General features: G+C 36.6%; 1 protein-coding gene across 3 annotated transcripts; it reads left to right on the top strand.

The window, feature by feature from the left end:
- Positions 1-12,839: 12,839 nt before the first annotated feature.
- Positions 12,840-67,701, top strand: LOC132278719 (MLO-like protein 9). Of its 3 annotated transcripts, XM_059780579.1 has the most exons (15): positions 12,842-13,616; positions 18,615-18,672; positions 18,834-19,078; positions 22,543-22,659; positions 34,961-35,012; positions 35,167-35,255; positions 36,167-36,241; positions 36,416-36,504; positions 36,609-36,658; positions 36,800-36,840; positions 36,930-37,103; positions 66,030-66,065; positions 66,160-66,227; positions 66,581-66,641; positions 67,122-67,701. In XM_059780579.1, the coding sequence occupies exons 1-15, from the start codon at positions 13,479-13,481 to the stop codon at positions 67,305-67,307; spliced, it is 1,479 nt and encodes a 492-aa protein (XP_059636562.1). In that variant the 5' UTR covers positions 12,842-13,478; the 3' UTR covers positions 67,308-67,701. The 3 variants fall into 3 exon arrangements, with proteins under 3 accessions (XP_059636564.1, XP_059636562.1, XP_059636563.1); XM_059780581.1 differs by lacking the exon at positions 22,543-22,659 and having other exon boundaries at positions 12,840-13,616; XM_059780580.1 differs by lacking the exon at positions 18,615-18,672.
- Positions 67,702-72,089: the final 4,388 nt, after the last annotated feature.

The raw sequence follows: 72,089 nt of genomic DNA, 5'->3' as shown, positions 1-72,089 counted from the left end.
GGGCTCCACTAAAATGGTGCAAAACGCATTATTCCGTTAAATCTGCCTTCCGTTAACTTATATGGTAAACATCCATCTCTCGGCATCCCAAAAGAGCCGGCTCTACAAATTAATTGAGCCGTCTCCAAAAAATTAGGTCGAGCCGTCTCCATATTTCTTCTTGAGCCGGCTGTCCATTATTTTTTTTTCTTTTATTTTTATTTTTTTTTTGCTTTGCAGAGGTGTGAAATTAGTTTTACAGAACTGTGTGAATAACTTATTTTGATGGTGAAGGTGATCAATGTCCCTATTTATTAAACTTCACAATGTATTTTTTCTCATAAATGTGACATAATAACCTGTGAAATGTGTAATTGTCGCATACATGAGAAGACAAAATATTTGGATAACACATTGGTATCTAATGAAGCCAACTTAGTTAAAAAAAAAAAAAAAAAAAACAATTATGGAAGATTTTACATTCACTAGAATAGTTATTGAAGATTATAGAAGAAAATCCTACAATTAACCAAGATTTCAAATACGCTAGAATGCTTAACTAATGTCAATTTCAAGTAAAAAAAATCATAATTTACACTAATGGATGACAAATGAAAGAATTAAAAAATGTTAAATTTAGGTGTGAAATTAGTTTGGCAATAGTGTGAAATTAGTTTATTAGAACTGTGCGAATAGCTTATTTTGATGGTGAAGGTGATCAGTATCCCTACTTATTAAACTTCACAATGTATTTTTTCTCATAAATGTGACATAATAACATATGAAATATGTTATTGCCGCATACATGAGAAGACAAAATATTTGAATAACACATTGGTATCTAATGAAGCCAACTCAGTTAAAAAAAAAAAAAACAATTATGGAAGATTTTACATTCACTAGAATGGTTATTGAAGATTATAGAAGAAAATCCTATAATTATCCAAGATTTCAAATATGCTAGAATGCTTAACCAATGTCAATTTCAAGTAAAAAGAATCATAATTTGTACTAACGGATGACAAATGAAAGAATTAAAAAATGTTAAATTTAGGTGTGATATTAGTTTTGCAGAGGTGTGAAATTAGTTTAGTAGAACTGTGTAAATAGCTTATTTTGATAGTGAAGGTAATCAGTGTCCCTACTAATTAAACTTCACAATGTATTTTTTCTCATAAATGTCACATAATAACCTGTGAAATGTGTAATTGCCGCATACATGAGAAGAAAAAATATTTGGATAACAAATTGGTACCTAATGAAGCCAACTCAATTAAAAAATAATAATTATGTAAGATTTTACATTCACTAGAATGGTTGTTGAAGATTATAGAAAAAAATCCTACAATTATCCAACATTTCAAATATGCTAGAATGCTTAACCAATGTCAATTTCAAGTAGAAAAATATCATAATTTACACTAACAGATGACAAATGAAAGAATTAAAAAATGTTTAATTTAGGTGTCAAATTAGTTTTACAGAGGTGTGAAATTAGGTTTACAGAACTGTGTCAATAGCTTATTTTGATGGTGAAGGTGATCAGAGTTCCTATTTGTTAAACTTCGCAATTTTTTTTTTCTCATAAATATCAAATATTAACCTCTGAAATGTCTAATAAATCACCTAGAACAGGCTCCAATATTTATTGGAGCCTGCTCTAGGTGATTTAGAGCCTTCTCTAAATAGAGCAGGCTCAGTTACAAAGTGGTTCAGGCTCTACTTTGTAGTAGAGCCGGCTCTACTTGGTAGTGGAGGCGGCTCCACTTTGGGTGGAGCCGGCTCCTTTATGCATTTTTTCATTTTTTCATTTCCAGCCCGATATAGTTGCCGCATGCATTTAATACTAATTTTTTTGATAACACATTCATACCTACTGAAGCCAATTCAGTTCTAAAAATCAATTATGGAAGATTTTACATTCATTACAATGACAGATCGATGACAAATGAAAGAATCATAAATTTCCTTCCTGTAGATGAATAGTTGACATTGCATTAAGAAATCAACACACTGCAATCTGGGTTTTGATTCAAAAAAGATTATAAAAAAGTAAGAATAGAGGAGGAATTAGGGTTTCCAATAAAAAAGAAATTCAAAAGCAATATGTTTTTTTGATGGAACAAAGAGAGAGGAATAAGGGTTTGGATTAAAATGAAAAAGGAAGGAGGGAAATAACAAAAGCAAAAGGGAAGAAGGGGAAAGTGAAACTGCAAAAGGGTGGGGGCGGCAGCTTATTTCAACTTTTCATTTTTTTTTTTTTTTTTTTTTTTTTTTTTTTTTTTTTTTTGGCTTTACAAGTTGGCACGTTAAGTTACTATGCCGTATGTGGACTTCTTTTTTTTGTGCCAAGCCAAACACGGCATTAAGCAACTCACAGCAGGGGACTGTAGGGTAACTCACAGCAGGGGATTTGAGCCCTTATTTTTCTAGCTCGTTGTTCTTTAATTCAGGCGATTTCGGCTTCGCTGTCTTCCATTTGATTAAAAAAAAAAAATTAAAAAAATACATAACAAAAAAAATAATAATAATAAATTAAACAAAAAAAAATTAAATACTAATAAAAAAATACATAACAAAAAATAAATAAATAAATAATAAAAAAATTAAATACTAATAAAAAAAATACATAACAAAAAAAAAATTTAAATAATAATAAAAAAAATTAATAGTATTTCGTCTTACTAGAGACGTTAAACTTAGCCCATTTTTTTTATTTTGTAGGTTGTATATACATGTTCTTTTCCTTTGTTTTATTTAAAATAAAATAAAATAAAGAAAAAAAAAACGAAAACAAAAAAAAAAAAAAAAAACCAAAAAAATGAAAAACATACAAAAAATAATAATAATAATAATAATAACAAAAATAAAAAATTAATAAAAAATAAAAAATCTATGTTACCGGTATGCCTTATGCTTGGTTATGCATGTTTTAATCTTTTATAAAGGGTTTCATCTCAAATCCCTTTGCATCGTGTTATATATTGTTTTGGACTGTATGCATTGCTTATCCCATGTGATATTTGATGTGAGTTTGCTAGTATGGTTATACAGTTAGGTTTTTGCATCCAAGTTTCGGAGAGACATCTTTACTACTAGATCATTGCTGGACTTCATAGTCTTTGCCATCACAGTATACTCTTTCCATTATTTTTCATTGTTCTCATTGCACATTGAGGACAATGTACAGTTTAAGTTTGGGGGTAAGGTCATCATGATTCATTCTATTTTAAGTTGAGCTTTAAATGCATGATGAGATTTGAGATGTGTTTGGCAATGATTTCGAAATTTTGAAGCATAGTGCCCTTGAAAAGCAATTTGTTAGAGAATAATACTTCTTGTATGCTTTAGGATGCCATTTAGGGGTAAATTTTAATTTTTGACATCATGTTTGCTTTTGTGGTACACATCATCTTGTTGGTTGAAAATGCTTTGAGAATTGATTATAGAATTCCACACTTGCACTTGCGCACACTAGCATTCAATTTGTTGGGTACATGCTTAGTTGATTATTGTCTTGGTTTATCCCAATTGAGCTAGTATGCTTTGAAAGTTTTCATTTTTGATAAAATGACCTTGTAAAAAAAAGAAATAAAAACACTCACCAAAGGAGAGAGAGAGAAAAAAAAAAAAAAAAAAAAACTACATTTTTTCAACATGTCAACTGATTAAAAAGGAAGATAACGAAAGAATGTAAGATGTATGATTAGTTTGAGTTCGTAACCTAACCGTTCCGAGTCATTACGCCCTTAGGAGTGTCTTTACACTTAACGCCCTAAGACCATCTGGTTTAGGAGTCGTTGGCTTAACGCTTGTTGTATAGGGTGATTAGAGAGCTTAAGGAACTTGGACATTGCACATGGTGTAATGACCCGGATTTTCACGGATATTTTTTTTCCATTGTCTTTCCTTTCTGAGTTCAGTTTCTTTTCGCTTAGTGTCGTCTCGAGTGCTCTGGAGTGATTTCTGAGACTCTTTCTGTGGATTGACAACTTCCTTTGAGGACCGAGTCGTTTCCGCATTTTTCGTTTTTCGACACTATTCGCTTTTCGTCATTTTTTCTTATTTCGTCCTTTTCCTTATTTTGTCTTTTCCCCGTTTGACACTTTGTTGGCGTAACCACACTTCTTGTGTTCGGAGTTGGTTTTTGACTTCATGTATCTCCATCTTGAGTAATTTCCACGAAATACGTATCTTTACTTTCGCAAGAAAGTACTCTGGTTGCTCCCGGTGTCCATAGGGGCATGGATGCAAAGTTTTTTGAAATTATTTTCTTTTCTTGGGGTGTTTTTTGTAAATATCTTTTGAAGATATTTTATTTCAGGGTTTTTAAGAAAATATTTTTGGAAGATATTTTCATTCTGGGCCATAAGTGCAGTTTTCACTTTTTAGAGGGGCCATTGTGCAATTAATGAAAGTTATTGCAAAATGTCTTGTTTTGAGCCTGGATCCTCATACGGGATTCATTTTCATATTTTGTTGAGTTGTGTACTCTTGGAATTTCCTCCTGGTCGATATTTTCCAGTTTCAGGGTTTTTGGCCCCGGTTTGCGCCAAACTTGTTTTGGGCATAACTTTCTGCTCGGGACTCGATTTTCAACGCTGTTTCTTTGGTTGTTCATATTTTATCATTTTGAATCTTTTTTCTTCACAAAGTTTTACCATTTGAGCGCATCTGCTCAAATTTTACTTTTTCAGACCCGGCGGGGCCCGTTCAGGGCACTTTTTGAGATTTCTATAAAAGGGGGGTGAGATATTTCATTTTTCATCTTCTCCCCTCTTCATGAACGACCTGGAGCTCCCATGGCAGCCCAAGGGGTGCTGCCACCTTCTCTCTCCTCTTTTGAGCTTCATTCCTTCGTCAGAATATAGAAGGGTCTTTGCGTTTAGTGTTCGTGTTGACTACGCGCTTCTTTCACCCTTATTAGAAGCCATTTCTGACCATTCTTTGAGTTTGGGTTTGAAGTCAAGTTGTGATTTTGATGGGGCTTCCTTGGGGGTTATGTGCACGGTGTAGTCCCCGACAAAACCTAGAAGTTTCGTCGGGTTCGGAGCGGTTTCCATTTGGTGGCTTTTGAGATTTTCATCTCAAATTAAGATAGGAAATGTTTTAGGATTTTATATGTGTTGTGTTGAGTGTTTCTCATGATTATACAACTTATATGTATGCCTTGTATCAAATTTAAAAAGTTAGTAATTTTTATTTCTTTGTATAAGATTTAAAATTTATGATGATATATAACTTTGATTTGAATTGTGACAAGCTAGAAAATCATGTTTTAATATGTTTGTTAACATATATTAAATTGGTATGGATTGAATAAAAATTACATATTTTATTTAATATTATACTTTTAAATTATGTCTTGGCATGTTGTTTAACATACTTTAATTTGAGAGCATTTGGACAAGTATGAAAATCTAGAGATTTTAATTAAAATGATTAATTAAAATCTAATTAAGGGTTCCATTGGCCTAATTAAGTGTTTAACTTGATATTGTGATAACTATGACTTATGTTCTAGCATATGTTAATTTGGAACCATTTGAAGTTGTTTTAGAAGTTAGGAATTTGATTATCATGATTTAATTAAATTCCACTTTATTGTTCTTATGGCCTAATCGAGTTTTGATGTGGTGTATATAATGATCATGCTATATTGTTTATCATGTATTAATTGGAGGCCATTTGATTGAGATTTGAAACCTATGGAATTTAATTAGTTTATTGATTAAATTCCATTTCTATTGTATTATTGATTAACTCATGTATTTGACATTGATAGTATGTTTAAAGCATGACTTTTGACTTATAATGGATTTATGAGTTATGTTTCAATATTGGATTATATTGTTATAGCGCGTAACGAATCGCGCTATGAAGATTCGACATGTGATGTTATTATAGCGCGTAACAAATCGCGCTCTGAAGATTCGACATTGTCATCCTATAGTTGTTGTGGATTTAGAGCATGTGTTGTGTGGTTACAACCTACTTGTGCATGAAGGTAGTTTCGTGTACTATTTAATACGTATATAAGTTGTTAACTTATTTATTTTGGAGTCTTGGGATATTGTTATTGTGATATGGCTAAAGTTCGGCTTTAGTGCGGGAGGTATGAGTTCTCTCCAATTGAGATAGTGCGCACTAGGGTGGTCTTTCCAGTGGGTTAATGCCCGGAATAACCAATTTGTTCTTGGTTTAGTCCGAGACGTGATGTCCAAGTCTTCCACTATTTGTTTTCGCATTCAATTCCAAGTTTGTAATCATGTTTATATTGTGACTTGTGGTTTTGGCTATCGGCGATTTGATGTTGTTAAGTATATCTATACTAAATTGTTATATTTAGTTGATTTCACACTTTTAGATTTCTAGTTGATAATTAGAGAATCTATGTCTTGATGTGTGGTATTAGATATTCTAATTATGTTAAATTGTTATATTTAGTTGATGTTGCATTTTAGACTTCAAGTTTATAACCTTGAGAACCACTATGTTGTTGCTTTGTGTAAGCATGCTCCTATGTTGTTGCTTTGTGTAAGCATGACCCTATATTGTTAAAATTGTATGAATGAGGTGATTGATGCTAGAAATGATCTTAGGTAGTTAGGATGCCCCCTGAGTCTCACATTGACATAGATGTTAGGTGGAATGAACCACAATAATTAAATCATACAACTTGTAAAACTTTAAGTCGATGCATGCTCATTTCCTACGAGTAGTTTTATGTTACTCACCCCTACGATACTGGGGCATGTTTCAGGTACAGGATACAAGATTGGAGATTGCAATTGCTTGGGTGATTTGCTGAGTTAAGCTTCTTTAGAAGCATTCTTGTTCACATGCAAGTGTTAGCATGTTCATGATTTAGCTATGAAATGTAATTTTTCTAACTTAGAGGTTTGACATGTCAAATGTTGTAAATGTATTGTAATGAGGCCATAGGCCATTGTAGAACATCTATTTTATCATATTACATACACTTGCATGCTCACTTTGGCAAACAATACCTTCCTTGATGAAACAAAAACCTAAAGTTGCATATTTTTTTTTTTGTTTGACCCTATTCTGTTACAGGGGCATTTTGGGTATTTCAAAATAGTTTTTTTTTTCATTTTTCCATTCGAGTCACATAGAAAACTTGATTTTGAGGGAGGTTTCTTTTTTGTGTTTTTCTAGAAAACATCATCTTGGCCCTCAAAAATCCATTTATTTCCAGAAAATCTGTGCTGCCAGGTTTTGCAAATTTTTAGTACAAATGTAGTTGGTACTATTCATCGACTTTTTTTTGAAAATCGTCACGACCGATCCGAAACTTCCGGAGGTCTTGTGGGTGTATTTTAAGATTGCATTTTCAATTTAGGCAATTTAAAAACCTCCCGAAGCCCTATTTCCAAAACTTGGGCAGTAGCTTGGATTGTTTTTTTTTTCCTTGACCTGATTTTCTTGGGGGCATTTCTGTTATTTTATAATGCATTTTTTTTGTTTCCGTCCACGCACCGGGTAGAAAACTTGATTTTAAGGGGGTTTCTTCTTTAAGTTTTTCCAAAAAAGTCCGTTTAGATGCCCATTTTTACTCTCAGTTGCAACAGTGGTGGGTTGTCCTCGTCGGGCCGCCACGACATCATTTTTGTTTTTGATCTTTTTCTTTTGTCCGGACTCTGAATGATGAAATTCTTGAGTCCATTATGATTAATTTTTTATTTTTTTTCCAGCGGTGTGCTCAATAGCACTTGAATCCACTTTTTGCAAAATGACCATTTTGCCCCTAGGTTCTTTTTGTCCATTTTTGAAACGACACTTCTGCATTTGTTTCCTTTGGGTTCCGTGACCTCATTGAGGGTCACATTGGTGTCTTAGAGACGCATTGTATCTCTAGAGACCATTGTTTCACCTTTCACTTCCGCATTTCGGATCCATTATTGGGTCATCTTTTGGTTATCACTGACGCACCGGGTTTACAAAACTTGGGCCGTCACACATGGTCATACATAAAAAAAAAATGAAATCAATAAAAAAAGAATGTTTGATTGAATAATAAGGTTCATTCAATGTCTTGATGTCTAGTACTATATCTATATGTCAGTTTGAGGGTAAGGCTATGCCATTATTTTGATTTGTTAGGATAGCAACACATTTTGATGCCGGTTCACTCAAAAAGGATGATAGAATTGATTCAATTTGCATGATTAACTTGCTTGATGTGTGGAGGACCATTTTTTACTTACATAATATTTAAATGTTGAGAATAGCTTAGAAATGGCAGAAATTTGCATACTTGAAGTAGTCTACTTTCAACACTTGTTTGATATGTGTCGTTACTTCTCAAATAAGAAAGAGCTGTTGATGTTTGTGGGTACCATTTCTAGAAACCCTCACTAGACTTCACTCGTCCACTAGGGGTAACCTAGGAGTTTAAAAGGCTTGTTGCATATGCTAAATATAACCGTGATCCCTACGAAAGTGGTGCTATCTTTATTTGCTTTATTAGTTCATAGTTGTATATATGTTTGTTTCATTCTCATATACTGTAGTTCATTGCTAGGGACTAACAATATCTAAGTTTGGGGGAGTGATAAGTGTTTAAATGTTGCACATTTCAGCACCTAAACTAGGGTATTTTAGTCCTTACATCTATCTTATTTTCATGTTTTAGTTCTAATTTATGTTTTTGTTAATTTCAGGTCAATAAGGTTTAAACAGACTAATTTTGGTTCATTAAAGCCTTTTTTGAGATAAGCAAAGACATTCGGAAAAAGTTCAGAAAATGACAAAAAGAGGTCGCCCAACCCATTGTTCGTATAGTGTGCTCATCCTTCAAAAGCGGTCAATTCTACCTTTTTCGGGCCTTTGATAATGTTCCTAAAGATCAAGAAGCAAACCAATGAGCCTGAAGCCAAAATGGAGCTAAATAAGGCTTAAAGGAAATTTCCAACTCTGGGGGATCGATCCCCCACTATTCATAGAACTAAAAATGCCCTTAGGGGATCGATCCCCCAGTATCTGGCAGCATTACGGGATTTATGTTTTGATGGCTACGGGATTTTGTTTTTTGGGCTTATTTTTGTAACTCATGGGCTTTAATAGAGTTTGTTATTTAAGGGAAAACAAGCCCATTCTTTTTAGGGTTAGTTTTTCATTATTTTAATTAGGAGAGTTTTTATTATTTATGATAATTAATTTTTTATTTTTCTGTATCGTGATATTACGTTCTCTCTAGAAAACACGAAAAAGGGAAAAAGCTAGGGTTCTTGGAAAAAGCACAGAGAAGAAGAAAAACTCAGAGAAGATGAAGCAGATGATGGGGATTGTCCTGTCTTCGACTCTATCAACCATGAGTGGCTGATTCTTCTACTTAGGGTTGGATAAACCCTAAGCATGTAACCTAATTTCTATCTTTTTTTACTTTTTGGGGATTTAATTATATTTGATGTACTTGAATAATATAATTTAATTCTTTCATTTGATTATTTATGTCAATATCATGTTGTTTTATGTGTGTTTGATTGGTAATCAAGTTCTACACTTGAAGTCTTTGTTAATTGATTCTTGTGATGGCTATACATGGTGTTAATTAGTTGTCTTTGTGTTTTGATTTGATGGAATTTGCTTCTACTAGATGGATTGCACTACACAGTTAGTTAAATTAGGTAAAGTTCTTGTTGAATTTAGTTAATTCCAGGCTTAATTAGTTTAATTGCACTTTCGTTCTTAGGTAAGTAAACAATCCATGATTGTGTTTGATTTCCATACTTGTTTCCACAATTTACATTATCCTCTAGATTAATGTGAGTTGAAATTGCTAATTGAATTGATGGACCATGCTTTGAATTGGTGAATTGATTTACACTTAGTTAATTGTCATTAGGTAAACGATTCAAGCTTTAAATTGATGCTTCATACTTTTCATTGCAATTGTTAGCCACATTTAGGTTATACATTTTATTTCCCTAATTAGTTGAAAGTTAGTGAGTTAGGAAATGTACTTAGTGGTGAATCCTACACCCTAAGTCTCTTTTCAATCTTTTAAACTCCATTATTTTATTGCAATCATTTAGCTTAAAATTAGTCTAATCACAAAACTAAACCTTTTCAACAATTACATAAGCACTAAAGTATAATTCAATTATGGAAAACCTATAATTGTTTAGATCTCTTGGGACGATCCTTGCTCACTTCATACTCTATAGTATAAGTGTTTAGTGGTTTTATAAATTTTCAAATATGGTGCCCACTTGACATTATTTCTAAATCTAAAGTGTTGTACATTATTTTGTGCACACGCTTGGTCGCACCACACTTGACACTAATTTCCAAACTCAAAGTGTTGTGCATTATTTTGTGCACATGCTCGGGTCACATCACTTTACATTAAACAAAATAAGTTCATTATCATCATACATAACCCAAAATACATGCTTTAATATGCTCAAAGAATAAGGTTACATTGATAAGGTTACAACTATAAGGCAATTACGTGCCTTTTACCAAGGCTTTACAAATGCACATCCTAATACAAAGTGGCAAAATAGAAATCATTTTTAGTCCCGTCTATGCTTGCGGAGGATCCTCATCCACCACCTCTTTCCCATGACCTAAAAAATGTAGAACAATGAGCAAAAGACCCATTAAAGATTTCCTAAGTGGCATATCCTCAAGCAAGGTAAATAATCACATGCCTTACATATAATGAATAAGAAAGAGAGAAAGGGGTCATGTAAGGGATTCAGATACAACACTTCCATCTTCACATAATCATCATCACCATCCACATGCAATGCAATGCATGAAATGTCCAATGCAACAACACACCATATCCACAACCTTTTATATCCATCCACAAGTCTCTCACCAACATGACTCTTATGCCCATGAACACCAATATGTCATGTGTATGAAAATGCTTCAAATATAACCATTCACTACTCATCATGCTTCTATAATACAATAGACAATTCTATGGTCACAACAAGATTAATTAACAATTATAGCATGCTTTAAGTATTATAATATCACCTAACATGTGAATAGCCAATAACATCACAACAACTATATAAGGAAAATACAAAAGTTAAACATATAATCACATATGACACCTTAATTTAACAAAGCTCAATTATAAACCAAAACCCTAGAATCTAATCATGGATTTAAACATCAAATTGACATGCTAAAGAAGGGGAAAAATATCTAATTAACTACCAAATTCAAGGAATATGACAATTAAATAACTCTATCTCTTTGAAGGGAAAACTCCCAAATTTTTGAAATTCTCAAATTTGATCACCCAATTGGAAATCTGCTTCGATCACATTGTAGCTCTCGTCGAGCTCTACAACTTTGCCTTCAATGGCAAAGCTCAAATCCCACGAGAAGAAGATGAAATCTAGGCTTAAAACTTAGGTTTTTAAAGAAGGAAGTCTCGGCAGAAATGAGAGGAAAGAATGACCAAAAAGAAAAGAAGATGTGGTCCTTGTATATGCATAATCAATCGTGGGTCCCACTTGGATAAAAAATACTCGCTTTATCCCATAATACATGTCCTGTAAGGGGAATCCAACTTTTTATAGCAGTGGAGTTTTAATAGTTTTTTATTATATTGATAAGAGTGAAGTTTCAAATATGCCCTTACTAAAAGACAAAATAGTGTTTCATAATTAGTGCAATTGTTTAGCTAAAATGATAGTTTGGGAATGTTATAAAAAATAGTACATTCAATTTTGGAATATGACATGTTTTTTTGGGATATCCAAAAATGGAAAGATGGACAACTATTTTGGGACGGAAGGAGTATCTCTTTTGTCTCATTCGTAACATATATATACACACATACACATGCTACAATTACACATCTAAGCACATAGCTACATAATTATGCATCAAATAAATATAATGAAATGCATATGGACTAAAAAGACTACTCGCGTACAAAAAATCCGGGTGCGTGACCTACACGGGGCCTCCAGGACAAAAAATTTGAAAAATGTTTAAATGATCCAAAATGCATTTCTAAGAGTTCTAAACTTAAATAAATGCCCCAATCAACTCTCGGGATTCACACGACACACCCCACGGTATTCGACATGCACAACGAGTTGATAAATAAATAAATTTAGAAAAATCAAAAAATGCCTTTAATTGAAAAAATGAAAAAATGAGAAACGTCACACAAAAATTGTAACGATCTATTAACAAGCCATAACAATTCCAGCAAGACCAAACAACTCTTGCAAGTTTTGTCGGTGCAAAGTGAAAGCTTCAATTCTAGCTCTAGGTGGCTGTAGGTGAGGATGAAAACCGGTGGTTAATAATGCTGAGGGTAGTTCATAATGCTAAGGGTATTTCGGTTATTTATATAATCTTATATTTTATATCAAAAATTATTATTTTATTGAGGGCAATAGTGCCTTTTCTCACCTTTTTAGGTGCTATTTGGCTGCAATTTTTGATGGGGTGGAAGTGTTAAAAAACGACGCCAACTTTTATCTAATCGTAGAAATCTCGGAAAGTATGAATATAATTAATCCTTTTATTTATGATGCAACTGTTGGGAAATGTAAAAATTTTCAGAAATTCGAAGAAGCTTTTCATAATGCCAAACCTTGATTCTTGATTCATGGTTTATTCCATAAAACGCTGGAATGAAATTTAGATACAAACTAAACTTAGTGCACCGACTGTTCGTCCCATGATATATGTCCTTCATTTTTCAATAAAAAGTGAAAAATAAAAAGAAGATGAACCAGCAGCTTCATGGGTCTAAAAAGAATCCACTGGACTGATTGGACTTCCGATTCATTCATCTTCATATTCTTTAATGCTGAGGTAAGAGGATTGAATCTGGCAATGCCCCTCACAGTTTCAATTATATTTTTTACTCCCAATAAATAACTTTATTGTTTTTGAATGCCTCATCCTCGTTTTAATGTCGTTACTGCCATTTTTAATTTTATTTTACAAAAAGTCACATATTCATTTGGTAAAGAAAATATCATTTGGTCAGTGATCTTGACTGCAGATTGACCATAGAAAACCATATCTGTTTTTTTTTTTTTTTTTATTACACATCTCACGTCTTTCTGTTCATTTTACAAATTTATTTATTTATTTATTTTTTTGTGCCATAATTAATTTCACCAGATATGAGGGTTCAGCGAGGGGTAAATTTGAAATTAAACACCAGAACCATGCGCAATCCCCGTAAAGTAGAGCTACTAACGGTCACTTCTCTTCCATACAACCCGGTTGAATCCGTTACAGAAACCTCAAACCGTTTTGTTAGAACAACCTTGCAGAAAATAGAAGACAATGGGTTTGTTGTTGTTCTTCAGGTCTCACCATGATGATGTCTTCTACTTTTTCTACATTTACAGCTGTTTTCCTCCATCTCTGGTGCCAAGATTTACGATAAATATGCATTATTTCTTAGAGAAAAGACAACAGAAATATTTTTTAGTACTATTTCTCAAGGTGGTTCATCTGAATTGTGCTTTCAAGTAATGGCAGGAGGAGGAGGAGGAGGAAATTCTTCATCTAGGGAGCTTGATCAGACACCCACATGGGCGGTTGCTTTGGTTTGTGCCATTATCATTTTAATCTCCATATATTTGGAGAAAGTTCTTCATCACATTGGAGAGGTAATTTTAATCATATTTTAATTTTTTTATTGGTAGAGTTATTTATTTATTTATTATTTTTGTAAAATAAATGAAAGATGAGGGCCTGCCTTTAATTTTTCTTTTTATGCTAGAATTATATATATAAGCATTATTTCTCTATATCAGTGGGATAAAGAGACAAGTGGCTTGTCAAGAGATTTAGAGTTATTTGGTTATAGTTTTTAATACACTTGAGTAGGGGCCGAGCCAGAAATTTTAATTTTGGGGGATTATATATTGAGAAAATATCAGTTTGAAAATAAGAAAAAACAACCTAAATAAGTAGTGATGAATACTAATATACAAATTAAAAATAAAAATAGAAAAGAGGAAGCCATAAATTAGTGGTAAAAAAAGAAGTAAAGAAAAAACTTTGTTGAATGTGACTTTATTCAACAATTGTTTCAATTTTTAAAAAATTTAATTTTCAAAAACAAAATAATTTGATTACCTTGAGAAAAACATGTCATTATAACCTTGATAAAAGATTAGTAGAAAAAATGTAACATTTTATCTGAACAAATTTTTACAAACTTGAACCAAGTACATTAGTTTTAGTAACTTATACAAGTAATAACTATAGAATTTGTCATCTGGGTAGTGACAAATTAAAAATATTAACATATATAATAATATTGTTGTTGTAGGCTTTCTTTTTTTCTTTTCTTTTTTATTTTTTTAAGTTTGTTAGTTGTTTGCATTCTTGTCATCTTTGTCTCACAATATCTTACTTTTTTCTACTTCCCAAAACTCTCGAGACTCACAAATGGAGTATAATTTTAGATATTTATCTTGTAAACAAATATCATTAAAGGAAAATGGTTGACAAGAAAGGATAATGTATTTGTATTAAAAAAGGAAATATTAGTGTAATTTTTTCTTTTTTATTCTTGAATTGGTATAGTAGATATGTATTATACATGCGTATATATAAATGTAAATGAAAGAAAGATATATTGTAGTAAGAACTATCATAACTGTTAGATTATATTAGGTTTAGGGTTTTGAAGTGTATAGGGTGTTTGGTTGTCCAAGAGGGGTGATGGTACACGATTGATGGTGTATATAGCAGTGAGGGTTGCTTTCCCCAAGAAAGAGGTTGGAATAGAAGCAAAAAGAGTGAGTGAGCGAACTTAGTATAAAATGTGTTGAAGTTTGCACTCAACTCGACCATTTTGTTGTGATATGCTTGGGCAGGATGTGTTAGAAATAGTGCCATAATGTTTGTGTATTTAAAAAAATTCATTTGTTCATATTTTAAATTATTGTCGGAACAAATTTTTTTATATTTTTGGAAAACTGAGTTGAAATCATTTTGGCAATTTTGATTTGAAAATTTTGATATATGTTAAGCAGTTTTAAACGGTTTTTCATAAAAAAATATCCATGTGAATCGCAAAAAATCACCAATAAACATGACAAATATCATGATCCCCTATTGTAGATATTGGAGAAGGTTCCTACACATCAAAATGAATAAGATCAAAAGGAGCAGAAGCACAAGACTCACTTTTATGAAAAGGGAAGGCATATTGTTTTCCTAAGTGACATGAAATGCAATCAAAATTCTTAACTTTAACTTGACCTAACAAACCAATAGAGACTAAGGTTTGGACACAAGGTAAGGAAGCACGACCTAAGTGAGAGTGACTTAACTCAAGAGAAGGGGAATTGACTTGTGTACATGCATTAGAGATGGTAAGAGTAGTCAGGTGGAGAGGGGAGAGTTCGAACAATCTTCCAATCTTAGGCCCAGTCCTAATAATCTGTCCTATTCGAGGATCTGTGCAACACAACCATTAGAAGAAAATGTTATATTCAAGCTTAACTCTGTTCATTGACCAACAAATAAAAGATTAAGAGAAAGTTTTGGTACAAGATAGACATTTAGAATAGATAATTGAGAATGAGAAATAGTTCTTGTATGACTAATGGCTGTGGTGGATCCATCGGTTGTGTGGATGACAGGTGAGTGAGGTGTATGAGTTTGAGTGGTAAGAAAAGTAGAGTGAGATGTCGTATGATTACAGCAAGTAGAGTTAAAATACCAATATGAATTCTTATATGGTGTAGTAGAAAGAGAAGAGTTAGATGCACTTTGTATTTTGGTCAAAACCTTATAGATAATTGCCTCAAGGTCAGTTGTAGAGAATGCAAATGAGGAAAATGAAGACTCGCCAGGAGTGCTAGACACTGATGCTGAAGGCGGTGACTGTAGTGTCACGATACCGGTGGTAGCCATAACTGGAGTAGATTGATTGAATTTACTGTAATGCTTGTTGTGACGAGAAGATGCTAACTGAGAAGGCATTGGTGAAGGAGCATAAGACGTGGCTAAATCAAATGGGAATCTGCAAGCGTGCCTTCCTTTTTACCAGCTTTTGGAGAAATTCTTGAATAAGATGAAGGACATCATTTTGTGCCATTTAGAAATTTCAAATGCAAAAATGGACCGCTTATCTGCAATCAATGTGAAAAACTGGGCTGGAATGGTATGTGCAAATTTTTTTTCCTGATGCTGCTAATGTGGCATAATACTTTAACCTGTGCAGACTAATGACATGTTTACTGATATGGAAAATATGCTGACAATGTGGATATTGACATGGTAGAAGAGTGGGAACCGCTGCTGATGTGTTAATTGACTTGGCAAAAGCGGGACCCCTGGTGTTAATGTGGGAGTTGACCTGGCTGCTGAGGTGGCAGTGCCATGGTTGCTAACTTGTGTTGGTTTTGTTGATGTGTACTGATGTGGCGCATGTTGGACACCTAGCGCGCGTGAGCAATTGTGAGCGCGTGGAAGCGCGTTTGTGCGCTTGGCGGCATATTTGAGTGTGGACATGCACGTGAGTGACTGGTGGCGTGTGGTGGCATATTTGAGCCTGGACACACGCGTGAGCGACTGGTGGCTCGTGGTGGAGCGAGCTGGAGACCAGTGTCTTCCGATGGTGTGTGGGAGGTCTGTTTGGGGCGATTCTGGCGGCATATTGACGGTCTTGGTCTGTACTTTCGGTTAATGTGATCAGAAACTCAAAAGGACATCTGGAAGACCACCTGATTTTGCAGTGTCAGTGCTTGAACGCCGTGTATGGAGGTGGCGGCACTGGTGGTGGTGTCCCTTAACGACTGAAAATGTCCTAAAATGGGTGGAGAGAATGAAAAGAAAATTGAAGAACAAGTTTTAAGAACCTTGCTCTAATACCATGTTGAAAGAGAGAGAAAATATGGAACTCTATAATGTGTGAGTTAAGTGATACACAAGATACAAGAGTACATGGGTTTATATAGGCGAGGATATGGGATAGGTGACTGAGTAAAAGTTGAGTCGGATGAGTGAGTTCATGGCTACACCGAGGTGTACTCATTTGTTGTTGCTGTTCTTTGTATCCTGCACTATCTCAAGGGTACTATGTTTCATGGACTTTATTTTTCTCATCAGTCAGTACTTCGTGCTTATAGAGATACTGATTTGGCAGGAGACCCAACAGATCAACGTTCTACTATAGGTTTTTGCATCTTTCTTGGTGACTCAGTCATCTCTTAGCGTAGCAAGAAACATATTGTTGTGGCTCGATCTAAAACAGAAGTCGAGTACAGAGCACTTGCAGATGCGACTTCTGAGCTACTGTGGTTACGTTGACTTCTTCATTTACTACCACTTCTGTTCATTGTGATAATGGAGTGCAATTCAGATTGCATACAATGATGTCTTTCATGAGCGTACCAAGTACATTGAGATTGATTGTCATTTTGTTCGTCATCACCTTCTTCAGAATTTATTGTAGTGGTGGTCCATCACTTCCCATGATCAAATAACAGATGTCTTCACCAAAATGCTTCCGCCCGGTCGATTTCGAGATCTTATTTCCAAACTCAAGATGGTTTCGTATAACCTACCTTAACTTTGAGGGGGGATGTTAGATTATATTAGGGTTAGGGTTTTGATGTGTATAGCTGCCGCCTCACCTACCCTTTGTTTCCATGAATAGAATTGCTTGGGCAACAACATTCACTCACCTACCCCCCATATCCTCGCCTATATAAACCCATGTACTCTTGTATATTGCGTATCACTTAACTTAATACATTACAGAGTTTCATATTTTCTCTCTTTTTAACAATAACAATGAACTTATATATATATATATATATATATATATATATATATATTTTTTTTTTTTTTTTTCTTACCAAAAAAAAAAAAAAATCTTTTATTTTTATCTAACAAGATTTGAGCTTTGAAAAATAGGTTAAAATGGCCGAAATTGAAAACGTTTACGAGTTTTGAGATGATAAAGTTATTTTTATTCCTAAACTCACAATTTGGGACAAAAGCAAAGTTGATGATAATGATGAAACTCATAGTGGTTGGGGCCAATGAATAAGTGTTGAAATATTTTGGGGGGCCAATTAAAATATTCTATTAGTTGTGGGCGTCACAAGTTAGATTCATTTGCATTATATTATACTATTTTTTGGAGGGGCCATGGCCCCCCAGCCCCCCTCTAGCTCCGCCGCTGCACCTAAGTTTTTTCAAGTTCCCATGTTTGTGGCTATTGAAATGACTGTGAACTGGAGAGAGGTAAAACAAAAAGTAAAAAGATATTGACTGGATTGGGGGAAGGAAGATGAAAAGATATTTCTTCTAGCGAGAGAACTCATATGAGGGCATTTTTTATTTTATTTTATTTTTATAGCTTTTTGGGGGATAGATATTCCCTAGTTTAGGCAACTAAACCTCGTTTCTGGGGTATAGATATTCCCTTGTTTAGGCAACTAAACCTCAGTACAAGAATTGTTCTTATATATTGGAAAACAAATCTAAACTTTTTTGTTGTTAGCAATTTGGAGTTAAATTAATAATTTTGTGTAAATGGGTTTTTACAAGGGCTTGGTTAGTTATTGGAAAACAGAACTAAACTTTTCTGACTTTTTTTTTTCCCCTTATAAGTTTAAGTAATGCAAGTTCTGTTTCAGTGGTGTGAGAAAAGGCGCAAAAAAGCTTTGCGTAAAGCTCTTGAGAAGGTTAAAGGAGGTAATTAAGACCATTAACTTTTGTTCCTCAGTAACAATATCTTAATTGAAGAAATTGTGTTTAAAATTAAATCAATTGTTAATTTCTACAACTAACTTATTCTAAGTGCTCCTATTGTGGTTCTTATTTATCCATCACATTCTTGTTGATTACTTTTGCAGAGCTTATGGTTCTAGGATTCATTTCCCTACTACTGACATTTGGGAAGAACTACATTGCCAAAATCTGTATTCCCTTACAGTTAGCAAACACAATGTTGCCATGCCACAAGAAAGGGACCCACAAATTCCACAATGCTGAAGCAAACCATCACCCTCATAAGGGTGAGCCAGGACATCATCGGAGGCTTCTATGGAATGAACATAGATTTCTAGCAGCTGATGGTCCACCTAAAGGTTGCAAACCGGTAAGAGTTTTTCATTTTTTATTTGTGTGTGTGTGTGTTCAACAGTTACTTTGAGATATCTACTTTGTGATAGAGTAGATAGATTATTTATTTATTATTACTAAATAGGATAGTTTTAATATTCAAAGTATTCTGCTCACTTCTATTCAAGATGAAACTTCTTGGCCTATTCCAGTTTTAAATGATTTTATGTTGATTCATAGAATAAATAGGGGCTGTTGAGAAATGTCTGGACAGAGCCATAGATCTGTAAGGGAGTGATAAAAATCCCATTTTCACGCCAGAGATGTTATTTACGAACAAGCCAATATTAGTAAACACAAACTTGGAATAAAATCATAGATTAGGTGATTCTGGTTTTTTATTTCATGGGTTAATAGTTTAAGCTCAGTTACCCATCTATATATGTATCCTTCCTCTGGGTACGTCTTTCATCCATAGGTTTTATTGTTCTCTTAGGACAAATATGGGAACTGGCATTTTGAATTCACTCCCCTTTTGGTTACTGTTGTTGAATTTGGGAGATGGAGATTGTGGTGAATTTGAATAAAGAATCAAAGATGGGTGGATAAAGTATAAACGAGGACTAATTACTTTATCTTATCACATTATAAGAAATGTGAAGATAACTGGCCATATAAATGCAGCTAGCTAAGCTATGTAGAACAAAAATGCTGGGCCACCAAGAAATGAATATATGGAAAAATGCTTAGATCGACACTTTGATTGATGTCCACTATTTTTCAGTGCAGTTTTTTCAGAATACTCTCAATGGACTAATGCTTCGATCGATATGTAGTATATTCTATTCTTCGAACCTATTAACCCTTTGATTGTTCGATGCTCACTATCACTGTCTCAATTGCCCATTTGATCGACAGACACTATAATTCAACTCTCCGTAATCTCTTCAAATTATGAAAATTTTAACTTACACTTGAAGAAACAAGCTTAAATAACTTCAAAACTCTAAATCAAACTAAAACCTAACAAAAACGAAAGATTTTTATTATTATTTTTAATATAGATAATAAAAGCTATATCGTGCCACAATCTTAGCCAATCAAATCAATTGAAAGTTCAATCAATGTTTATCAAATATGAACCCACGAAATTCATGATCTTCAAACTTTGATAAAAACAAATGACCAATAAATTAGTTCAGAGTTTATTGCATTTATAATCTTTTAGTAATCAATTCATTGAATCATGTGCACTAATTTTGTTTAGCTCAACCCAAATAAAAACATCATCTAATTTGTTTTGTCTATTTTTTTCATACTCTTTTTGTTTCTATTTCATGATGGCTTTCACTTTAGTGGGCAGCCAGTTATTTCGTACGACACATTATGATATTCATTATGAAAAACTATGCAGTCAAATATCACAATTTATTGTTTTCTTGTCATTTTGGCTGCTTCACACATATTTTTATTCATGTTTCTTTCAGCTCATCACATGCCATGGATGGTTGCACATGGCATGTGATCTAGACCTATAGTGGCGGTTAATAGGTATTTTAGGATGAATTACCCATTTTAACAATTTTCAAAATCTAAAACTGACTTGAACAGAATTTAGATTCAAATCATTGCAAATAATAAAAATCTAAGAATCCATAAAAGTAAGGAGCAGATAAAAAGTAAAGTGATAAAAGAATCATGGGATCTCGTTTAGGCAAACCAAAATCCACTATGTAAGATATATAGTACAACTTAAGTTAACAATCTCTACCGGTCTACCCCAAGAATCCCTTAGTTATCTTCTGACACAGAAAACTCCAAGCTTTCTCCTGGAAGTCTCCAGGCAGTCTTTCTCTCCTCAACAGCATTTTCTCTTCATGAATCTGCTTCTCTAGTGATTTCGGTCTCAGCCACTAGGTTTCCACTGCATCAATCTTTGTGTATGGATTGAATAGTTGTGTTGAACACTTCATTGAAATAAGCAGCAGTTGACATTTAACACGTGAATATTAAGTATGATGAATGCAAAAAGAAAAACTAAATATGCACCTTTAAAGCTCACAATTAATACTTATCAAAAAAAAAAAAAAAAAAAAAGATAAAAGAAAGGCTCACAAATAATGTCCCTCTATGAAAATCTGAGTGTATGAGAAATGTATGTATTCTGCCCAGGAGTATTGTATATATAGGCAGCATAGAGATATAGAGAGACTAGGGTTGTAAGTTTTAACAGGCCTCGAAACTAACTTTTCCAGACAGCTGGATTGATCAAAATTGTAGTCGATTGACTCCCCAGAAGCCCTCGATCGATCCCTTGATCGAAGTCTACTTCAGTGTAAACTTGGAAATTTCAAGTAGGAAGTTTCCAAAATTCTTACTTAAAAAGAATATTTGGCTTCCTAAAAGGAGGTTCTAGAAGCAATATTTCTTTTTACTTATTTGAAACAAATTTCCTGACCATCTTCTTGCTGAAAAAGGTCTTTACATTTATGTAACCAAACCTCACACTTTTTTGTAGAAGGAATTTTGAAGCATGTGCTTATGCTATAGCTAATACCGTTATGTTATTACTGTTGGCGGTAAAACTATTTTTTATTTTTATTTTTTAAAAAAGGAGACATGATATCTCAATTAAAAACAACTGCCTCTCTTGCTCCTCTTTTTAAAAATTATTCTCATATGTTGAGGTGTCATTGCTTGGTGCAATTTCAAAAGTTTAGGCTGCAATCATGAGAATGTGGGTTTGAATCTTAGAGCAGTCACTTCTAGTTGATTCAATCCACCATCTTAGCACCTTGAATAGGTGGGATAAAGAATATCTTGAGTGCAATCTAGAGGCATGTCTGTACGACATTGTCTCTTTCACTCAAAATAGAAGTTTCCAGAAAACGGTTTTGATTTCTTACTTAAATTGTAACTCTTATACAAGTTGTTCCAGTTTTGATGTTGTCAAGGTTTACTCAGTTTTGATGTTGTCATGATATATCAATTAAAAACAACTGCCTCTCTTGCTCCTCTTTTTAAAAATTATTCTCGTATGTTGAGGTGTCATTGCTTGGTGCAATGGCAAAAGTTTAGGCTGCAATCATGAGAATGTGGGTTTGAATCTTAGAGCAGTCACTTCTAGTTGATTCAAACCACCATCTTAGCACCTTGAATAGGTGGGATAAAGAATATCTTGAGTGCAATCTAGAGGCATGTCTGTACGACATTTGTCTCTTTCACTCAAAATAGAAGTTTCTAGAAAAAGGTTTTGATTTCTTACTTAAATTGTAACTCTTATACAAGTTGTTCCAGTTTTGATGTTGTCAAGGTTTACTCAGTTTTGATGTTGTCAAGGTTTACTCAGTCTCTGAACTTTAATTAACATTATGGATTTCATGTGGGCTCTAAAAATTTCAGTTATGATATATCTATATATATATATATATATATATATATGCATTGATTACATAAATTCCTGTTATTCCAGGTCATTACTAATACAATTTTTGTCAATAGGGGCATGTGCCGCTTATATCTATCCATGGATTACATCAATTACACATCTTCATATTCTTTTTGGCGGTGTTTCATGTTGTCTTTAGTGCCATAACAATGACACTTGGGAGATTAAAGGTGGGTGTTCATATGTAATTGTTTTTTGTGATTTTGTTGTTCATATATCATAATACTTGAAAGTGTTGTTAAATTAAAATGGAGAAGAGGATGCAAGTGGCATGAGTGGTTTAAGTGTCACTTGAGATTGGTTTTTATCTTTTCCCTCTGATTATTTTGAGTTCTCTCCTAGTCATGCTGGAGATGGCTTTTCCCATTTCAGCAACTTTCTTTCCTGATTCAATTTTTATATGGCACAATCAAAGAAGCACGCCACTTTTAAGAAAGAGCCTTATTTGTGTAGGACACGGACATTTATGGAACACTTTCAGACATGAAACTGACACATCTCACCCTGTCCCCCCTCCCCCCCAACCCAAAAAAAAAAAAGAAAAAGAAAAAAATAAAAGAAAATCAAAACTCCAACCTATCTAGAAACATATGCAACATACAATACACTAATATAGTAGGTGGTAATATACCATTGAACCCCCAAAATTTTGCAAAGATGGGACACATAATATCAAAACTCCAACAAATCTAAAAGCATATACAAAAGTCCAACCTCCGACCAATAGCATAGTTTCCATGGAAAAAATTAAAATACCTCTAATATAGCAGGTGGTGAAATGCCAGCTTCCAGAAGATTTCTTTTGGTAACCAATGAGTAGATTGGAACCTAATCTTCACTTTCTCCCTCTCATTCATTCATTATTCCTTTCCCCTGTTCTCTTTCTCTCTCTAAAATCTAGGCATAAAACACAATTTACTTAGATCATGAAACCTCTCTCCCAAATATTTTCAAGATTGATTGATAAAATTTTTACGCAGATTTGTCCCCCAGATCAATTAAGTTTCCCACATTTTCAGTTAGTAGATATATGTCGAAAGAGAGAGAGAGAAAGAGAATATATGAAAACGTATATGTTATTGAGTGAGTAATACAATAATACAATGGTGTTTATATAGAAGAAGCTACAGGAGTAGGTAAGTGCAGAACAAGTAAACCCTATACATAGTAATTCTATATATGGTAATGAGGGGTAGGTGACAACTCATACAATACTAATTGTACATGTGTGACAACTCACACAATACTAACTGTACACGTGTGACAACTCATACAATATTGTACAGCGTGACAACTCATACAATATTGTACAACACTCCCCCTCAAGTTGGAGACTAAATGTCAGTAACTCCCAACTTGCTACATATGGAATCAGTAGAGTTCTTGGGAAAAGCCTTAGTGAAGATGTCTGCCAGCTGTCTACCAGAAGGAACAAAAGGTGTAACAATCTCATTCGAGTCAACTTTAGATCGAATGAAATGGCATTCTACTTCAATGTGTTTAGTCCTCTCATCGTAGACTGGATTGCTAGCAATATGAATAGTTGTTTGATTATTACAATGAAGAGAAATTGGGTATTGGACTGAAATCCCAAGTTCCTGTAAAAGAGTTTTCAACCAAGTAAGTTCATAGGCAGTGTGTGCCATGGCATGATACTCTGCTGCAGTACTGGAACGAGCCACAACTGACTATTTCTTGCTCCTCCAAGTTACTAGATTTCCTCCTATGAAGGTGTAGTAACCCGTTGTGGACCGTCAATCAGAAGGAGAACTGGCCCAATCTGCATCTGTGTATCCCTTACTCCGAAGATGTCTAGAAGATCGATAAAGCAGACCACGTCCCGAAGCACCCTTGAGATACTTTAAGATGCGTACAACTGCCTCCATGTAAGGTACCTGAGGACTGGTTATGAACTGTCTCACAACATTGACTACATAGGAGATGTCTGGACGAGTGATTGTGAGGTAATAAGTTTACCTACAAGTCTCCGATACATCTCTGGATCATCGAGTGGGTCACCATTATCCACCTTAAGTTTTACATTAGTCTCCATGGGTGTAGCTACAGGTTTCGAACCAAGATATCCAGTATCCTGTAAGAGATCAAGAGTATACTTCCGCAGAGAAAGTCTAATGCCTTGCTTCGACCGAGTCACCTCAATTCCTTGAAAATACCGAAGTTTGCCCAAATCCTTAGGAAGGAAGCTAGAACTCAAGTGATGGATTAGAACTTATATCCCATCTTTGTCACTGCTGGTGATAACGATATCATTTACATACACTACAAGAATCATAATACCACGTTTCGTTTTCTTAAAAAGAGAGAGTGGTCAGCCTAGCTTCTGGTCATACCATGAGCTACCATTGCTTTATTGAACTTATCAAACTATACACGAGGGGACTATTTGAGGCTATAGATAGACTTCTTGAGATAACACACACACTCCCCCTTATACTCAAACCCAAGTGGTTGAGTCATATAGACTGTCTTAGTAAGGTCACCGTGCAGAAAGACATTTTTAACATCAAGTTGATGAAGTGGCCAATCTAGATTAGTTACAAGAGAGATTATCACACGAACAGAATTTAGTTTGGCCACAGGAGAGAACGTCTTAGTATAATCAAGGCCATAAGTCTGAGTGTAGCCTTTAGCGACAAGTTGAGCTTTGAGACAATCAACATTACCATTAGGCTTTTGTTTAATAGTAAAAACCTAACGACAACCAACAACCTGAGTATCAGCAGGGTTAGGAACAAGGTCCCAAGTATGATTCAATTTTAAAGCATTTATTTCTTCTTCCATAGCTTTCCTCCACCCTAAATGAGAAAGTGCCTCCCTGTAGAACTTAGGAAGAGCAATAGAGGATAATGACAAAGAAAAAGCTTGAAAGGAGGACATTTTATTATTCGAAACAAAATTGGAGATAGGGTGATTGGTACAAGACCGTTTACCTTTCCAAACACCAATAGGTTTATCAAGATCAGAGTCCGCAGAGATGGAAGAATCTCCAGGCGTTGAAGCGATTGGTGGAAGTGGCAAGGCTGGGTTTACTACTTTAGTCATTGGAACATGATTAACTACTCTTTTTCGGCGATGAGTATAGACACGAAGAGCTGGTGGGATGTTAGAATAAAAAACTGGAGTTGGAAGAATAAACTCTTGAAGAACAGAGTCCTCCAGGCGACTGCCTTCCTGGGAATAATAAAGAATATCCTCAAAGAAAGTTACATCACACACACAAATTGTTTATGAAGAGTTGGATTGTAACATTTATATCCCTTTTGAGTGCAAGAATAACCTAAGAAAATACATTTGTGAGTACGAGGATCAAGTTTATCTCATCCCGGACTTAGATTATGAACAAAACAGACACACCCAAACACCTTTGGAGGAATGGAAAAAGGGTTTTTGTCAGAAAACATCATTTGGAAGAGTGATTTTCCTTGAAGGACCCTAGAAGGCATCCGGTTTAAAAGATAAGTAGCAACCAAAATTACATCTACCCAAAAATGTTTTGGAACATGCATTTGAATTATTAAGGCACGAGCGATAACTAGGAGTGGGCCATTCTTCCGTTCAGCAACTCCATTTTGTTGGGGGTATCAACACAAGATGTTTGATGGATAATGCCCCTTGAGTCAAGAAACTTTTGAAAAACATTAAGTTTATATTCAAGGGCATTGTCAGTTCTAAGAACATGCAATTTTGCATCAAACTTCGGATCTGACGCCTTTACCTGGTGATTTGCCTATTGCTCTCCGTAAAGGTATTCGGTCGTGTGTTATTGCACATCCCATTTCTAACTTTGTCTCCTACCGTCATATTTCATCCTCTTTATCTTGTTTTTTATCCAAAGTATCTGCTACTTTTGTTCCCAAGACTTTACAGGATGCTCTCTCTGATCTGGGTTGGCGACAAGCCATGGTGGATGAAATGGATTCCCATCATCGTAATGGAACATGGGATCTTGTTCCCTTACCTCCGGGCTCCAAAATGGTTGGTTGTAAGTGGGTCTACACAGTTAAATACCTTCATGATGGGTCTATTGAGCGGTTGAAGGCTCGTCTAGTGGCAAAGGGGTAAACTCAGACTTTTGGTGTTGATTATGATGAGACTTTTTCCCCAGTTGCTAAGATTTCTTCTATTCGGGTTCTTATTTCCATTGTTGCCAATTTTAATTGGCCGTTGTTTCAATTGGATGTCAAAAATGCCTTCTTACATGGTGATCTGGTTGAAGAAGTTTATATGGAGCAACCACCTGGGTTTGTTGCACAGGGGGAGTATCGTCACACTGTTTGTCGCCTTAAGAAGGCCTTGTATGGATTGAAACAATCTCCACGGGCTTGGTTTGGAAAATTCTCTGAGGCGGCATTAGAATTTGGTCTTAACAGATGCCAGACCGATCATTCGGTATTTCACCTGCGCACTAAAGCTGGCTTCATTTTTCTTGTGGTGTATGTAGATGACATTATGATCACAGGTGATGATTCTGCAGGCATTGCTAAGTTGAAGTTGTTTCTGCAAAATCGATTCCACACTAAAGACTTGGGTAAACTTAGGTACTTCTTGGGTATTGAAGTTGCTAGATCCAAGGAAGGTATAAGTTTATCTCAACAAAAATATGTGTTGGACTTGCTAGAAGAAACGGGTATGTTAGGTGGTCGTCCGGTTGATGCTCTTATGGATTCAAATACAAAACTTGTGTCTGATGAGGGTAATCTATTTAATGACCCGGGCAGCTTTCGTCACCTTGTTGGGAAATTAATTTATCTCACTCTCACTCGGCCTGATATTTCATATGCAGTTAGTGTTGTGAGTCAGTTCATAGGAGCTCTTAGAATGCCACATTAGATTGCTGTTCTTCGGATTATCCGATATCTCAAGCAAGCTCCAGGTTTTGGGTTACTATACAAATCAAATGGTCATCTCGGGGTGGAAGGTTTTATAGATGCTGATTGGGTTGGTTCTCCTTCAGATAGGAGATCTACTACAGGCTATTGTACATTTGTAGGAGGAAATCTTTTTACGTGGAAAAGTAAAAAGCAAACGGTGGTAGCTCGATCTAGTGGTGAAGCTGAGTACAGGGCAATGGCCCATACCACTAGTGAGTTGACATGGATACAACATTTCTAAAAGAACTTGGGTTGACAGTTGAAGCTTTTACTCCATTGTTCTGTGATAACCAAGCAGCTATTCACATTGCATCGAATCCTGTGTTTCATGAGAGGACCAAACATATTGAGGTTGATTGTCACTTTGTTCGGGAAAAACTATTAAGTGGGAGCATCTCTACTCCATTTGTGAAGTCTGAAGATCAACTAGCTAATATGTTTACCAAAACACTGGGTCATAACCTGTTAAGGACTATTTATTCCAAGCTGGGATTATTTGATATATATTCTCCAGCTTGAGGGGGAGTGTTAGAATGTTTATATCCTCCATAATATTGGTTCCTTATGTAATTACCTATAGTAGTTAGGCTTATTATGTAATAAAGCAATATTGTGTAATGAGGGTGTATAACCCTTGTTCTTTATATAAGCCTCGTTGAGAGGGCTGAAGACAATACACAGAATATACATCTCTCTCTCTCTCTTTCTCCCTCTATCTCTTATGAATTTGAGCACATCCTTTCGCTACATTCTATTATAATAACAAGTTTTAGAAATTACACATAAGCCCCAACATTATATAAGTAATAACAAATAAGCCCTTGACAACACTCCCCCTCAAGCTGGTGCAAAGATATCTATCATGCCCAGCTTGACTAACATATTTTGCAAGCAAGTCTTGCTTACAAATCAGCCCAAGATGAAGCTTTTCCTTGATGAAGTGTCGATTGATTGCAATATGCTTTGTCCTATCATGTTGAATTGGATTGTGGGCAATGCTAATAGCAGCCTTGTTGTCACAATACAACTTCATTAACTCGTGAATAGGATAACCCAACTCACGCAGCATCGTACGTAGCCATCACAAACTCCATGTGCCATAGATCTGAACTCAGCCCTTGCATTAGATCTAGTTACTACATACTATTTCTTGCTTCGCCATGAAACAAGATTACCTCCAACAAATGTGCAATATCCTGAAGTAGATCGTCGATTTGTCACAGACCCTGCCCAATCAGCGTCAATATAGGCTTCAACACGCAGGTGGCCATGGCTGCCAAACAATATCCCCTTACCAGGTGAACCGTTGAGGTAGCAACGAACATGATGAGCTGCCTCAAGGTGAGGTGTATGTGGAGCATGCATAAACTGACTAATTACACTAACAACGTAGGCAATATCCGGGCGCGTGAGAGATAAGTAAATCAGTCTCCCAACCAATCGCTAAAATCTTCCCACAGAATCTAATGGGTCTCCATTTGCATCATTAAGCTTATGGTTCTGCTCAATGGGAATATTAATCGGTCTAGCTCCAAGCCTGCCTGTTTCAGCCAATAAATCTAACACATACTTCCATTGAGAAAAATGAACACCCCTTTCTTCGATCTGCACAGCTCGATGCCAAGAAAGTATCTCAATGATCCAAGGTTTTTAACCTCGAACTCTATCCCCAAGAATGACTTCATTCGACGAATCTCTTCTGGATCATTTCTAGTGATAACAATATCATCAACATATACAATAAGGGCAGTGGCGCAGTCCTTGTGCTTCTTGATGAAGAGAGTATGATCTGCTTGACTTTGTGTGTACCCTACTCTTTTCATAGCAGTGTTGAACCTCTCAAACCAAGCACATGGCGACTACTTTAACCCATACAAGGCTTTATTTAGCTTGCACACTAATTCTGACCATTAGGAAGCTTAAACCCTAACGGCATAGTCATATACACCTCTTCCTCCAAGTCACCATGAAGGAAAGCATTCTTTACATCCAGCTGATGCAAGGGACAATTCAAATTAGCTACCAAAGAAAGAAGAACACGTATAGAGTTCTTCTTGGCAACTGGAGCAAATGTTTCCAGATAATTAATTCCATAGGTCTGAGTGAAGCCCTTTGCAACTAACCGAGCTTTATATCTCTCAATTGTTCCATCTGCATGATACTTTATTGTGTAGACCCATTTGCAGCCCACTGGTTTCTTACCCCTTGGTAATGGAACAATATCCCAAGTACCATTCTTCTCAAGGGCCTTCATTTCTTCAAGCATAGCTTTCTTCTATAGAATTTGACTGAGAGCATCTGAAACACTAGAAGGAATAGATTCAGAGGAGATACATGAAGTGAAAGCACGATATGTTGGAGATAAGACATCATAGGATATAAACTGAGATATGGGATGCTTTGTACAACTACGAACACCCTTACGATAGGCAATAAGGACATTAAGATCAACATAAATGCTATTGGGAAAAGAATCAGGAGTATCAATGTCAACTAAGGTATTACCTGGATCGAGGGAGACTTCTTGGTCCTGAGGTGAGTCAATAACTTGTTTTGCCCTCCTAGTGTAGACAATTGGCTGCTTTCCCTGCTGCAAATCATTAGTGTTAGGAGGACTAGATATAGGCACCTCAGTAAGATGCTCCCCCTGAATGGGAACAGGTAAAGGAAGGGGGCATTCCCTCTGAATGGACAACGGATTCTCTACCTGTATAGTAGTCTCCCATTGTAGAGAATCCCAAGTAGTGGAAAAAAAATGGAACAGACTCAAAGAATGTAACATCTATGGAGACAAACCGATGACGTGTGGTAGGGTTATAACACCGATACCTTTTCTGAGTGGCGAAGTATCCAAGAAAGACACATCGGATTGCCTTAGAGTCCATTTTGTCCTTGTGATGATGAATGTGAACATAACAAACACAACCAAACACTTTTGGAGGGACAGTAAACAAGGCAGTGTCATGGTGGTAGACAGAGAAGTGGGATTGATAGCCAAGAACCTTAGAAGGCATGCAATTGATAAGGTATGTAGCTGTTAAGGTTGCATCAGCCTAATAACTTTTAGGCACTCCCATCCTAATTAAAAGAGAACGGGTCACCTCCGTAATATGACGGTGTTTTCTTTCAGCTACACCATTCTGTTGTGGTGTATCGACACAAGAGGTTTGATGGCAATCTCGTTATCAGTAAAAAAGAAGGCAAGACCACCATACATAAACTCTCATCCATTATCAGATCGAAGGATTTTGAGTGGACACCAAACTGAGTACATACCATCTATGAAAGGTTTTAAAAATGGAATGAACTTCATCTTTGGTTTTCATTAAATAAAGCCAAGTTGGATCCGTGGTACGTGTGGATGTGATTAACACTACTTCCTTGCAAACAAATCCCATCTTGAAATCTCTTCAAAACCCTCCACACCCACTAGGGTTTTCACAAACTTGCCCTAGGGTTTCAATTACAAACCTAGAGCTTTACAAACCATGCTCTGATATCATGTTGAGTTTAAGATATAATCAAATTAAAAGTAAATGATAAAGAATAAGAAGAAAAAGAGAAGAAAGCGGATGAGAGAGAAAGAATGAAAGAATACTTTTATCCTTCCACCACATTCTATTTATAATAACAAGTTTCAGAAATTACACATAAGCCCTAACATTATATAAGTAATAACAAATAAGTCCCCGACAACAGATACAACAACAACAACATCAACTAAACCATAAATAAGCCATGCCATGCTAATGGGATGCAAAGATATGTTAATGTCGCTCTATATTTCCAAAACTTTTCCGTTTTTCCATTCCAAACTGTTAATGCAACCCGGCTATAATAGCTCCCATGGCAGCTCTATGGCACCACAAGAGAAGGATTGGCTAACAATCCCTGACCACAAGGCAAATCCAGGGCGTCTTTTGGGGCCTAGGTAGCTCAACCACGCTAGGGTCCCTCCTTAATTCCCTCTAGATTACATTAACGCCACGGACCACTAGGTAGCTCCTAGGCGCTCGAGTTTTCGCAAACCACTTTTCAAATCTAATCCCCAAAATAAGTTTTGTTTCTTTTCAAAATCAATTCCCCATTCATGCCCAATGTCCATGTATGAATGTCTCAATAATGCCATCACTATGCCAACATGTAATCCCATACATTACAACATGCTCAAGTTTGCACAATTAAAATATATCTAGTACATTAACTTTCACACTATTAACTTCACATCATAACATATAAACATTTTAGGCATATCATTATTCAAATCAAGCATGCATTTTTTACCACAATTCAATTAGGCATGTATATCAATTCAAGTAGGCATGTATATCAATTCACTTATCACATAATTACCAATATCACATTTCACATATACAAACCCTAATTACCACAATTAAAATATACAAATTAAGCATGCTTTTGACCAAATTAAAGAGGAATAATTCACCAAAATCAAAGAAATGAGCCTTAGAAACCCCTACCTCAAGAAATTGAAGAAAAGCCCCAATAATTCCCAAAATTCGACAAATCCAAAGGTGCTCCAAACGAGACTTTGCTGCGATCAAATCGAAGCTCTCGTCGTGCTGGTTGACTTTGCTTTCAGTGGCAAAGCCAAAATCCAAGTGGAAAAGTGTAGATCTAGGCTTGAATTTGGAAGAAGAAAAATAAAAAAGAAAATAGCAGAGAGAGGGATATAGATGGCGAAGGAAGAAGGAAATCGAAGGAGATTGTCATCATTGTCATGTAATGACCAAATGGTCATTAGTAATAACTAAATCAACAGCGGGTCCCACGTGATAAACAAAATATCTATGCACATGTACATACACTAAACACACTACAACCACACATTTAAACACATAGTCACATAAATATACATCAAATATAATGTATGAAACTCAACGGTCCCAAAAAAATAATCCCTGTGCACAACAAATTCGGTTGCGGGTCCCACTCGGGACCTCCTGGCCTAAAAAACTGAAAAATGTCAAAATGACTAACAATGCATTTCTAAGAGTCCCGAACTTGAAGAAATGCCCAACTAAATCTTGGAACTCACTCGAAACTCACCCAGCACCTCTTATGGTGTCCGGCATGCAAAACGAGGCAATGAATAAAATAATCCAAAAAAATCGAAAAATCCCAAAAAAATGGAAAATAGGGAAAATGAGAATTATTACAGGAAGATTTTAGCGATTGGTTGGGAGACTGATTTACTTATCTCTCACGTGCTCAGATATTGCCTACGCTGTTTGTGTGATTAGCCAGTTTATGCATGCTCTACGTGCACCTCACCTTGAGGCAGCTCATCATGTTCTTCGCTACCTCAAGGGTTTACCTGGTAAGGGTATATTGTTTGGTAGTCATGGCCACTTGCGTGTTGAAGCCTATACTGATGCTGATTTGGCAAGGTCTGTGAGATCGACAATCTACTTCAGGATATTGCACATTTGTTGGAGTTTGTCTTGTTTCATAGCGAAGCAAGAAATAGTATGTAGTAGCTAGATCTAGTGCAGAAGCTGAGTTCAAATCCATGGCACATGGATTTTGTTAGTTGTTATGGCTACGTATGATGTTAGGTGAGTTGGGTTATCCTGTTTGCGAGTTAATGAAGTTGTATTGTGACAACAAGGCTACTATTAGCATTGCTCACAATCCAGTTCAACATGACAGGACAAAGCACATTGAAGTCGATCGACAGTTCATCAAGGAAAAGCTTCCTCTTGGGCTGATTTGTACTCTATACGTCAGCACACATGATTAGGTTGTTAATGTTTTGACTAATGGTGTGAGCAAGACTTGCTTGCAAAATATGTTAGGCAAGCTGGGCATGATAGATATATTTGCACCAGCTTAAGGGGGAGTGCTGTCAGGGGCTTATTTGTTATTACTTATGTAATGTTAGGGCTTATGTGTAATTTCTAAAACTTGTTATTATAAATAGAATGTGGTGGAAGGATGAAAGTATTCCTTCATTCTTTCTCTCTTTCCCCATCTCTCTCTCTTTTTCTCTCATCCGTTTTCTTATCTTTTTCTTTTTCTTCTTTATCACTTACTCTTGATTTGATTATATCTTAAAGTCAGCAATACTATTTGTAATTACAAGTTTGTATAATCTCATATATAGTATATCTTTATTTAGGCCCTTAAGAAATTGTATCCAGGGTAATATATAACTAATCATCTGGTAATGTCTTGGGACCTTCAAGTCTTTTTTTTTTTTTTTTTTCTTCCTATTTGACCATTTTCCTTGATAATACCTATAGTGCTCTCAAAACAAAGTGCATAGAGAAATAGTTTTTGCAATATTCCTTCTAGCATTGCAATTAAGCATTTTAATCAGTCAATCAAATAATTTTTCTAGTAATCAATTATGGATTATGTATGTAACGTTTTATGGTCCTAGTGACGATATAGAAAGGACATGGCATTTTTAAAAGCAAAAGGTTGAGATTGAAAAACATAAGAGTACCACAACCTGGCTCTCATGATGTTATAATGTCCAAGTGCTTGGAATTTGGGATGAATAAAGAAAAGCTGTATATGTTAGATGTTTGGACCTAGGAATTGAACAAAACTGTAGTTTTTTGTATAACTATTTGGCATTAATCTCTTTATTTTTGTCAGAACTCAAAATTTGAAATCGTATAACTTCATTTTATGTTTCTTCTTTTACTTTTCTAAGGTTTATTAGCAACCCGTTTAAGATATAAATAATATATATACAAAAAGATTAGACAAGCTACGTTGAGAGGGTTGTTCAAACCTATCTTCATTTATATTAAGATTATGTACGGAGTTTTCTTTTTATTTATTATTTATTTGTGTGTGTGTGTGTAATCACACACATTAATTTCCATTTACCCCATTGGGGAGTAATATATACCAAGATTTCAATTTCAAAGACAGAAACAATACAATTTATATTTTTCAAATTTTATTATCATACTAACTGATTTGGCCACTCCAAATGAAAATCTCTGGTTCGCCACTGTATACATCCATGATTTCGGACACACGGCTGACACTTCTCGAATATGTACTAACACGTGACTAGTGAACCATGAACATGGGATAAGTCTTTATTTTAACATTGGGAAAATATAATTTTAAGAAAATTCAATTAATGGTTTATATAAAACTTGTATAAAGTTTGACCATATTTTAAAGTATAGGAACATAAGCCTTTATTGAAGGAGTGAACATACTGCTAGGATAGGAGTCATCAAATTATGTATAAACATGTGTATATACACATCTACATACATGTATAAATACATGGATACAGAAATATATCATGGCATATTATATATTCCTATATGTGACCAAGGTTATTATAATTATAGAATATGTAAGTTCAAAACTTCATTTTACAGTTGAAATATTTATTTGTAGTATACGATATATTTTAATTTAAAAAGTAGATTCATTGTCGTATCCTTGATGTGTCCCTATCCTAATTTTTTTAGATTTGCGGTGTCCGTGTCCATATCCATGCCTTTAGGACACAATCCATACTCAACTTTCCTTTAAGATTTTTGTTCCCCTTAAATTTTATTTAAGAATTTTTTATATGCAGATTCGTAGATGGAAGGAATGGGAGCGGGAAATTCTTAATGACGATGAAAATGGTATTTTGTTACATGACAACAATGATTTAATGTTTTCTTCTCCTTTAAAGTTGTTCTCCTCACAACTGGGAATTCACTGGTGTTATTGAATTGTTGCATTTACTTCTAATATATTTCAATGCTGGATTTTGTGTTTTGTATGCCTATCATGCAGATGCTACAAGATTCAGGTTTGTCCATGAGACGTCATTTGTAAAAAGGCACACCAATTTCTGGACCAAAACACCATTCTTCTTTTATATTGTAAGAAAGATGAAAGACGTTGCTGATTTGTTCATTCTTCACTGACATAATGAATTTGGTGCAATAAAGTGATGGTATACTAATATTTAAAAATTTACGCTTTCTCATTCCTTAATATTTGTATACACTTGATTCCAAACTGGATCATGATATCTCGAAAAATTGAAGATGAATATTTTTCATTACTAAAGTCTGCTATGTTTCACTACTAAAATGTCTTGTGTAACATTCAAAAATATTGTAACAATTCTTTGTGCTTATTAAGTAATTATTCCAATTGCAGGCTTCTAGCTGGCTTTATGACTGTTCTGCTTTAAACTTTTGGAATCTCAAAGTGCAAAACTTCATTTAGAAAGTGTAGTCCCTTATGTGTGGCCTTCTTTTGGTCTAACAAATGTTTCAATTTTAATAATCAGGGTGATGGTGAGGTTTGAACATAGGACCTTGACTGCTGTGATACCATTTTAATTACCATCTGCTCTAAAAACTTAAGCTATTAGAGGGGGTGTAACTTTAATATTTAAATCCTTCAACAGTAACCTTGTAGAGTATAACACAATGAAGCTCCATTATTTATTAAATATAAATTCAGCTTATATGGTCAAATGGATTAAAATTAACAAATTATTGACACACTTTCTTACTCGAAAAGCGCCCTTTTATTGAGAAAGTATTTCCAAATGTTCTAAATGGTATTCTTTACACACATAAATACTTTTGAATTCAGGTCCAGGCAATCTTATTAGAGGTCCAACTCTTACTACACAAACACTGTTAAGCATCTTTCTAGTTTGTTGATTTGTTCGGTTTTGCACCATAACTATGCACCCAATGTGTTCTTGATGCAGATAGGTTTGTTCTTTTTCATTTCTTTTAGAAATATAGGTGCTTAATTAATTCAATTATTTCAGGCATGCTTCTTTAGACAATTCTTCAAGTCTGTTCGTCGAGCTGACTACCTGACCATGCGCCATGGATTCGTCTCTGTGAGTTTTTCAAGTGCAAGCCTTCAAGAATTGTGTTTGTATTTTTATAAATTTTCTATTTGCTCTTTGATAAGAAATTAATTTTAGCATTTTAACAGTATTTGAATTTTGTCAATTGATTGATTGATTATGTTATGACCAGAGAATTAGGATTAGTTATTCTTTTTTATTTAGGTTCATTTAGCTGCTGGAAGTAAGTTTAACTTCCAAAAATATATCAAAAGGTCATTAGAAGACGACTTCAAGATAGTTGTGGGAATCAGGTATTATTCAGTCCCTTAGTGTCTGTAGTCTTACTAGGTGCAGTTCTATTAGAAATTTTAAGACAATGCTCTAATGTGCCTGCTTATCATTCTGCAACTGTCAGTCCGATATTATGGGCTTCTGCGGTCGTCTATCTGCTTCTTGATGTTGACGGTGATTATATTTTCTTTTCCTTCTTTATTTTGGTGATGGAGTTAGTTTTTCTATTGACATTTTAGTCAATATACATATTTTGCTTTTAAATTCTAAAATAAGATTTGCTATTCGTTAATTAATCCATTTCATTTCTTGCAGGCTCGTGGTTTATGTCTTGTCTATCCATATGGCCTCCAACTGTAAGATACTTTTCCTTTTTTGGTATGACCTCTTGTTATAAGGCTTTCATTCAAGAAAATAAAAAAACTAATCATCGGGTTGGTTAAAGATTATTTTAGCGATTGGAACGAAGCTTCAAGCTATTATAACGCGGATGGCTGTGGAAATCCAAGAAAGACATGCTGTTGTTCAAGGCATACCTCTTGTGCAAGTCTCTGATAAGCATTTTTGGTTTGGCTGGCCTCAGTTAGTTCTCTATCTCATCCATCTCAGTCTCTTTCAGGTAACAGTAGCCTCATTTCTTTTATTTATACTATATCATAGATATGAATATTGATGGATGTCACATAGAATAAATACAAGAGAATTATATAAAGGCTTGAATGAGAATAATCACTCATTTAGAGCTCTGGTACAAAAAGATGAGGGGGTGTGACCTTCCTCATTCATCGCTCTGGTATTTATATATTAAAAAATCACATGTAAAATATTAGTAGAAAAGAAACCAAATAAAATCACCGCATATTCTATGTCTAAATATATGCATAAAAAAAGTCAAATTCAATTATTTTACTCTTAACATATCTTGGGTAATATGTAAATCAAATCCCGTGATTCTAGGCTCACATATCTCAAATAATACCCCCCCCCCCCCCCCCCAAGTTGGTGCATGGATATCAGAGACGTCTAACCTGGACAATGAATTCTCAAACATAGTCTTGCTGACACCCTTCATAACATTGTCCGCAAGTTCTTGAGAGGTAGGGACAAATAGAGTGCAAATTTGAACATAAATGATCTTCTCTCGAACGAAGTTTTGGCCAACCTTTATATACTTAATCCTGTCATGCTGAACGTAATTTGCTGCAGTGCTAATGGCAAACTTATTTTCAGTAAAGTAAGAATGGAAGTGTCATTGGAAGTTGCAAGTCTGTCATCAACGTTTTCAATCATAGCCTTATACTTTGCCTCTACACTTAATTAGGAGATAATATCTTGTTTCCTACTGTGCTAAGTAACCAAGTTATCACCAATAGTAGTATATTAGCCAGAAGGTGACCTCCTATTTGAAATTGATCTAGCATAATCAACATTTATCCATGATTGGCAAAAAAACATACCACAGCGCAGACACCTCTTTAGGTTACAAAGGATCTAAATAGCTGCATGAAGGTGAGGGGTGCAAGGAGAGTGCATGATTTGGTTCATAGCATAAGCAATTGTTGTCAGGGGCTTATTTGTTATTACTTATATAATGTTGGGTGGTTATGTGTAATTTCTAAAACTTATTAGTATAAATAGAATGTGGCGGAAGGATGAAAGTACTCTCTTTCCCCACCTCTCTCTTTTTCTATCCTCCTCTTTCTTCTCTTTTTCTTCTTCTTCTTATACTTTACTCTTGATTTGATTATCTCTTAAAGTCAACATGGTATCAGAGCATGGTTTGTAAAGCTCTAGGTGTGTAGTTGAAACCCTAGGGCATGTTTGTGTAAACCCTAGTGGGTGTTAATGGTTTTGAAGAGATTCGAAGATGGGATTTGTTTGCTATTTTTGTTTCCGAGGATTGTATACCTAGAAACTGTTTGATAAAATGTCTTGCTAAGAGGTGGCTTCAAAAGAAGCTGGGTCTTCTCCTAGTCTATCTCTAGTATTGAGAAGTAGTGGTGATCACCATCCAAGCCTTTGTATTACAAATGTTAGGCTGGATGAGACGAACTATATGGAGTAGCCTCACTGGCCATGGGATGATCAACCATATCAAAGGGACTGTCATGTATCCCTCCAAGAGTGATCCTGAATTCAAAGAGTGGAGTGCAAATAATGCACTAGTTGTGACGTTGTTATTGTAGTCAATGTAGCCACAAATCAGCAAAGGGTTTCTATTTATGAAAACAACTAAGAGCTATGGAAGGCTGTGGAAGAGACCTATTCCTCAGTTGCTAATTTTGCAAAATTGTATGAACTCCAACAACATATTTTAAGATTCAAGTAGGAAGACCAAAAATCTTGCTACATATTACCACACTCTACGTGGTAAATGGAAAGAGTTAGATCACTACCAAGACTACATACCTGTGTGTTTAGCTCATGTTAAAGCATTTCATGCTATGGTAGAAAGGAATCGAATCTATGAGTTCTTGGGTGGTCTGCATCCGAGATACGAGTATTCCATGGTACAAGTGTTAGGCAGGTATCCGACCCCTACTTCTATTAGAGATGTGTTTTCGTATATCCAGGCTGAGGAGAGTAGAATGAAGGCTATGTCTGCACTTGTATACATTAAGCCTGAGCCAGAAACAATGGAACAAACCCAATCCTCCAAAGGGAGGGAAGCAAGATAACAAGAGCAAGTTGAGGTGTGATCACTATGGGCGTATGCGATACACTATGGAAACATGCTAGAATCTACACGGTCGCCCTACTCCAGCTCCTGCTTATGCGAATGCTAGGCCAAGGCCTGGCCCCTTGTAGGGGTTATCTACGGCATATACTGCAGAGCGTGAGACTGCTTCTACTGGTCATGCCTCCTCAGGGTTATCGAGTTCTTTGTCCGGGGCTGAACTTGATGCTCTTCGATATATACTAGCTCAACATGTCTCTATTTCCACCTCTAACTTCGCTCAGATAGGTACCTCTCATTCGTCACGTTAGGTTTCCACATTATCTGGCAGGCCACCCTAGATCATTGATTCAGGAGCCACTGATCACATGACTGGTATGGCATCTGATTTTTCTTCATACAATTTGTGTTCTAGTAAGGATAAGGTTAGAGTGGCTGATGACACCTTCACATCCATTGCAGGGAAGGGTACTATTTCTGCCTCTCCTAATCTTACCTTATCCTTTGTTCTTCATTTCCCCGAGTTTACCAAGAACCTCCTTTTTGTAGTCAAATTATAAAAGGCTTGAATTGTAGTGTAACCTTTTTTTCATCTCACTGTGTGTGGATGTAAGGGCAATGGCTTGTATTTGCTGAACGCGAGGCCAACTTCTTATTATGTTGCAAATCAATCTAGTGTTAGGAATAGTAATGTCAATACACATCTGTTAATGCGATGGCATAATAGACTAGGTCATTTACCTCTTCCTATTTTGAAGCATGTGCTTCCCCAGTTTGCTTCTATTGAATTTTTTGAGTTAAATTGTGAAACATGTGTTCTTGCTAAACAATGTCGTGTTTCTTATCCTATTAGTATTAATAAAAGTATATCTCCTTTGCAGCTTGTTCATTATGATGTGTGGGGTCCTTGTTAGCATTATGATATGTCTCACAGGATAAATCTGACACTGCCACATTACAAAATAAGGAAGGAAATAAATGTTTTAAATAACCATAAGAAATATGTCCTAAACGCATGTGCCAATGTATAAGCTGGGCTTTATTAGATGAAACAAAATTAGAAAATGAAGCTGAATGTGCTTTAGGTGACAAAGGAGCATCCAACAGGTATAGACTGTCAACTTCACGCCCACTTCTAATCGTCCGTTTCGACACCAAATCATGAAAAATACAATGAGAGGGAAAGAATGTTGCACTACAATTTAATTTTTGGTAACGCTACTAACAGAAATAAGATTTGTAGTCAACTGTGGAACATGAAGTGTAACTGACAAAGTTAATAAAGGAGTAACTGACATGTGACCCTTCCTAGCAATAGAAGATGGGGAGCCATCCGCAAGGCGTACCTTGCGAGCGGATACTATAAAATTAGAGGAATGAGGACATACCAGTCATATTGTTTGAAGCACCAGAATCAATGATCCATGGTGTCAAAGATGTAGAAACGCTATTTGCTGACGCAATAGTACCTGAGTGGGCATAGGTGGAGGTTGGCTGAGATGATGCCTCCATTTGGTTGAAGAATTGTTTGAACTTATGCTAATCAGCTTGAGTCAAGATAACTGTGGCAGAAGATGTAGAGGTAGAGTTGTTAGGAGTTAACAACGAGACTGGTTGTGTAACAGAATGTGCAGGATCGAGGCTGTTGTTTCTGTTGCGGTGGGCGTCTAAGTAGAGCATAACAACGAGATTTGATGTGACCAATTTTTCCGCAATGGTCATACTATCCGCGTTGTAGTCCCAGAGGAGGACCGGTGGTAGAGCTCTAAATTAACTGGGATGGTGCAGTTCCTGAAAGGTTGGGAACCGAACTACCATAGCAGAATGATCAACAGAAGCAACACCTAATGGATGAGTCCGACGGCTCTGATCTGATAACACATAAGAGTATGCATCCTCAAGATTAGGGAATGAAGATAAGCCCAATAAATGAACACCAGCATACTCAAACTCGTTGTTCAACCCGGCAAGAAACTGAAACACTTAATTCTTCTCCACAATCCCTGCATATAAAACTGCATCATCTGGATCCTTCCAAGAGTGGAAGGAATCATAATATGATATCTCACCAATAGGCCTGTGGCCTAGCGGTACAAGGCTCCTAACTATGTTTGGTTGCATATAGCCAACAACTATGTTTGGTTGCATCGAATTAACTAGCCAAGACATAACCATAGCATTATCTGTAAACCACTGTGGATATGCCTTCTCTGACTCAGCTGGCTCTTTCTCAGAACCAGTAATATAGCCAATCTTATCTTTGCCATCAATGAACATTTTGGCAGACTGTGCCTAAATCAAATAGTTGGAACCATCCAACTTCACTGTGCTGATTTGAAGTCCTGGATTTTCTGATGAGTTGGTGGTAAAAATGCCACCACCACCTACAGAACTTGAGCCAAGAGAATTAACAGTCGAGGACCCTAAATCTGCCAAAATCTATCACATGACAATAAAAAACTCCAAAAACACCACAAATTCTATTAATAAATCAAAGGGTCTTCTCTAGGGGTGACAATTCGTGTTCGCGGGTCGTAATCGTGTCGTGTCAATTTTAAGATATTATACTAAACAGCTCAATCCGAACATGACCCGTTTAATAATCGTGTCAAGAATTCTCAATACTAACCCAACCTGTTTATTAAACGGGTTACACGTGTAACCCGTTTAACGACCTATTTACCAAAAAAAAAAAATTATATTATTTAAATTATTAGTAATACTCAATAAAATAATAAATACTAAAAAAAATATAAGTTTTAATTAACCAAATTACTAAAAAAGTTTCTAATTTACAAAAGATTAAATTATAAGACACAAGTTTATATAGTAATTTTAGAACTTAAATCGAAATTTATTTACTACATATATAGTTAAACGTGTATAAACGGGTTACACGGGTTGAACCCCTCAACCTAAACACGACACGATTAACTAAACTGGTTAATCGTGTCGACCCGTTTATAACCTGAACCCCTTTAAAGTCAACCCAAACCTGTTTAACTTGTGTCGTGTTTGAGTCGTGTTGACGGATCGTGTTAACTTTTGCCACCCCTAGTCTCCTCAGACAATAAACAATAACAATGTCTCCTCAAACCATTCCCAAAAAATCCAAATACATACTTTTTTTATGGAGCGCTGCCCGCTTACATATAGCCAAACAGCCTCCTTTTAAATATCTGGAACCTCTTTGTAGACTATTTTTTTTTTTTTTTTTTTTACCCAAGCCCTTCTAGGTGTTGGAGACCAACTATCCCAATTTACCCAACCTAGAAGAGTAAAAAAGAAATTGTATAACTTAAAAATACCTATTTTCAATCACAAAATAGCAACATAGAAAAACATGTGTAGGCAACGTCACACGATGTCACAGACATACTAAGGTGGCTGTCGCACAAGTAGTACGGCTGCTAAAAGGTGTGGAAAGGTGTTGGCTCTGATACCAAGTAGAAATATAAAAAGAAGAAAAAAGGAGATAATTGTGTAAAGGCTTGAATGAGATGAATCACTTATTCACAACTCTAGTATTTATAGACAAAAAAAGCACATGCTTATATTACAAGAAAGGAAACTAAGTCAAATCTTAATCATATCACAACGTATTCTAAAGCATATTCTATGGCATATTCTATAGTGTAATCAAATCTCTGCTAATATGGTAAGTCATTCCATAAATCGTGGCTATCATATATGCTAACATATGCATAGTTAAATCTCTGCTATTATGGTAAGTCATTCCATAAATCGTGGATATCATATATGCTAACAGTCCTGAATCTACTACTTCGTTACTTGGTTTTCGTTACTTTGTTGTGTTTATAGATGACTTTAGTCGATATACTTGGCTTTATCTTATGAGAACCAAAGATGAAGTTCATTCCATTTTTAAAACCTTTCATAAAATGATATATACTCAGTTTGGTTGTCCCCTCAAAATCGATCTGATAATGGAGGAGAGTTTAGTATGGTGATCTTACCTCATTTTTTGCTAATAATGGGATTGTCCATCAAACCTCTTGTGTCGATACACCAAAACAGAACGGTGTAGCTGAGAGAAAACGCCGTCATATTACGGAGGTGACTCGTTTTCTTCTAATTGGGATGGGTGTGCCTAAAAGTTATTGGACTGGCGCAACCTTAATAGCTACATACCTTAACAATCGCATGCCTTCTAAGGTTTTTGGCTATCAATCCCCCTTTTCTATCTTACACTATCACACTGCCTTGTTTATTGTCCCTCCGAAAGTGTTTGGTGGTTGTGTTTGTTATCTTCACATTCATCATCGCAAGGACAAAATGAACCTTAAGGCAATTCGGTGTGTCTTTCTTGGATATTCCGCCACACAGAAAGGGTTTCGGTGTTATAACCGTACCAATCGTTGTCGGTTTGTCCCCATGGATGTTACATTCTGTGACTCTATTCTTTTTTTTTTTTTTTTTTTTTTTTTCACCCCACTGCTCGGGATTCTCTATAAGGGGAGACTACTATACAGGTAGAGAATTCATTGTCCATTCAAAGGGAATGCCCCCTTCCTTTGCCTATTCCTATTCAGGGGGAGCTTCTTATTGAGGTTCCTATGTCTAGTCCTCCTAACATTAATGATTTGCAGTAGGGAAAGCAGCCAATTGTCTACACTAAGAGGGCAAAATAAGTCATTGACTCACCCCAGGACCAAGATGTCTCCCTCCCAATAGTATTCATGTTGTTCTTGATGTCCTTATTTCCTATCGTTAGGGTGCTCGTAGTTATACGAAACATCCTATACCCTTGCTTAGACCAAATGAGCACTTTTAGCACACAAACAATACATAAAAGAGGTTATAATCAACAATACTCAAGTTATATTACAAGATAAGAGTGAGAAACAAGATCAAAGTGTGTATTACTAGAGTCTGAACTTAGTGGTGCTAGTGTGTGTGTAGAGGCTATGAAAACTAGTGTTTCAAGTTGTACAAGGGTGTGTGCAAAGTGTGTAACTACTTGCATACAACTAGTGGAGATTACATTGGTTGAGGCCAAGAACCAAGGTTTTTGATCCATATTGAGAGGGGTTTTCCTTTTAAAATCTCTGTGTACCCGTGGTTCATTGTGTGGCTTCAGTTTGGCCTATAAACTGTGTTTGTATTGAAGAAAGAGTTGAAGTAAGACCGGTATTCACCCCCCCCCCCCCCTCTTGGTCCAACAAGATGCTCTCATTCAAACTCCATTGAAGGAAGCCATGCTTGAAGAAATGAAGACCTTTGAGAAGAATGGTACTTGGGATATTGTTCCATTACCTATGGGTAAGAAACTAGTAGGCTGCAAATGTGTCTACACAATAAAGTATCATGCAAATGGAATAATTGAGAGATATAAAGCCTGGCTAGTTGCAAAGGGCTTCACTAAAACCTATGGGATTGATTATCTAGAAACATTTGCTTTAGTTGCCAAGATGAACTCTATACGTGTCCTTTCTTTAACAGCTAATTTGAATTGGCCTTTACATCAGCTGGATGTAATGAATATTTTCCTTCATGGTGACTTGGAAGAAGAGGTCTATATGACTATGCCACCAAGGTTTAAGCTTGCCAATGGTCAGAATTTAGTGTGCAAGCTAAATAAAGCCTTGTATGGGTTAACGTAGTCGCCATGTGCTTGGTTTGAGAGGTTCAACACTGTTGTGAAAAGAGTAGGGTACACAGAGAGTCAGGCAGATCATACTCTCTTCATCAATAAGCACCAGGCCCTTATTGTATATGTTGATGATATTGTTATCACTGGAAATGATACAGAAGAGATTCATCGAATGAAGTCATTTTTGGTGGTAGAGTTCTAGGTTAAAGACCGCAGATCATTGAGATACTGTCTTGGCATCGAGGTGTGCAGATCGAAGAAAGGGGTGTTCATTTCTTAACGGAAGTATGTCTTAGATTTGTTGGCTGAAACAGGCAGATTTGGAGCTAGACCTATTGATATTCCCATTGACCATAACCGTAGGCTTAATGATGTAGATAGAAACGCATTAGATGATGTGGGAAGATTTCAACGATCGGTTGGGAGACTGATTTACCTATCTCTCACATGCTCGGATTGCCTATGCTGTTAGTGTGATTGGTCAGTTTATGCATGCGCCACGTACACCTCACCTTGAGGCAGCTCGTTATATTCTTCGCTACCTCAAGGGTTCACCTGGTAAGGGGATATTGTTTGGCCGTCATGGCCACTTGCGTGTTGAATCCTATACTGATGCTGATTGGGCAGGGTTTGTGACAGATTACCGATCTACTTCAGGATATTGCACATTTGTTGGAGGTAATCTTGTTTTATGGCGAAATAAGAAACAGTCTGTAGTAGCTAGATTTAGTGCAGAGGTTGAGTTCAGATCCATGGCAAATGGAGTTTGTGAGTTGTTATGGCTGCATACTATGTTGGGTGAGTTGGGTTATCCTGTTCGCAAGTCAATGAAGTTGTATCGTGACAAAAAGGCTGCTATTAGCATTGCCCATAATCCAATTTAACATGACAGGACAAAGCACATTGAAGTAGATCGACACTTCATCAAGGAAAAGCTTTGTCTTGGGCTGATTTTTACTCCATACGTCAACACACATGATCAAGTTGCTGATGTTTTGACTAACGGTGTGAGCAAGACTTGCTTGCAAAATATGTAAGTCAAGCTAGGCATGATAGGTATCTTTGCACCAGCTTGAGGGGGAGTGTTGTAAAGGCTTATTTGTTATAACTTATATAATGTTGGGTGCTTATGTGTAATTTCTAAAACTTATTAGTATAAATAGAATGTGGTGGAAGGATGAAAGTATTCTTTCATTTAGTGACGGACCCAGAAAATTTTGTGAGGAGGGGGGGAGGGGGGGGCGGACTTTTAATTTGTGGGAGCAAACTTGTATAGTGGGTCCATTTTTATAATTTCAATTGGGTTTTTTCATAAATTTTCAAAAATATAAAATATAAAATGCAAAAAAAAAAAAAAAAAAAAAAAAAAAAACTAGTCGAGCCGAATTGTAATTTTAGTAGGGGAATTTTCATAAATTCTTAAAAAATTAATTTTAGTGGGGGCATCTTTATAAATTCTAAAATAATAAAGGTATAAAATGAAAATATAAAAAATCCAGTCCGCCCCCACTGGTCCCACGTTGGGTTCGTGCCTGCTTTCATTCTTTCTCTCTTTCCCTATCTTTATCTCTTTTTCTCTCCTCCTCTTTCTTCTCTTTTTCTCTCCTCCTCTTATACTTTACTCTTGATTTGATTATCTTTTAAAGTCAATAGCAATGTCAGGTCGAGTCATGGATAAGTAGATGAGCTTCCTAACAAGCCGTGGATACTGACCAACATCCGATACTAACTCCCCCCTCAAAATCAGTCAACCAATGATTATGCTCAACGGAGTATCAGCACAACGAGCGCCAAGCTGGCCAAAAGCACAAAGCAATTCAAGAACGTACTTGCTTTGAGAGATGAAAAGGCCAGCCTTGGAACGAGCTGCCTCAAAGCCCAAGAAGACCAAGATCCTTAATTTCAAACTGGTGGCCAAGTTAACTCTTAACCTCTGCAATCTTGATAGTGTTATCTTTGGTAAAAACAATATCATTCACATACACAATGAGAGCAACTGTATTATCGCCATTGTAACGACCTAAACCCGGGGTCACATAAGGGTACTATTGTCATTTCCCACTAAAACAATGAAACAGTGATTCTAGAGTCCCCAAGGTTAAAATAGTCATTTACTAGGGTCGTTCAATGGTTAGGATCATGTCCAGGGTAAAATATTGCTACCCGGGTCCTTACCTAAACCCGAGGTCTCATAAGGGTACTATTGTCATTTCCCATTAAAACAGTGATTCTAGAGTCCCCAAGGGTAAAATAGTCATTTATTAGGGTCATTCAATGGTTAGGAACATGTCCAGGGTAAATATGTAATCATACTAAAGTTTGGGGTCAAAATGCAAATACTGGACCATCTGTGGGCACACATGGGTCATCCTATTGTTTAGATCAACATTCCAATGAAGACAGCAACCTGCAGGGGCCATCTGTGTGCATAGTTACCCATCTGTGCGCATAGTTACCCATCTGTGCGCACACATGGGATGATTTGTGCGCACAAATGCCCATATGTGCGCACACTTTAGAGGATTTGTGTGCATAGATGAGAGATCTGGGGCATCTGACCGATTAGATCAGCCCTAAAAACCATGTGATCGTTTAGATCACTTCCCAAACCTATTCCAATGCAATCCCAAGGCAACTATCATAAATTTAAACCCCATAAGCATCATTTAACATACAACCATTGCATTGAATCGTCAAAATAACATCCTTCATTCATTATTGACCATCAAATCTCCATTTAAACATTCATACATCCATGAAATGATAAAATGAGATCCAAAAGAATAAGATTACATATCAAGATCTCTGTGGCTAGAAATAGAACAACTTTTCTTGAAACCGGCAAAAGAATAAGGTCATTACATGTTTCAAAGAATCAAAAGAATGCCTTTACAAAAAGGTAGCAAAAATAATCATCAAGCTGCGTCTAAGCATGCGGGGGCAAATCATCTACCACATCCTTGCCACTTCTTGAAATTGTTAAATATACGGTGAGCACAACGACTCAATACAGATAGCGTAAAATACACCTTTTATAATCCCGTGAATTACAGCCAAACCATAGAATAACAAGAGAAAGGGATCATGTAATAGGGGATATCAATCATACATCATAATCATATTTCCATGCTTTTCAAACAATGAAATCGAATGACATAAAATGCACTCTCCCCATTTCCAAAACCATTTATGTCATAACACAACCTACACTGAAAATGTTAACACAACCCGACTCTAGGTGTCTCCTAGGCGTTACAAAGGGAATTGACTAGCTATCCCTGACCTAGGGTATAACGACCCAAACCCGGAGGTCTGAATCGCTATGCGGGTCCCTACCCGAACCCAAGGGCGCATAAGGGCAAAATGATCATTTCAAGGCAAATATGGGGAAGAGCTGACTATAAGTAGTCAAATAGGGCTCTTTAACATCACATTAACCAATTAAGTCCATTTTATAAGTTCATAATGGCCATAGGTATAGGTTCCCACGCTTTCCCACTCCCGATTTGAAGGATTCTCCGACAATTCTTCACTATAACAGCAATAACTCTCGGTATGATTGGAATTTGAGGATGAGATTGACATCATTGGAAAGCTTACTTCGAGCCGGTTAGATTAGACTAAAGCATGACCCAATTTGGGTTTGAAATGAGGGAGTTATGGCTGTTCAAAGTTTGGATTAACAACTAGCGAATAGGTAAGAGTACTTAATCAATCGAGTGTAACTCGATTGATTGAGCCCAAGCTCGATCGATCGAGTTCAAGCTCGAACGGTGGGGCCGAGAGCATGAAATTTAAGTTTTTCTCAATTTTTTTCTAAGTATGGGAGGCTCGCTCGATCGAGTGTGGACTCGATTGATCGAGTTAAACCTTGAAAATGGTCATTGACCTCTAAAGAAGCCTTGGTTGGTTCCTACATTGAAATTATGGCAATTGATACCTCCATATAACTTAAAATCTGTCCCAAAGCAACCATAAAAGCATAGATACACTACCAAAATATAATTTATACACTATAATGGTTCAAATTACGTCATTAAAGTGTATATCATCCCAAAACTTTAAAATATAAATATAGTTATCATCCTCATGACTTTCATGCCCAAATTATACAAATAACATCCCAAAGGAGTAAGTTACAAGTTTAGACCCTTGAGATCTTAATTACAACGCTTTACAAAATAATTGTCGTCTAACAAGCATTGATTACAAAAGACTACGAAAGATTACAAAAGATGGGTTCATCAAATTCTATTACACTTGTGGAGGAACATCATCAACCACTTCCTTGCCGTGACCTGAAAAATGTTAAAGGAAGAGGTGAGCACTAAGGCTCAATAGGAGATGCCTAAGGCGCCAACTTTGGGCTCCCTTGAGCCACAAAACACATAATGGGAATAAAAGAGAATCGGGAATTCGGGATCATACGTTGGGGTTTTCATGGCGTTTAATCACAAAATCAAACTCATTAACGACATTTATACATCATATCACCATTGTGCATAATGCATCACGTTCCCAAACTTGGTCTCTACCGACCCTAACTCACACCGAAAACTGCTAACCGACTTTACTGAGGCGAGATTGATTAACTATCCATAGCCTCTAAACCGACGACCATTTGGGGTTTAGTAATCAACTTTACGTGTCCTAAACCGGCACGCGCTCCATCTAGATCAAGGTTAGCACCGGACTCGCGAAATCCGGTTCTTTTTATAAAAATCCCATTTCATAACCTTCTCATTTCCCTTTCCCGCCATGTATTGCAAATGCCTCAATTTCATCAATTTAACTTCAATGTCATTAAAATAGCAACAATGGCATAAACATGTCATTTTCTACAATATAATCATAACATGACATTTTTCCATAAAATGAATACAAGTATGCATTTCTCTATCATTTAGTCACAAGCATGCTCATCATATTACTCACATTTCACAATCATGCTATCTTTTAGATGCAACCAAGAATTCTTCTAACTAAACAATACAAGTATAACAATTCATATCATTTCTAGCATGCTTTCACTACATCATCACATTACCATCATCTTAATTCATAATTTTACACTAAAGAATGAAAATAGGAGAAATCATGACATACTCAATAAAAGACAAAGCTTAGAGCATTAGAAATCCCTACCTCAAAGTGCAAGCCAAACAAGCTCTAGAGCAAGCCCAAAATTCGAAATCCCCAAACCCCTTACAACATTGGTGTCAAATGATATCCCTTGCCAAGCTCTTCCACTTTCCCTTTTTGCTCTTCACACCAATCTCACCCTAAACCCCTTAAATCTAAGCTTTAAACAAAAAGGGAAATATGTGTATAGTTTGTATATAGATATAGTGAGAGAAAGAGAAAAGATAGAGAGAGAGGGAGGGTTGGCTGACTGGGGAAAGAAGGGGGTGATGGTTTGTCTTGCAAATGAATCCTTGGCCCAAAACATGCCAAGTGACAAGCTCTAGGTGGTTACTAACTTTTGCAAAGTTACTATAATGTCCTCTCTTAAACATTCTATGCCCAATAGTTCCCAAAATATGTACCTCAATGTATACTTGCATGTATATGTATATGTATATGAAATGCCCACAATGCCCCACAATGAAAATGGCAAAACCGGGAGAAATTCCTGAGCCCGGAAATCGTCCCGACTTTCGAAAAATTCTAAAAATAACCCCGTCACTTCTAATTGGCTTAAAATAAATAAAAGTGCATTTTTAAAACTCTCGGTTCGAGAAATGACCTAAATGGCCCTCGGGGCCCGCGTGGCACGCAAAACCAAGCACGAAAAATAAATAATATAAAAATTTTAGAAAAAACTGGGTCATTACAACTTACTCTCCTTAAAGAGATTTCGTCCTCGAAATCTACTTTCCTTAAGAAGGAAGCCCACAATCGTTCACCTTCTTGAAGAACGCCTCACAAAACCTATAAGACTACAAGTTCACAAACCTTGCTTTTGACACCGATGTCAAAAAGGCAATCACACACCACGTCCCTAGCAACACAATGCTCACCACCCTATGTGGGTGCTCATCACACAACATCTTACCACATAGACCATTGGATTCTATATCTGGGTTAAAACCGACATCGGCACATTCTACACATTTACACAAAGCTCCAAAGCCCGTAAGAAGAACGGTCACTAGACCACCGAAATAACGACATCCAACCTCAACTCATTCCCTGAAGGATACTCAAAACTTGAGACAAAGGAATCCCAACTACCACCTATCAAGTCCCAAATCCAAGTCAGCACATTCCCGACAACCACACTCATGGTACCTAATACGTAGTTACACCATCACATAACCGTACAAGCAATTACCATTCATAGCATCTAGTATCATTATACTTAACATCTCTTAAAATGGGTAAACAAAAAATCTTTCAACGACTGCGGAAGCACGAGTTACACAAACCACAAAATGTACTATCATGTACTCAGGGCACAAATCCCCAAAACATAATCTCAATAATCAAATTATCAATCTATCAACTTCATCGGACACGTAGTCCTATCTAAATCACCTCGTCATCCTAGACGATTAACATGAATCGATAAAACACTATCGTCTCCAATTGAAAATCTCTTTCCAACTATACCTATACCGTCACGCTCACATGACGCACAACACCACGCTCTCACTGTCACTAATCACTAGAAACAATCATTGACCTTGGACCCGTCAACGTGTTAAAGAGGACTAATTTAGGAGAAATGGTTGGCCAGGCCATCCTCATCATTGATCCAGTTTCAACACTGACGTCGTTCCCATCTTCAGGTCTAAACCTTAAACACAGTCTCACACAGTCTATAAGATAAGCATAAGATCCATTCATCATTCTACGAGACCTCAATAGCTATACCGTTGTACACATTGCTCTAAACATCCCAGTCATACCTTAATCGACTCATAATAAGCTAAAAGTAATGCAGTACTGAATGTCACCATCATTGACTAAGCGTAAAAGCTTTTCGGTCCATCCCTAACAATTCGTACCAGAGAAAAACTCTATAACATCATTCGACTCAATTCCTACCTCGTCAAAACACCCAATAATATCTTGTGTCTGGAATCACAAACCAGGGTCAATCATTACAGATACTCCTCAAAGGAATCCCACATTCACTTATCTAGTGTCTTAAGACGATACCGACACTTGTTCTCAAAACATTGCTCAAATCAAACATCTATGAAAACATTTGAGCATACGACTCACATCACATTACCTAGGCATCTTGGAACTTAGGATTCACGACACATCTCCTAGCCATCACCACTAGCATCAAACACAAGGAACACACAATCACTACTTGACACCCTCAAAACAGCTCTACCAAAACCAAGGATTCCATGAGAGTGAGTCGATCAATCACATCAAACCCTTACCGTAAACCCCTAATAAGGGAGAAAATTGCCATAGGTCCGCCCATCCCCGAGCGTGCACAACTCCTAAGTGGAGGAACAAGACTTACAACCAACGATGTCCTTGTCAGGACCAGAACAAATAGAAAGGGTAACAAACCTCACTATCATAAGAAACTGGTAAACTAAATCCAAGCGTGCCTAACACCCCATCACACACTACTCGTCAAACGTCCAACTGTGGACACCCAATCCCATGCGAGATGAAACTGAACTCCTTATACACAAGTGGAAGAACCGCTCAAGACAACACGTATGAATTTTCTAACTACATAGAAATTCGGATTCATATGTACACAATCCTGCCACAAATCAACCATCACGCACTACCAATGCCTATCGGGAATCCGACATTGGAACCTCAAATACCCAATGCCAAAATACCCATGCTAGACGAAACGAATCTAATGCACAACACCTGCACGCCAAGTGCTAGAACACAGCCCCCAACGAGACTACCGTACAAGAGAATCAATGCTCGCAACATACTAACATGAAGAATGATCTTTGCCTGCCGAATACTGCATCCCAGTCTATCTAGAAATAGTTATTCCCAAACCATAATCTTATGTCGTAAAACGACGCTTTGACATCTATTCCATCTCTACTTTCCCATATGACACAACCACGAACGCCGTGCACATAAGACTTGTGATCTCAGTCACAGTAACCCACTAACTCATCAGAAGAATGACGTGCCTGTACGGCAACACCGCCCTCACTAGCTCCAAAAAGGTAAAACAGTCTACCACCGTCCCGACCGACGTATAACCCATCTCATACTTGACTATGGCCAATAAGCAACCACTTCTTCTAGCTAGACATTCGGATCACACTCTAAGCCGTCTTTCCCCTCAACACAAGAATCTCACGTCTTAACACCTCCATTACTATCTTTCTCTAATGACCACTCGGGTCTACCATTCCACCCAAAACAACAAACTTCTACCAGCTAATCTCTCCTTAACATCCCTAAGATGACAACAACACAGTGTGAGAGTATACATCACTCTCGACACTCCTTACCGCAACCACTAACCTACCACGAGGATAAGAATCCCTGTGTAGCAATGCCACACTAGCAAACCTCCAAGAAGGGAATGAACACCGTGGTCACAGTGCTAATCACACAACCGTCTTGCAAGGTCAACTACTCTCAGTTATAGGCATCCACCTAGACATTCGAGTCATGCTCCTCAAGGTAACCTATGTACTCAGTTAAAAGATCTCACACCCGAGTCATTCCAATAAACACTTCACTCTCCTGGATCTATGAGTACCACTCCCAATACCTTAAGTACATCCGAAATATAACTCCAGCATATAGCTCCATGATTCTAAAATATGATCCACACGGTAACACGGTACCTACTACCCACTACCTTGCTCGTAAACAATTGAACACTTCAACAACCACAGTAGCCTGTATCGTGCAATTCTCCATTATCTAGCTAAAACTGACCATTATACACATCCTATATACCCACTCATCAACCGAGCCATTCAATCGACTCACTGAGAGTCAAAATACCCGTAACGCATCCCTATAGGTCTCCAAGATGGAAATCATCTCTCAACCAATCGGTCTCCAAAATACACCCTCACGGGAACATCAAAAGGACCACGTCCACCTATAGGCCACCCAGCACCGATATGACTCCATTCAATGCTTACGTCAATCTATACATACTAGGATTAAACAAGTCTCCCTTAAAAACCATAACAAATACTCTTCATCAGACCATACTAAGGTACACGGAACACACGTCTACAATCCCTGGACCATTCTCATGATTCCACCAACCTCTATCATACCCACCACAAACCGGTTTGAAGAGAACCGTTACACCAAATTGTGATCTAGAACACAGGCACTGAATATTTAAAATCACAAGTCCTTTACGAAGACCTCACACTGCAATCCAAACCTCTATGGTCACAAGACCCCATACACCAACATATGAAACTCACGCACAACATGGACATTATGCCATACAATATGAACTCATTATGAGGTCATGACCTTAAGCACCACATTGAAAGCGATAAAAAGATCAAAATGATCACACGTCAAATAGCTTAATCCACGAGCTAGGAACCCATACCATTCATTCGATAAGAACCACCACCCAAACAACTCCGAAACAACCGAGTTTACTGCTTACTCAAGTCATAGCCCACACGGCAAACTACATCTTATCTAGTACCCTGTCATACTAGTAACTATCACATACTCGATTGCATATATACATATATACATATACCTACAACAACTGTAACAAGTACACAGACACAATCGTATCCCATTACATTAAAATAAACAACATGCCTTATTACAATCATATTATGAAATTAAGCATCACATTCATCTTTATCATCTTCCCATGCATAACATGCTTGCATAATCATACTCGACTACCCGTTACACTACTATGCACCACATACTTGCATAAACCATGCATCACTACTTTCCATTACCATGTACATCATACTTGTCATCTTATCATGAATAACATGCTTTTATTAACAAACAACTTATCAAGTAAACATGCAATCCGACAATCATGCTTTAAAAAGGGTAATTACTTTTATTAATCACATAAACAATTTACACATAAGCATTCTATATACATGCTTCTAAATTTCATACACCTTTCATTTATATGCCATGCATTTAACATACACCGGCATTTAAACATATAAACACTTAGCAAATAAGCATGCTTCTCAAAACAGAAAACACTTAAGCACGAAACACATAGTCAATGCAAGTCAACCTCTTACTCCATCTAGGTAAGTCACTACCCGTTATCCTAAATATTTTCGAACCTTGGCTATGATACCAAATATGTAATGACCCAAACCTGGAGGTCCGAATCGCTATGCGGGTCCCTACCCGGACTTGAAGGCACACAAGGGCAAGATGGCCATTTAAAGGCAAATATGGGGAAGAGCTGGCTATAAGTAGTCAAATAGGGCTCTCTAACATCACATTAACCAATTAAGTCAATTTCATAAGTTCTTAATGGCCATAGGTATAGTTTCCCACGCTTACCCACTCTCGGTTTGAAGGATTATCCGACACCTCTTCACTAAAACAGCAATAACTATCCGTGTGATTGGAATTTGAGGATGAAATTGACATCATTGGAAATCTTACTTCAAGCCGGTCAGTTTAGACTCAAGCATGACCTAATTTGGGATTGAAATGAGGAAGTTATGGTCGTTCGAAGTTTGGGTTAACAAACAGCGAACAGGTAAGAATGCTCAATGATCGAGCCCAAGCTTGATTGATCGACCCCAAGCTCGATCAATCGAGTTCAAGCTCGAATGGTGGGGCCGAGAGCATAAAATTTGAGTTTTTCTCAAATTTTTCTAAGTATTGGAAGCTCGATCCATCGAGTGTGGACTCGATTGATCGAGTTAAACCCTGAAAATGGTCATTGACCTCCAAATAAGCCTTGGTTAGTTCTTACATTGAAATTATGGCAATTGATACCTCCATATAACTTAAAATATGTCCCAAAGCAACCATAAAATCATAGATACACTCCCAAAATATCATCCATTCACTATAATGGTTCAAATTACATCATTAAAGTCTATATCATCCTAAAACTTCAAAGTATGAATATAGTTATCATCCTCGCGACTTTCATGCCCAAATTATACAAATAACATCCCAAAAGAGTAAGTTACAAGTTTAGACCCTTAGGTCTTAACTACAACGCTTTACAAAATAATTGTCACCGAATAAGCATTGATTACAAAAGACTACAAAAGATTACAAAAGATGGTTTCATCAACTTCTACTACACTTGTGGAGGAACGTCATCAACCACTTCCTTGTCGTGACATGAAAAATGTTAAAGGAAGGGGTGAGCACTAAGGTTCAGTAGGAGATGCCTAAGGCGCCAACTTTGGACTCCCTTGAACCACATAACACATAATGGGAATAAAAGAGAATCGGGATCATACATTGGGGTTTTCATGGCATTTAATCACAAAATCAAACTCATCAATGATATTTATACATCACATCACCATTGTGTATGAAAATTAAATGCAATACACCACGTTTCCAAACTTGGTCTCTACTGACCCTAACTCACACCGAAAACTGCTAACCAAACTTGGTCTCTACTAACCCTAACTCACACTAAAAACTGCTAACCGACTTTATCGAGGCGAGATTGATTAATTATCCCTGGCCTCTAAATCGACAACCATTTAGGGCCTAGTAATCAACTTTACGCGTCCTAAACCAGCACGCGCTCCCTCTAGGTCAAGATTAGCACCGGACTCGCGAAATCTGATTCTTTTCATAAAAATCCCATTTCATAACCTTTCTCATTTCCCTTTCCCGCAATGTCATGCACATGCCTCAATTTCATCAATTTAACTTCAATGTTATTAAAATGGCAACAATGGCATAAACATGGCATTTTCTACAATACAATCATAACATAGCATTTTTCCATAAAATGAATACAAGTATGCATTTCTCCACCATTTAGTTACAAGCATGCTCATCATATAACTCACATTTCACAATCATGCTATCATTTAGATGCAACCAAGTATTCTTCCAACTAAACAATACAAGTATAACAATACATATCATTTCTAGCATGCTTTCACTACATCATCACATTACCATTAACTCATAATTTTACGCTAAAGAATGAAAATAGGAGAAATCATGGCATACTTACTCAATAAATGACAAAGCTTAGAGCATTAGAAATCCCTACCTCAAAGTGTAAGCCAATAAGCCCTAGAGCAAGCCCAAAATTCGAAATCCCCAAACCCCTTGCAATATGTTTGTCAAATGATAGCCCTTGCCAAGCTCTTCCACTTTCCCTTCTTGCTCTTCACACCAATCTCACCCTAAACCCCTTAAATCTAAGCTTTAAACAAAAGGGGACATATATATGTATAGTTGTATATAGATATAGAGAGAGAAAGAGAAAAGATAGAGAGAGAGGGAGGGTTGGCTGAATAGGGAAAGAAGGGGGGTGATGGTTTGTCTTGCAAATGAATCCTTGGCCCAAAATATGCCAAGTGTTAAGCTCTAGGTAGTTACTAACTTTTGCAAAGTTACTACAATGCCCTCTCTTAAACATTCTGCAAGTGAGAACTGAAATTATTATTCTTGGGAAAATAAAAAAATACATCACGGAGGGTTGGCCATATATAGCCAAATACAATCTGTACAATCAGAAAAAGAATAAAGTTTGAATCCCATAAAATATGGGATTTTCCGAACTAAATCAGGATACTAGCTAAACGAGGATTAGTTTCCAACTAATTACAAAGTCAAAGATTTTCCCCCTAATTTACAGTTGTCTCCGTTTTCCTATAAATAGAAAAACTGTGACTTTCCAACACTCCCCCTCAAGTTGGTGAATAAATGTTCTCCATTCCCAGCTTGCTAATGAGTTTCTGAAATGCATGTCTGGGCAGTCCTTTCGTTAGAACATTTGCGAGTTAACCTACTGTTGAGATATATAGAGTGCAAATTAGATCGCTATCAGGTTTTTCTTTGATAAAGTGCCGATCCACTTCCACATGTTTTGTTCAATCGTGTTGTACTGGATTGTGAGCAATGTTGATAGCTGACTTATTGTCACAATGTAGCTTCATTGGTCCTTCCCACGTGATTCTGAGATCTTCCAAAATTATCTTGAGCCATAAAAGTTCACAAATTCCTTGTGCCATTGCTCAAAACTCCGCTTCTGCACTCGACCTGGCCACCACTGGTTGTTTTTTACTCCTCCATGTCACTATATTTCCTCCTAGAAACGTGCAATAGCCCGATGTCGATCTTCTATCAACCACTGATCCAGCATAATCCACATCTGCATATGCCTCTAAGTTCAAGCTCGTCCCTTTCTTGAATAAAATTCCCTTGCTTGGACTAGCTTTTAAGTATTGTAGGATCTGGTATACAGCTTGAAGATGTATTTCCTTGGGATTATGCATAAACTGGCTTACCACGCTAACTGCATATGCTATGTCAGGCCTAGTATGGGACAGATAAATCAGTCTCCCCACCAGGCGTTGACACATTCCTTTATCCACTGATTTTTCCTCTGAACCCTCACTTAAATTATGATTGGCTTCTATTGGCATTTCGGCTGGTTTGCACCCTGTTTTTCCAGTTTCCTTGAGAAGGTCTAGCACGTACTTTTGTTGTGAGAAGAATATTCCTCCCCTTGACTGAGCAACCTCTATGCCCAAGAAATATTTTAGGCCTCCCAAATCCTTTATTTCAAATTCCTCTGCAAGGCGTCTCTTAAGTGCTTCCTTTTCTCTTATGCCGTTTCCAGTGACGATGATATCATCCACATATACCAGCAAGGCAGTTACTCCCTTGAGTCCGAGTGCTTTACGAATAGCGTGTGATCAACTTGACTTTGTTTGTAGCCCAGTCCTCGCCTTGCCTTTGCAAATCTCCCAAACTATGCTCTTAGCGACTGCTTTAATCCATACAATGCTTTCTTGAGCTTACATACTTTCTCCCCTCTAGTGTCAACACCAAACCCTGGGGGCCTCTCCATATAAATTTCTTCTTCAAGATCCCCACGTAGCAAAGCATTTTTTACGTCGAATTGATGTACGCTCCAATCCAGGTTGGCTGCTAAAGAAAACAATATCCTCACTATATTCATCTTAGCCACTGGTGCGAATGTTTCCTAATAATCAACTCCATAGGTCTGTGTATAACCTTTTGCAACTAATCTGGCCTCATACCATTCCAGTGATCCATCTGCCTTGTACTTCACTGAGAACACCCACTTGCATCCAACTGGCTTCTTTCCTCTGGGTAATTCTACTAACTCCCAAGTCTTGTTCTTCTTTAAGTGCATCCATTTCCACTTTCATAGCCTGTTTACATTCTTCTTTCCTTAGAGCCTTAGACAGTGTTTGTGGTATGGTTATAGAGTTTAGGTGGGTGAGAAAACTTCTATGTGAAGATGACAATTTTTCAAATGACACAAAATGAGACAAAGGGTGTTGTGTGCAATTTCAAGTGCCTTTCCTTACTGCAATGGGTAGGTGCAGGTCATTTTTTTCAATTACTTAAGAGGATAAATCAAGAGTAGGAAGAACTGGGACATTTATTATACAAACCTCTGTATTTACCTCATTCCCGAGATTGGCTTGGACCTTTGGGCCTACTTCAGTTTAGCAGTGGGACCTCTTTTCCTTGAATATTGCCGCAATGGTGTATTGACAACAGGTTCCATCAGATTTTCAGGTTGTCTTGGAGTCTCGGGATCATGTGGTTGTTTTGGTGTTTCAGGTTGAGGCTGTTCGAGCAGTGGATCAGGTGACTCAGTAGGTAGCAAATCAGGTGAGGTTATGGGGTGGCTGTTTTGAGCATGAAGGTCCATGAGAAAACCAAGATCACTAAAATCCTTATCTTCCCTAGTAGAAGTCTCCCCTGGAAGATAAGGGTGAAAGAAATTCTTATTTTCAATAAAGGTAACATCAGCGGAAATGAAGGTTTTACGTGATGGTGGATGATAACATTTGTATCCTTTTTGCGTTGAGGAGTACCCTATGAAGACACACTTGAGTGCTCAAGGATCAAGTTTGCTACAACTTTTGGAATGAATATGAACAAATGCAACACACCCAAATACCTGAGGAGCCAATTGGTTGTGAGAGGTAAAATCTGGAAAAAAATTTGATAACACTTCCCAGGGAATACGGTTTATCAATTGAGTGGATTTAAGGACAGCTTCCCCCCATAAATATTTTGGAACTTTTGTTTGGAATAGCAGTGCTCTGGTTGTTGATAAGAGATGACTATTTTTCCCTTCTGCCACTCCATTTTGTTAGGGTGTATCAATACAAGAGGATTCATGTATAATCCCTTCCTTTTGAAAGTAAGGAGATAAAACTTGATTAAAATATTCTTTTGCAATGTTAGATCTTATTTTTTTTATTTTAACCCCAAATTGATTTTTTATCATGTCATGAAAGATTGGAAAAAGCGTACACACATCAGATTTTTGTTTCATAAAAAAAACACCCACATGACACGAGTACAATCGTCAATAAAAGTGACAAACCATCTGCCCTGAAATATTTGTGATTCTTAAGGGACCCTAGATATCACTATGAATCGAAAAAAGGGTACTGAAGATCTTTTATTACTCACAGGAAATGGAACACGTTTGTGTTTAGCAAACTCACAAATGTCACAATGAAATTGACTAATATCAACACCCTTAAACAAGGAGGGAAACATGACACTCAAAACTCTAAAAGAAGGATGCCCATACTGTAAATGGTAGAGCCAAATTTGGTTTTTTATTGATGACTTGGTATCAGATAGCAAAGAAAGTGATGAATTGACCTTATTGTTCACAGTTTTATTCTGCAAATCCAGGTAGTAAAGGCCACTGCTTTCCTTAGCACGCCCAATCGTCCTCCCCGAAACTCAATCCTGGAAAACACATGTAGTAGGTAAAAAGATTAGATTGCAGTTTAGGTCTTCTATGAGATATTGAACAGAGACAAGGTTTGTGGTAAGCTTTGGAACATGCAAGACATTTTTTAAAATCAATGAAGAACTTAGGTGAATATTTCCTTGACCTACTACAGTAGCATAAGAACCATCAGCCACTATGATTTTTCTACTACTAGAACATGGGCTGTATGTGGAAAACATGTGGGGCGAATGTGTCATGTGGTCGGTTGCTCCCGAATCAATGATCCAGGAGCCAAGTGGTTGTGATTTGAGGTACTAAGGGCATGAGAAGAAGAAAACATACCTGAATGTGCAAATGAATACATACCCGATGGTTTTTCCAAAGAGTTCAGCAAGGATCTAAGCCGTTCTATATCGTCTTCGTTGAATTCCTTGCCACTGGAATTTTCTCGATTATTGGAACCATCATCATTAGCTTGTGTCAAATTGGCCTGCCCTTTCCGTTGCCAGTTTGTTGATCCTCCACCATTTCGGCCAAAGCCTTGTGGTTTCCCGTGAAGCTTCCAACATTGCTCCTTAGTGTATCCTGACTTCCTGCAATAGTTGCATACAAGATTTGTCCTATTCCCATTTCTTGGATCTGGACGTCTGCTTTCGGTGTTGGCAGCGAATGGTTTTTCTGGAGTTGGTTCCTTCGGGTCTGTTGTAGTTAAAGCCGAGCCTTCCAATGGTTGAGTAATAACCATTACTCCTCTTTGACTTTCCTCAGCACGAACGATTGCAATAGTCTCGTTCAGAGACGTTAATTCCTCTTTTCCAAAAATCTGCACTTTTACTTGATCAAATTCGATATTGAGTCCCGCTAGAAAGTTATATGTTTTATCCTTCTCAATAAAATTCTTAAGAATAGCAGTATCCTCACTATCTTTCATTTTGATACATCTATAGTAATCCATCTCTTGCCACAAATTCTTTAATAAGTTGACATATTCAATGACCGAGAAATTACCTTGTTTAGTGGCTATGAGTTTAGTCTCGATCTCGTAGATTTGCACCGAATCATTCACCTTGGAGTACGTCTGTCGGATTGCCTCTTATATATCTTTGGCCGTGGTCAGAAACATGCATGTGTCACTTATTTTTGGCACCATTGCACTCCAAAGCCAAGACATGACCATGGAGTCTATCTCGTCCCAAGCGGAAAATTTGGGGTCTTTGGTGTCGGGTCCAGTTCCAAGGAGATGGCTAAGTTTCCCTTTCCCTTTGAGAAATGTTCGAACAAATTGGGACCATTTCAGATAGTTCTTACCATTCAGTCGATATGCGGCTTGAATGTTCTGCAACTCACCTGTGGCCTGATGGGTAGTCGTCTCCTCGGATTGACCAGTTGTTTCAGAAGAATCTGACATCATTGGTTCGCCCTTTTACAAAAGGATTTATTCCCAGGAAGAGAGCCTAAAGCTCTGATACCATGTAAGCGAGAACTGAAATTATTGTTCTTGGGAAAATCAAAAAATACATCACGGAGAGTTGGCAATATATAGCCAAATACAATCTGTACAATCAGAAAAAGAATAAAGTTTGAATCCCATAAAATATGGGATTTTCCTAACTAAATCAAGATACTAGCTAAATGAGGATTAGTTTCCAACTAATTACAAAGTCAAAGATTTTCCCTCTAATTTAAAGCTGTCCCGGTTTTCCTATAAATAGAAAAACTGTGACTTTCCAACACATTCTATGCCCAATGAGTCCCCAAAATATCTACCTCAATGTATACTTACATGTATATGTATATGCATGTGAAATGCCCACAATGCCCCTCAATGAAAATGGCAAAACCGAGAGAAATTCCTGATACTGGAAATCGTCCCGACTTTCGAAAAATTCTAAAAATAATCCAGTCACTTCTAATAGGCTTAAAGTAAATAAAAATGCATTTTTAAAACTCTCAGCTCAAGAAATGACTTAAATGACTCTCGGGACTCGTGTGGCACGCAAAACGAGGCACAAAAAATAAATAATATAAAAATTCTAAAAAAGCTAGAAAAATCTGAGTCATTACATAGGGCATCTCCCTAGCGTCATTTGGGGGACCTAGGTTGTTCAACTACACACTTTCAAACCATCTCGTGCTCCCTTCTAGATTAGTTAACCCCGGACTATATGTCAATTCCATGGCACCCTTTTTACAAAACTATTTTCAAAGCTTTTAAAATCAACTTTATAAAACCGTTGGAAACCATTTAAAACATCCTTTCCAACCCATAACCCAACCAATGTCCATGATATGTATGCTATACCTAAACAATAACATTTCTCAAGGAAATCAACACAATATATTATCATCATTGCATGCTTTAAATCAAACACATCAAATCATCACATTGATAGCATGAATCATGTAAGGCAAATATCATCTCAAGAACATCAACTTGCAATTAATAGCACCTTCACATATACATCATGCTTTTCATCAAATACACATAATAGAAGAATCACAAAGATTAAAGACCTGGTAGTTTAGACTTCCCTACCTCAACAAGATGAAATCTAGCTCAAGATCCAAACCCGAATTCCACCAAATGTATGCAAGACCGGTGTCAAAACGTAGCCCTTGCCAAGCTCAACACTTTCTTTAACTATGGCTTCTCACAATTCTCACTCATGGAGGCAAGATCTAGAGAGAAAGTGAGAAGAAGAAAAAGAAAAGAAAATGGAGGAAAGAGAGAGTGCCGAGAGAGAGACGAGAGTGGTGAGATGATGGTAGGTGGAAAAGCAAATCCAAGGCTTATTCTAGCCTTACAAAATGTGTGGTCCTCATTAGTCCTCTCTCTTTAACTTGCCAAAGTACCAAAATAGCCTCTCCTTCCACACAAACTACAAACATATGCCACAAAAATATCTTCCTCCACTAACCCACATATATACATACACCTATATGCATATAAAAACACACAAAAGTCCCAACAATCAATAAACATATGCATCAAAAATAACCGGGTCCCACATGGTGCGTAAAATGATGCACGGAAAAAATAAAAAATAAATAAAAAAATAAAATCCGGGACATTACAGCCATTCACAAGGTATGATGAGCTGCACTCTGATAGAAACCAAACTGGAGGATGGCAGTGTCAAAGTCAGACCAAGTCAAGGGGATTACTTAAAGACCATACCGGGAGCGACAAAGACGATAAACCATCCCGGAATGAGCATAAGAGCGAAAACCTAAAGGGGAAATCATATACCCTTCCTCCTACAATTTATGATTGAGAAAGAAATTCTTGATGTCTAATTGAAATAGTAACCAAGAACGAATTGCAGCAATGGAAACTAATATATGGATGGTGTTCATCCTGACTATATAGGCAACAGTCTCATGATAATTTGCGCCATAGGTCTAGGCACAACCCCAGGCAACCAATCGGGCCTTATAGCGAGCAATTGACCCATATGTATTGTATTATGCTATAAACACTCAACGACAGCCCACAACCTTTTGTCCAATAGGATGCAAATTCATGTTCCAAGTCTGATTTTTTTTAAGTTCCTACAGTTCTTCAGTCATAGCGTCATGGCACTGAGTTTGTGTTAGTGCATCTGCAACACTAGATGGAAAAGGAACTAGGGCAACAAAAACAAGAAAACTACTATAGGAGGGTGTGAGAGAACAATTAGAAACAAAATTTGAAACAAGGTAAGTACAAGAACGTTTACACTTCCAAAGAGCAATAGGATGATCATCAAGTGGAATAATAGTTTGAGAAGGCAAAGCTGGTGCTGAAGGGATAGGGCAATTGGTCGCAGGAGTAAAAGATTAAGCATGTTGTATATGTTTGTTAACCTGTGAAAAAGAAACAATTATCATGGGGGGGGGGGGGGGGGGGGGGGGGGGGGGGGGTGTGGGGTATTATCATGAGGAGGAATAATACAAAGAGGAAATAGGAAAAGGTAGAGGACTTGACGATGGAAGGAGGTGATCATCAACCGTGTTCAATGGGGACCACTCAGTTTGAGAACAGAATGTGTTGGAAAATGATTTTATTAGCGGAAGCAAAAAATTTTGTTTCCCACTTGGTTTTGTGAATCATAATTAAGAAGAAGAAGAATAATATACGACATTCAAATGAACAGTAGATTGGCTTAAGTGAGAACACTTTTTTTCCCTCAATTTATGGACTGATTTTGATAACTTCAAACACCTCCAAATCGTCACTCCTATGAACTTGATGGAATCCACAAGCTATGGAAGAGTGGACTCGAAAAGAGTATACAAAATCCCAGTTCTAGATAGAGAAAATATGTTAATTGTGTTTCAAGTATCTTGTTGAGGGGTTTGAACATTAGACATCTGATTGAATCTAAAAGAGACACACCCGAAGACCCATAAGGAATTAAAAAAACGAGATTAATTGGCATGTAGGATTGAGAGTGGGGCTGCAAAGTTAAAAACCCTAGAAGGTCTCCGATTAATGATGTAGACAACTATAAGAACCGCATCTTCCCAAAATGACTGGAAATTTTCATGCCAATGTAGATATTTGTTGCTAAGTCAAGGATGCAATTGTTATTTCTCTCAGAATGGCTATTTTGTTGATGGGTTTGAACATTAGACATCTGATGCTCAATCCTAAATGTACAATGATCAGATTTGAATTTTTTTATGGTACGACCATATTGAGTTTGATTTTTGTCACAAAATTATTAAAATTAGTGTACACCTCATTCTTGGTCTTCATGAGACAGATTCATGTAACACTGCTATGATGATCAATAAATAACACAAAATATCAAAATCTAAGACTACAAGTAACTAGGAAGGCCTCCATGCATCTGAATGAACAAGATCAACAAGTGCTAAAGCAGTTTTATTACTACCAGTAGGATAATTTGGAACGAACATGTATACCTAGGTGACGTGTCTCATAGGATAAATCTGAGACAACCACATTACTAAATAAATAAGGAAACAAATTTTTTAAATAACCAAAGGAAATATATCCTAAACTCAAGTGTCAGTGCATAAATTGGACTTTATTAGATGAATCAGAACTAGAAAAGGAAACTGAATTTTCTTGAGGTGACAAAGGAGCATCCATCAGGTATGGGTTGTCCAAATTTGCCTGAGTTAAGAGGCTAACAGGCATGCATCCAATGTAATAAGACATAATTCATAAGAGCTCTTATGCTTATCATAACATGACATGCATGGAGACAATTAGCTCATGGAAACTCTAGTGGGCACTAGCTTTAATCCTTCTTTTTCTTTTATTCTTTGAATTAAAGGAAAATTCATGATCTATACTTATGCCTGCATCTCTTGTTTTCAAGATTATCTAATGAGCTGGTTATTTTTCTTGTGTGTTCAGAATGCATTCGAGTTGACATATATATTATGGACTTCGGTAACAAACTGCTCTCCTCTTTCTCTCTTTTTTTGCTTCATCTATTATTTGCATATTCAGTAGTAGTTATTTGAAGTAATGTTTCCTTGTGCAGTATGAGTTTGGGGTGACTTCTTGTTTTCATGAAAGTGCATCTCAGATATCAGTGAGAGTTGCTATCGGGTAAGTCAGTTTCCATATCAGGGAGTGGGGTTTCTGGAAACAACTCCATCAAGAACTGCTTCTACAATTCTACTATAACATTTGAATTATACCTCTATCATCTGCATCGTCTTATAGCCTGTCAAATTCAAGAAATTTCACTGGTAATTTTGTTTTAGAAAATTCGATGGTCATTGGAAGTCATTATTCCAAGGAGGTGCTTTGGGTCACACCGTACTTTTTCCTGGAAAGAAACTGGCTAGAACTGTTTAATTAACGAGTATAAACGATAAAAGTCACACACTGGTCAGATATGATGTTATTGAAATTGAAATTTCTAATTTAGTGGTAATACTTGACTTTTGACTGTGCAGGATAGGAGTCCAAATTTTGTGCAGCTACATTACGCTTCCACTATATGCCCTTGTAACTCAGGTACTAATTAAATACTACTAATTGCTTCATCTATATCATTTTATTCTTATTTTCTTTTTTATGAGGGAGAGGGTGGGGATAAAGAAATGTAAACTTACTGAGAGACTGGTAGGTAGGTATCAATGCTTGACGCAGTGGTAAAAGTTTGGGTTGTCAATCATGAGAAAGCAAGTTTGAGTTTGCAGAACCACTGAGGCATTAGCTTAGGTGGTATGAGCTATCTTCCCCAAAGAAAAGTCGGTTAATTGTGACCAACATGGGGCAGTGTGGTGTGTCTGTGTCGCTTACCTAACCCAAAAAAAGAAAAAAAGGTTACAGAATAAAGTTTATTGATTTATAAAATGACCACATTTGACTGATTGATCTCTCACCTCTCTCAGTTTCACATTACCACACATTTAGGAAGTAACTTCTATTTTTCTTATATCAGTCATAATGTGTTATTCTGGAACAAAATTTATTTCCTGTTGGGAATTTCAGATGGGATCAACAATGAAGAAGACTATGTTTGATGACCAAACTGTTGAGGCAATAAAGAATTGGCAAAGGAATGCCTTGAAGAAGATGAATGAAGGGAATACAACACCAGCTGCACCTAAGACATCAGGTGGGATCCCAAACATATCTCCAGAGAATTCTCCCACAACCGGAAAATCACCATGTTAAGAATGCTGATCATAAAATGGCTAACAAAAACGCATCAACCGCTACATAGTTGCCAGTGTGGGCATTCCTGGGGACATCCACCAATTACATAAACATGACCTCCTAACAAGCCCATGATTCTGGGGATGAGGTTGGTGATTGTGATGGCAAATTTTGACATTGATGTCATGGTTCGGAAACAATATATTTTCTTCAGTATTAGTTTTGCTTAGTTTTATGCTTTATACATCAGCTTAGGTTCGAATGGTTGATTGGCGCAAACTATCAGGCTACCAACCATTTCTTGCCTGATAGATACAGAACAGTTCATTTGTTAAAAAGTGTGATGGTAATCATTGTATATGGATAAAGGATCTATACTCTTTCTCACATGCATTTCTTTCCATTTCTATTAGATTTGTTGATCTTACTATCAGAGAAATTCTAACACTGAAAATGGGATTTTTTGCGATCATGTTATATCTGACTTGGCTTTGCTGCAGAGGTATTCTTTTTTACGTGTAAGCACCATGGGGTTTTTGGTAAATTTTAGTAATTGTACAAACTCGTGCTTTTCAAATGTTGGGGATTTATTTATTTTCTCTTGGCAAATAAGATACCCGTTAACCTTTTAGTCTGGATAATTACATAAGTTGTAATTGAAGAAAGAAATATGTTGGAGATCGAAAACTTGTTTACGTTTCTGGATTGTTCAAACCCTCTATGTTCTGGATTCTATTATTTGTTTATTTTTTTTATTGAACTATGAGGATGCAAAAGAAATGAAAGATTTAGAATGACATCCATCTTTATGTTTGTAACATGCAGAAATTAAGGTGATTAGAAGAACGATGATAGAGTTTAGAATAGAAAATTTTAGTTATTTTCAAATGGGAAATCTGCATATAAGTAGAGTTAGGAGTATTAAATAACAAACTAGTTTATTTTTTAAGTTTATATTTCACTTTGATTGAATTAGGCAAAGTAATTACACATATATAGAGAATCCATTGATCAGGTCCGAAATGTCCTTCAAGCTTTTATTTCAAAATACCAAATTATTTTCCTTAAATCAAACAATTCATTCACTAAAATTTTTTAGAGGCATGTTGTGATGAATTTTTTTTTGGGAGAATGTATGATCGTTCCTCCCTAAAGAGAAGGTTAATAGTTCGAACCTCATAAGGAATATGTTATGATTTTGCTTTAACTTGTGTTGAATAAATAAATAAATAAATAAAATTATTTGATTATTCATAAACAATAATAAATAAATAACACCTAGCTTCCAAACACCAAAATGAACGAATTGATACTCAGTATAATAGTTCTTTACTTTCAGATCAATAATAACCTTCCCAAGCCATCATTTCACCGAGTATCAATTCTAACCAATCTCACAATTAAACTATTCCATTATCAGTACTGTTCTGAGTCTAAAATTACCCTAGAATGCACCTTAAAGCTGAAAGCAACAACAACCTCATTTGCTAAATCTCTAACAGTACAGGAATGGACATCACCACGGATCCTAATGATGACAGTTTAATATTCAATTAAATTGTTAGTTAAGAATATTCACTAGCATGGAGGGCATATTTGAAACAATTAAAGATCAGTTATGTTTGAGTGAATTTTTCTAAAGTTTTTTATTGAAAAAATTATTTGATTTAAGAAGAACAATTTAGTAATTTGGAGAGCATTTTGGCCCTAAAAAATAGTTGTTAATGCATATGTAATTCTTATATTTAATTTAACCAAAATAAAAAATAAACTTTAAAATAGACCACTTTCTAATTTAGGGCTCCAAATTCTAACTAAATTTAGTTTTTCCATTTTCAAATTTTATAAATTCATATATTTTTCAAACTATTTCCAAGTATCTATTAACCCTCGTAACTTGGCAGCCACATGCCTGCGTTGAATTGGAGGACTAGGGTCCACTAGTGAAGAAAATATTACATCATTCAAGGACCATGTGTCATGTCCTGGATTTTTTTCGGTATTATTTATTTATTTATTTTTCATGCATAGTTTTTCGCACCATGTGAGACCCGATTATTTTATTGCATGTGTCTATTTTTTTATTGGGACATTGAAGTGCTTATATATATATATGTGGGTTAGTAGAGGATGATATTTTTGTGGCATGTGTTGTTGTTGTATTGAAGGAGAGGTCAATTTAGTACTTTAGTGGGTCAAAGGGAGAGGACCAATGAGGACCACTCATTTTGGATGATTAGGGTCAAGCTTGACCACCCACACACTCCCTCTTCCTCTCGTTCTCGGCTACACACACACACACACCACCATCTCTTATATTTTCATTTCTTCTCTCTCTCTCTACACCTATAGTGTAACGACCCAAACCTGGGAGTCCGAATCGCTAGTGTGTCGTCGCACTAACGTCTAAAAGATGTGCACTAAGAGTGTGAGTGTGCAATGTGACCAAATTTTAAATTTATAAAAGCCACTACTACCTCTAACTAAAATATAGATAGGGTGAGTAGGGATCGTTCCAAGGGATTATAGGCGCGCTTGCAATGGAAACGATGTATAGGGTTAGTAGGTCGAGTGATCAAAAGGTAATGTGTTTAGTTGATTAGACTATAAGTTAAACTAAACAAGTTCAATGTAAGATAAACAATTTAAATAAAATTTAGAAAAAACAAGAGAGTGAAGTCTTGGGGTTTAAAGGTTACCACTAAACATCAATATTCTAGACATTTAATGTATAATTAATGAGGGGAAACATGTGTTGCAATTTGAGAGTGTGTGATTGATTGTTCCAACAAGCATAGATGACCAATTAAGCATATATTGTCTAAGCAACCTAGTGGATAGCACAATACATCAAACTAAGTCATTAATTATTCCTTTAAGCTCACAATCCAAACATATCACATGGTTAGAGAATAATACTACTTGCATTCATAAGCATGGAATATTAAACAACAAGCATGAATTGTCCTCCCATCTAACAACTAAGGCAACTACACTACAACTACGCTAAGGGCATGAAAATTAAACTAAATAAACTAAAGGAGAGACACAATCCATTAAGACATGAGTATGAACCATCAAAAAAACCACAATAGTATTCTATTAAGCACTATGTCTTGACAATCTCTAGATTCATAGCATCAATACACATAGACATGCATCAATAACACAAAAACTAGAGATAAATACATGAACATCTATTCTAGCATACATAGACATATGGATAGAATGAAATGATCAATTGGAAGTACTAAACCACACAAATTATTGAATAAACAAGATTCATATATAAAATAAGTGTCAAGACAAGATTACAACACAAATCCCCTCAAAATACAAAGCATTAGAGTCTAGAAGGCATGCTTAGGGCTAACTCTAGCCCCAAGAAGATGTTTAGCCACTCATTGAAATAGTCATCCAACCCTCAAGGGCTATCTACATGGTAGGAATGACCTCCTTCTTGATGGAAACCCTAGAAGAATGGAAGAACTCCCAAGAATGTGTCTTTAGCCTCTCCTCCTTTCCTTTTTCCTCTCTAAGAATGTTTCTAAGTATATCTCTAAGTATATATGTAAAAAGTAGCTCAAATCTTTATATAAGTAGCTCAAGTGTCACACCCAATGGTCTGGACTCGTGTACAAGAGCTCCTCCAATGATTGCACCATCAGACAATTTTCAAGATGTATCAGGATATGAAGCGGCGGTTTTGGTGGGCAGGTATGAAGAGGGACATTGCTCTGTTTGTTTCTCAGTGTAGTACTTGTCAGATGGTTAAGATTGATCATTAGAGGCCGCCAGGAACTCTACACACTACCGATACCGGAGTGGAAATGGGAGAGCATTTCTATGGACTTTGTGGAGGGATCGCCCATTTCTTTCAGGGGTCACAATTCCATTTGGGTCATCGTGGATAGGTTGACCAAATCAGCTCATTTCCTACCTATTCGCACTGACTTCACTTCGGAGCAGTTGGTGAGGCTTTACATTTCAGAGATTGTAAAGCTACACGGTATTCTGTTGTCTATTATATCGGACAGTAATTCGAACTTTGTGTCTGGATTTTAGAAGAGCTTTCAGCAAGCTTTGGGTACAGAATTGCATCTTAGCACAGCTTATCATCCTCAGACTGATGGACAGACTGAGAGGGTGAATCAAATTATAGAAGATATGCTTCGATCGTGTATTCTTGATTTCAAGGGCCACTGGGAGGATTACTTGCCACTTGTGGAGTTTGCTTACAACAATAGTTTTTAGAATACTATTGGTATGGCACCATTTGAGGCATTATACGGTCGACCGTGTCGATCGCCTGTTTGTTGGATGGAGGTTGGAGAGAGCAGATTCTTGGGTCCTAAGTTTATTAAGGATACTTCTGAGAAGATTGCTCTTATTCGGGATCGTATGCGTACTGCTCAGAGTAGGCAAAAGAGTTATGCTGATCGGCGTACTCGTGCTTTGGAATTTAGGGTTGGAGATCAGGTTCTACTCAACGTATCACCTATGCAGGGTGTTATGCGCTTTGGGAAGAAAGGGAAGTTGTCACCTCATTTTGTCGGTCCATTCATGATCACGGATCGAGTTGAAGCTGTCGCTTATCGGTTGGCACTTCCGGATAATTTGGATCGTGTACACAACGAGTTTCATGTTTCCATATTGCAGAAATTTCTACGAGATGAGATCGGTATCAGCATATCGATGTTGGGGAGATTGAGTTGCAGCCGGATGCAACTTATTTGGAGCCACCGTGTCATATTGTCGACCGTCGGAACCAAATCCTTTGTAATAAGGTTATCCCTTTAG

This window comes from Cornus florida, unplaced genomic scaffold (assembly GCF_030987335.1).
Source record: "Cornus florida cultivar Cherokee Brave unplaced genomic scaffold, ASM3098733v1 CherokeeBrave_3.0.0_Hap2_Chr10, whole genome shotgun sequence".
Lineage (NCBI taxonomy): Eukaryota > Viridiplantae > Streptophyta > Magnoliopsida > Cornales > Cornaceae > Cornus > Cornus florida.
The sequence above is the reverse complement of the archived record's forward strand: the minus strand, read 5'-3'. Positions and strand labels throughout refer to the sequence as shown.

Bases quoted from the DNA above. Each gene is read 5' to 3' on its own strand.
- LOC132278719 (XM_059780579.1), top strand. From the start codon at position 13,479: ATGGCAGGAGGAGGAGGAGGAGGAAATTCTTCATCTAGGGAGCTTGAT. The intron at 19,079-22,542 runs GTAAGAGTTTTT...TTTTGTCAATAG, and splicing joins CACCTAAAGGTTGCAAACCG to GGGCATGTGCCGCTTATATC. The intron at 36,242-36,415 runs GTGAGTTTTTCA...TTTTTTATTTAG, and splicing joins TGCGCCATGGATTCGTCTCT to GTTCATTTAGCTGCTGGAAG.